The 72,089-nt window shown below is 39.3% G+C and overlaps 4 protein-coding genes and 2 long non-coding RNA genes across 15 annotated transcripts; 2 read left to right on the forward strand and 4 right to left on the reverse strand.

Annotated features, from left to right (window-relative positions):
- Nucleotides 1–14,077: 14,077 nt before the first annotated feature.
- LOC147517485 (uncharacterized) lies at nt 14,078–14,809 on the reverse strand. Its single transcript, XM_086593612.1, has one exon. The coding sequence runs from the start codon at nt 14,807–14,809 to the stop codon at nt 14,078–14,080; it is 732 nt and encodes a 243-aa protein (XP_086449738.1).
- A 1,279-nt stretch (nt 14,810–16,088) lies between these two features.
- On the forward strand, nt 16,089–24,025 carry LOC147517486 (uncharacterized). 10 transcript variants are annotated; one of them, XR_015211457.1, is made up of 7 exons: nt 16,089–16,262; nt 16,428–16,719; nt 18,227–18,334; nt 22,511–22,599; nt 22,929–22,988; nt 23,204–23,308; nt 23,514–24,025. It is a non-coding gene; the product is annotated as an uncharacterized LOC147517486 (long non-coding RNA). The 10 variants fall into 10 exon arrangements; XR_015211452.1 differs by lacking the exons at nt 16,089–16,262; nt 16,428–16,719 and adding exons at nt 18,034–18,149; nt 20,639–20,829; XR_015211458.1 differs by lacking the exons at nt 16,089–16,262; nt 16,428–16,719 and adding an exon at nt 18,022–18,149.
- A 467-nt stretch (nt 24,026–24,492) lies between these two features.
- On the reverse strand, nt 24,493–31,062 carry LOC147517487 (putative serine/threonine-protein kinase At1g54610). The gene is made up of 8 exons (XM_086589650.1): nt 30,859–31,062; nt 30,085–30,415; nt 29,687–29,971; nt 29,291–29,608; nt 28,229–28,456; nt 26,867–26,967; nt 25,638–25,758; nt 24,493–25,153 (listed from the first exon to the last, which is right to left on the reverse strand). Exons 2-8 carry the CDS (start codon nt 30,367–30,369, stop codon nt 24,866–24,868), a joined length of 1,626 nt encoding a protein of 541 aa, XP_086445776.1. The 5' UTR covers nt 30,370–30,415; nt 30,859–31,062; the 3' UTR covers nt 24,493–24,865.
- A 137-nt stretch (nt 31,063–31,199) lies between these two features.
- On the reverse strand, nt 31,200–39,838 carry LOC147517488 (F-box-like protein). The gene is made up of 4 exons (XM_086589651.1): nt 39,576–39,838; nt 39,301–39,450; nt 38,359–38,607; nt 31,200–31,706 (listed from the first exon to the last, which is right to left on the reverse strand). The coding sequence occupies exons 1-4, from the start codon at nt 39,636–39,638 to the stop codon at nt 31,431–31,433; spliced, it is 738 nt and encodes a 245-aa protein (XP_086445777.1). The 5' UTR covers nt 39,639–39,838; the 3' UTR covers nt 31,200–31,430.
- An 18,007-nt stretch (nt 39,839–57,845) lies between these two features.
- On the reverse strand, nt 57,846–58,840 carry LOC147517489 (uncharacterized). The gene is made up of 2 exons (XR_015213888.1): nt 58,801–58,840; nt 57,846–58,159 (listed from the first exon to the last, which is right to left on the reverse strand). It is a non-coding gene; the product is annotated as an uncharacterized LOC147517489 (long non-coding RNA).
- Nucleotides 58,841–60,200: 1,360 nt separating this feature from the next.
- On the forward strand, nt 60,201–62,590 carry LOC147517490 (protein FAR1-RELATED SEQUENCE 5-like). The gene is made up of 4 exons (XM_086593613.1): nt 60,201–60,440; nt 60,668–61,859; nt 62,088–62,248; nt 62,564–62,590. The coding sequence occupies exons 1-4, from the start codon at nt 60,201–60,203 to the stop codon at nt 62,588–62,590; spliced, it is 1,620 nt and encodes a 539-aa protein (XP_086449739.1).
- Nucleotides 62,591–72,089: the final 9,499 nt, after the last annotated feature.

Genomic DNA, 72,089 nt, shown 5'->3' on the forward strand with positions numbered 1-72,089 from the left:
GTTTTTAAGTCTATGAGAGTTTTACGAAGGGAATTATACTACGATGCAACTACCCACAAGATGCAACTAGTCGGTTATCGGAATACTAAGGGAATGCTACGTTGATTCTATGATAAGGAGTTAGAGGGGGATTGATTCCACCTTAACTCAACTTAATCCACTAACGATTAATCGTCAGAATCCGAATGAATCGGTTAACAATTTGGTTATTCCTAATCCCTAATTATACATGGCATTTCTACCAATTCATAACTAGCATGTGAACAATTAAACCCATTCTCATGGTGAACTAATCATTTCTAGAGTGGAATAGAAAATACGATTTCTACGATAATCGAATCAAGCTTTCATCAAGGCTTCACAACCCCTCTAATGGAGGTTTAGCCTTGAATCATTCATAATCATTTCCATTTATATTAAAACTAAACATAATATAAAGCATTGAAATTTATTTAATTAAACAATAATGAAATCTAATTTAATGACTAAATTGAACTAAGGACATAAATTGAAATTAGATCTAAAATTGGAATTGACAAAAATCGAAATGGATAAAGAATACTACTTTATTGATCTAATCAAATGAAGAACAAGATTCAAAGGTTTAATCTAATAAGGGATTTGAAACTAATTAAAGAAAACAATTAAATCTAATGAAAACTAGATCTAGAACTAAGGTTTAATGGCTACTTTTCTTATTCTAACCTAATTTATTTTCTAACCTAACTATCTACCATTATCTATCTACCATTAACAATGAACTAAGCTTTTGTTTTTATACATTCAGATCCAAAAATCGTGCATGGGCTTGGAGCCAGGTTTTGGGCCAGAGAATCAGGCCCAAAACCCAATTCTTTCAGTCCAAAAAGGCCTCTTCAGCTGCAGTTGACTTCCACAGACTTTTCGTCCACTTCTGCTCCTCTGATTGGGTCAAGGCTTGGACCATTGCAAAGCTCTTTCCGAGCCGGTCGTTTTGACATAAGGTAGGCCTCAATCTGAGGTCTGAGTCCAAAGATATGGCATTCGGAAGTTCTCACGACTTTTGCTCCTTTATCTCGCTAAAAAGTGGCACATTTCTCGCACATAATGGACTTTGAAGCTGAAATGCATAAAAACGCGCGAATGTGTTAACTCTTACTTATTATTCACATAATTGGTCTAACAGTATGATTATTAGGGGTTAAAACTACAGTTTTGGGCTCTTATCAAACCACCCCTTAAAACAAAGATTTTGCTTGTCCTCAAGCAAAGATGAGAAATTAGAATAAGTGACCAAAATGGAGTTCTACCTAATCTCGTTTCATTGAGTGCGATTGCATTGACCATATGCAACAAGGCCTTAAACCACTAGGAATTCCCTAGTGGGACGAAGTTATAGCCTCGTGAGAGTTTTCCGATGAAGGTACTCACAAACTTCATCTATACTACAACGACTAAGAAAATAAAACTATTGTTTCCTTATTCATGCTCAACTATCTATACATCTCTCTAGCAATTATATAAGAATAACCGGTCAAAACCCTAAGTTAATATATGCATAATAATCAATCATCTACAATAAACATATATACAATGAAAGTAGTACTATCAAATGTTTAGCGAGGGTTTGTTTCGAGAACTTGGAATAAGCGTCCTTAAGTAGGTTCTCACAATAATAGTCAAGAAACAACACTCGATTTTTGCACTCAAGTTTAGCTACTCAAAGGTACAGTGGGCACACTTTACCTTACAATCTCAATGACAACAAGGAAGTTCGGGGTCAATCAAACACATCCGCCACTTACTATCACACTAACCTATTCCTAATTCGAGCTAGAGGTCTTTATTAGGTGTTACAGGATTAGGAGATGGTTTAAGAAGGAAGGAAATGGATATTCAAAAGGACAAGTCCGAGATAATAGAGTCTTCAGATTATGTAACTTAGAGAAAACCTTGTTATTTTCTTTTTGCTTCTATACTTTGTTTCCATCCTTAGCCATATTTTTTTTTTTTCTTTTCTTTGGCTTTTTTGACTCCTTTTTATTCTTTTTTTTTTTTGGAGTTTTTTATTTTATTTCTATTTTTCTTTTCTTTGGATGGAAACTTCTTTTCTTTATTTTCTGAAGCAAGTAACAATTTTTGTTTACACAGGTTTTTCTCTTCTTCTTTCTTCACTCATTCTATTCTCAGACTTATTCTAAATTGGGTAGGTTGATTTATTCACCTTTTTTTTTTTTTTTTTTATTTTGTTTTTGTTTTTGTAACAGGGTAAAGGAATTGTGGTGTATGGAAGGCTAAAGAACAGGCTCAGAGTGGTGACTAGCGGAAAATAATTCATAGGTTTGAATTTCTGGCTATATCGATCCAAAGAGCGGCCTAAATTCTCACTTAGGATATGGTTTAGTGATCAAGCAAGTGGACGTGTGATTTCTCTATCCGGTTTTACTTCTCCCTTGTGTCATTTCTCAAATGTTTCGCTCATATAAGGCTTTAGGCTATATTCTCACAGGATTTGTAGAATAAGTACTCTAGCCTAGATTTCATAAACTTACTGCTAACAATCATAGATACTCACATAATATATTTATAGATAGATGCAAAGATTATTACCTACGTATTAACCTAAGTTTCTAACAATTATTCTGATGCAACAACTATGTGAGACTTCTAGATTGTTAAGAGCATGGAGAAAGAAAACAATACCAATATTCCTAAGTGTATAGCATAAACTTATTTATTTATATTTTTAAATTTTTGAAATTTTAACTCGAAAACAAATGCATATTATATATATCTATATCCTAACAGATGTCTTAATTACACGTGATTCTATGCCCCCCCCCAAACAAGAAGCATGCTTTGTCCTCAAAGCATTGTAAATAAAGAGGGTAGGAAAAATACCATTGAAGCGCGTGAAATTCAGAAACATCTGCAAAACAATGTTAGAACGTACTAATATAGGAAATAAAAACTGACACAACTCTATAAGAGTTCCACCCATTATGGGGTTAACATAATTAAATTGCTTGGGACATAAGCAGACACTAACAGAAACTAAAACTTACCTCCACTCCCGGACATGCATATTATCTACCCAATAGCATCATGGGTCTGTATTTTAGCGGCCATGGCAAGTCCAAGAACAAATGCTTGCAAGAACCATAAGCAGTTCCCAGCCTACGTGTGTGATCACCTCGCGAAACCAAGCACCATAAGTAGTGCTTTGGAACAAATCTTTGAAAGACTGTTCTGGTATTATTATAGGAGATGTCATCTCAAAACTACGCTCTGGAACAGTACTGCAAAACAATCGGGCACAACTCGCTGAAAACCGATTTTTTCGGTCCACGGAGTCGGTAGCTGGCGCTTCAGATAGCGCGAAGTCGCTCTGAAATTTTAGAATTCCGGTGTTTTAGCTGGTCGCGCTCTAAAATTTTAGAATTCCAGTGTTTTAGCTGGTCGCTTGAACTTGCGCGCTGGCTTTGTATTTTTGATTTCCGGTGATTTAGCTGGTCGGCGCTCAACAACTTGCGGGCGGGCTTCTAAGGTCGAGAGATGGTCGGTCAAATTTCGGTATGCCTGGCCTTCGAAAGCAAAATTCAGAACAAAATATCTGAGCGAAAGCGCGCCTCAGAAGCCTTGGCCTTCGGAGTTGCTTGAAAATTGAAAAATGAGAGGCTAAACGTGGGAGTGAAGGGTGAGTGATGGAAGTTAGGTGTAGTGTGGGTTGTGAGTGTAGAATGAATGAAGTTTATATAAAATCATGCTGGAATAGATAACACCACCCCCAAACAGTTTGGGAAAGTGGGATCAACATTAACTAATCACGCACAATGAAAATAACGACATTATATTAATATTGTCATTCAAACAACATTTCACTACAAAAGTCAAAATTAACTACGGAATTTAACAACGTAACATCCTATCTACTAAAAATAATAAAAGACAACATCAAAACAACAAAGAAGTAGAAATCTAGCTACTCTTCAAGGAGCGAGGTGGGGGTAAGAATAGAATTTGAGTGATCAAGAATGGAAAAACCAAACACCCGCTTCCCCAAACAAATTTTTGAAAACGGGTTTGTAAAAATTTGTTTTAAAACGCGGGTCTTTTAAAGTCGATTCGAGACTTGCTAGATTACTATTTTTATATATCTTTAAACTTTTTTACTTTTTATGAATTAGGTTTAATATAAAGGAAAACAATAAGCAGTAAAGACATAATTCACACTATAGAGAAACATGACTCAAAAACCGAGAAAACATGCAAGAGTGGAAAACGTGAATTATGTGAACCGTGGACTTAGGATCCGGTACTTACAGCCACACACTCCATAGGGAGGGCCCGGTTACCTGAATGGTGCACTCAATAATATATTGAAATGAAAGGAAGTGCACCAAACACAGAAATTGAGTCGTTTATAGTCAGATACTCGAGACTTTATCTAAACATATGTATGAACATGCAGTTTATCATATATCAACAACCGAAATAGTTGTGGATCATTCCATAAATAAATATCACAGCAAACATATCCAAACACAATCAAGCACCAAGATTTCCTAGGACACATGACCTAGTGGAATGAAAGTGAAGCGGATAGACCTATAACATAACCGAAGCATACACCTTAGGTTTCATCTTTTGAGCGAGAGGGTGTCCTAGTGAATAAATGTGGAAAAGTGAATGGTTGTGGAAGATATGGTGGATTGGGATAAGTTTTAGAGAAAAAGCATGGAAAAATGAGGATGTGGGTTTAGCACAAAACTCATTCATGGTGTAGTTAGGGGACTATCTCAAGTCTGAAAAAATGAAAGTGTCAAGTGGTTTATCCTTGGGAAGTATTTGTTTACTAGGTGGATTTAAAAAATCATGAAGCCACAGGGAGAAACTAAAGGATCGAAAGTGCAAACTCGAGGTTCCTTTGAAAAGGTGGAGGGTGGGGAATATTGGTGATGGAAGGTGAATGATTCTCAGCTAAGCTCTCAAGTCCATATCATCGAAATCTTGATATATGCAAGACATTCCTCAATAGGTGGGTCAAAAGGATCACTTTGGGATAAAGATTGAAAAATTCATCTTCCGTCATAGCATCAAGGGATGAATGGTTGTTGGCAAGGGGACTCGCTGAAGTGGTAAAGAAGTGGTGCAAAAGAGTTGCGGGAATTCTTCTTCTATTTCGTCTACTACCGGGAGTGATTGTTAAAGTCGAATTTCGGAAGGAAAGGAATTTTTGTTAAAGCTGTTTGTTTCTCGGAAATATGTTTTGAAGTAATCTTGAGCTAAGCTCTCGATCATGCTAACCTCTCCATGTGTAGATGAATCGGGATATCGTGTCCTAGTTTTAAAAACATTTACCTCAACAGAAAAGATGGCCAAAGGACAAGGACATCGAACCCGCGCGGTTTATAAGTGGCGTTGGCGTGTAGCCAAGAAGGGGCGCCCTAAAATGATAGGTACAGAGTCGTTAGTGACTTCGTGTCTAGGACAACGAAGTCAATTTGGGTAGTAAAAATTTTGGACTTTAACCAAAGACGTTTTCAAACCACACCCTTAGGATACTTAATAGGCCGATCGGCTAATTGCAATGTCATTTTAGTAGGTTGCATCTCCTCTAGACCTATTTGTTTATACAAATAAAATGGGAGTAAGTTAACACTAGCCCCCGTGTCTAGTAAATAGCGGTCGTCGTGTGAGAATCTCCTAAGGTGCATTTATCTGATAGGGGCGACCAGGGGTCCTTGTACTTAACAATTCCATTATTTTCAGATAAAGTTGGGAACTGTTCAGTTAGAAAGGCGTCTTTAGGTATGTTGGTCTTACGCCTAGTAGTGCACAACTCCTTAAGAAACTTAGCATGGTGTGGTAGCTTTTTAATAGCTTCGAGAAAGGGAAGGTTTATAGTTAGATTTTTGAAAACGTTCCTAATCTCCTCATAATTTGTATCCCTAGTTAACATGGCTAATTTTTGGGGAAACGGTGTTTTCTCTCTATAATTAGCATATGGATCAACAGGATGTTTAACCTTGGCTTTTTGTTTCTTAGGTTGTGGTTTAACTGGTACCTCTACAGTTGTAGGCTCTTCAGTTTCTATTTCGGTATCTAGTTCGATATCCGTTGTAGGAGAATCTTGATGGGGGTAACTATAGGCATAGTTACTTTGTTATCAACCACTCTTCGAGCGGAGAGTGGTGATGGCATTTAGCTCACCCACGTTTGTAGTTTCATTACTAGTATTACCGTTTACCTCAAAGGTGTGTTTTTGTTCTAGGGTTGGGTATCGCTTGGCCGGAAAACGCCTTTTGGTTGGGCTTTCTCTTGGGCTAAGCTGTTGGTTTAAATTATTAACAGATTGTAGAATGTGTTGGTTAGATTGAGCCATGGTTTGGAAAAGTTGTTGGCTCACTTGTATGAAGGTGTCAAGACGATCCGGTTGTGTGGGTGTAATAGTCCGCGGGTGGTGTGGATGGAACTATCTCGCATTGATTATTTATAAAGCGGATTGTGATAGTTATTATTTACGGAACGATACCTCTATTAGCATTATAATTATTATAACTATATTGACCTTTGTGCTTGACCTTGTCGAGGTTGTGCTTGGTTGTTATAATTATTATAATTACCCCGACTCGCCCCTTGTCCAGTGTAGCTTGGTTGTAGCGCGGTGGTGGCCTAACATATTGATTATTGTACCACGGAGGTGTGACTTGTTGGTTATTTCTCCAACGAAGTTGGGATTTTTGTCTCCAAGGGGCGTTAGGTTCACTATTAATTGAACAAGAATGTTCATAGGCTATAGGGACGGTGTGAGTCGATGCTCGGGACTCAATGAGAAACTACATGGATTTGAATTTACATTCATGACGGGATAGGCTTTTGTTGTATGAGAAATGGCCTCAACCTTTTTAGTTAGAGATTCGATTAAATTTTTAAGTTCTAGATCGGGTTTAACCTCAAACATACTAGTAGCCTTAAGCGTGGAAGAAGAACTAGCGGGGCCGGGAGTAATCGTCACTACCCCCAGTTGTTATTTCGCTTTTAGTTTGATCCTCTAAAATTTGTAAGCCTCATTGGCTCCTTTACTTAGGAAACTACCCCATTCATTATGTCAAGGACTTCTTTATGGTGGTGTAGAAGTCCTTTGAAAAAAGGCACGAACTAACGTGTCTTTAGCTAAGTTATGGTGTGGACACTCTATAAGCGGATCGGTGAACGATTCCAAGCCTCGAGAAAATGATTCATGAGGATTTTGTCGGAAAAAATGAATCTTGGAAAGCATTTCATCCGCCTTTAGGGGGGTGGGTAAAAATGTTCCATAAATAGTTGAACAAGTTTGGCCCACGAGTCCACGAATTAGCGCCTTTGGGCGTTAACCAAGACGCCGCCTTTATCGCTAAGGTGAAAGGAAATACCCTCGGTTTAATCGTTCCGCACCAACGGTAGGATGATGGAATGTTGTAAGGACTTGTTCAATCCCACGCGTGTGTTGGTAAGGTTTTTCATGGTCTAGACCATGGAAAACGGGTAACAATTAAATATGTTTGGGGAATTCGAAAATCCCCGTTAGATTCCGCTAGAACGATGCAAGACTTAGGGCTATCGCTTTTCAAAGCTTTGTAGAAGTCGAGAGAGGAGTCTCTCTTTCAAAACCATTATGTCGTATGGTTTGTGTGATAGTAGTTAGAGGTGTCGTGGGTGGTGTACTAGATAGACTTGTTTGTTGTGGTGTAATTACGTTTGTTGTTTTGTTCGACTGCGGACCTTAATCTCATGCAAGACTAAGTTGAGCTTAACTAACATGCAACACTCCAAACAATTTCGATATACTAGTATAAAACCTCTAACCGGAAAATGCGAGGTATGGAAGAAAGGAATACCGATAAGCGTCCTTGCTTTCGCTTATGAATAGCGTCTTGTAATACGCGTGTTCGTGTAATAAGATATTAGAACACCGAAAAACTTGACAACTTCGAAGTTCAAAACAAGCCGTGGAAATCCCGTATTTTCAGAGAAGCGTGGCGCTATCTATCTTATCTTAGCTTTCAAGGTAAAGTCGACCTCGATGAAGATAAGCGAATTGGTCGCTCTCTTTGAAGCTGGGCTTCGATGTATAAGCGAAGTCCAAGAAGATAGCTGGTCGCGCTCTCTTTGAAGCTGGCCCTTCAGTCGCGTTTTCGTGGAATTTTTCCAAAACTGAAACGGCAACCACAGTATGAATCAAACAAGGGTGGGTGGGTGAAATGGGACTTAAAAATAACTAATTATATTATGAATACAATGCTAAAGTGCAACTAAGATGGCAGCGGCGCCATTTGATAACTATAAAATGAATAGTCTACCTACGTAATGAACTACGAATCCAAAACGTAAGTAAACTAGAACTATTCTTTTACGTGTTTAATTATCAAAGCTTCTACTCTCAATGCGAATTGCACTAAATGGAGTACGAAGTTCGTTCCACTCCTAGTTCCCTAGCATGGATTGTTTTCTAAGTCTAACTAGTCACTCTTAAGTCAATGAGAGTTTTACGAAGGGAATTATACTACGATGCAACTACCCACAAGATGCAACTAGTCGGTTATCGGAATACTAAGGGAATGCTACGTTGATTCTATGATAAGGAGTTAGAGGGGGATTGATTCCACCTTAACTCAACTTAATCCACTAACGAATTAATCGTCAGAATCCGAATCGAATGAACTCGCCCAGCGAGAACAATTGGTTATTCCTAATCCCTAATTATACATGGCATTTCTACCAATTCATAACTAGCATGTGAACAATTAAACCCATTCTCATGGTGAACTAATCATTTCTAGAGTGGAATAGAAAATACGGCGAATTTCTACGATAATCGAATCAAGCTTTCATCAAGGCTTCACAACCCCCTCTAATGGAGGTTTAGCCTTGAATCATTCATAATCATTTCCATTTATATTAAAACTAAACATAATATAAAGCATTGAAATTTATTTAATTAAACAATAATGAAATCTAATTTAATGACTAAATTGAACTAAGGACATAAATTGAAATTAGATCTAAAATTGGAATTGACAAAAATCGAAATGGATAAAGAATACTACTTTATTGATCTAATCAAATGAAGAACAAGATTCAAAGGTTTAATCTAATAAGGGATTTGAAACTAATTAAAGAAAACAATTAAATCTAATGAAAACTAGATCTAGAACTAAGGTTTAATGGCTACTTTTCTTATTCTAACCTAATTTATTTTCTAACCTAACTATCTACCATTATCTATCTACCATTAACAATGAACTAAGCTTTTGTTTTATACATTCAGATCCAAAAATCGTGCATGGGCTTGGCCGGGTTTTGGGCGGAGAATCGGGCCCAAAACCCAATTCTTTCAAATTCAAAAGGCCTCTTCAGCTGCAGTTGACTTCCACAGACTTTTCGTCCACTTCTGCTCCTCTGATTGGGTCAAGGCTTGGACCATTGCAAAGCTCTTTCCGAGCCGGTCGTTTTGACATAAGGTAGGCCTCAATCCGAGGTCTGAGTCCAAAGATATGGCATTCGGAAGTTCTGCTGACTTTTGCTCCTTTATCTCGCTAAAGTGGCACATTTCTGCACATAATGGACTTTGAAGCCTGAAATGCATAAAAACGCGTAATCAGTGTTAACTCTTACTTATTATTCACATAATTGGTCTAACAGTATGATTATTAAGGGGTTAAAACTACAGTTTTGGGCTCTTATCATGATTGTTTGCTCTCAGCAATCCAATGCGCTACTTCCACCCTTGAAGAGTCAAGAGAGGGCTGCAATAAAGCCACCTTCCCAACCAAATCACCGACCTGAGCCCTCAGCCCCACCACTTCAACTCGTTCAACTTCTTGCACATCCACCAGTTTGTCATAAGCCTCCTTGGCAACCTCTAACTCCTTCTTATACAAATCAGAAATAACTGTCATCTCTCTCAATTTCCTATACATAGCCAGAACCTGACAAACTAACAAAATAAGTCAAAAATCAATAACACCAGGACAAAACAAAGCTCAGATCGGAAGGATACTTACAAAACAGATCGAGTGATCCATGTCTTCCAGATTTGCCTCTAGGTCCTTCCCAGTCTCCAATGCGTTCATATCCCCATCAAGGACAATACTTTCCAGTAGTCCATTCGCAACCAGTGAAGACTTGAAAATGCAGTCCTTACTTTTCACTAGCCGCGTCATCCCACTTACAGGGTCGTAATAGGTGACCGTCTTATCTAGAACGTCAGACTTACCAGTCTCTTCACCTTGGAACGTGCTTCCAAACTCTTTACATTTTTGGGCAGTTGGCTCAGTGTCACTAACTTTCTTCTTGCCCCTAGCATCAGCAACACCAACCTCAACCTCCAGCTCGTTCAGATTTATCCTTTTCAAAGGAGCCCGACTTGATGAAGTACGACCTTCCCCCATAATAGGTCATTCCTCACTTCCAAACTCAAGTCATGTCCTCTTAGCCCCTTCAGACTCGCCACCTTCAGTTATCCTCTTAAACTGAGGCCTACGAACTGAAGGGGGAACATCACCACCTCCACGTCCACCTATATCATTTTCACCCCCCTCCACAGGTCGTCTAGGCACAAGACGATTACCAGAGCCTCCTCCAATAGTCCTTGTCCTAGAAACATGCCCCCTCCTTTGATCCTTTTTTTTCATCTCAATATCTAAGCTAGAATCAGAGATTTCAAAGATTAACTTGCAGGTCCTCTTCTTTTGCTCAACCTTCTTCCAATTGATCTTCTCACCTCCGCTCTTCTTGAAGTAGTGCGCAACCTCTCCCAAAACAGATTGTTTCTCCTCCCAACTCAAACAAGCAAACTCTTCTATAGCTCCGGTGTTCGTACGCCCACGAATAGCAACCTCTGCAAAACAAAATATAATTATCAGAACGTTGTAATATCAACTAACCTACATACACTACTACCTATAACATAACGACCTACCATCCCATTTTATAGTACGATTCGCCAACTCCCAGTGAGAAGGACAATAATTACCTACGACCAGTAAAAGACTACGCCTCCAATCTTCCTTATTCACACCCACAATCATAGGAGATTTATCCTTTAGCACCTGCAAACTAAAATTCATAGCAGACGACCTTTTTATCGAAAAGTGCTCAAGCACATCCGATAAACAGATGTTATAACCCCTATCATTCAACAAATCTAACACATGTAAAACTTTCCAACTATTCCCCACGAACTAACAAGGGGCTTTCCCACAAAAGTTCAAAACCTCCACAGCAAGACGTGAGAATGGTAATCTCAACCCAGCCTTCAATTAACCATAACAAACCACAACACCCCCATCTCGAGGAACGTAATCTAAGCTAAATACATTCCTTTCTCCACTCATATCGTATATTGTCAGGTCGAAGTTCTCCAAACCAAACTCCCCCCTCAGTTCAACAGTATTACCTACCAACCTAGGTACCACCTCCTCAGCTATCGTCTCCAATAAGGAAGACAATGACACCTCATCTCCACTACGCGCCCTAACACCACCATCTCCATCACTCACAGTTGTCTCCCTCGACTAATTCAATGATACTTTCCTACTCACACTACCACTAGTAATCGACATGACAACACAAAAGCGAAAAGGAAACAAAAAGATCTAATTTTTCTATCAAAGATAAACGAACCTGGAGACGAAAGGTTGGATTTTTTTTTTCTCTTTCTGCTTTCTTCCTTTGTTTTGATGAAATGAAGAGACGAATAACCTTCATACACAAAAACCCTTTTAGCCGCATAAATCTCGAAGCAGCCAAAATGTTTGCCTTTCCCATAAAACACAATCATAACCAACTTACCTCGCCCACAAACCCGCCGCGATTTGGGCCCATGGATCAAATCCAACCAGTTCCCGCACATTTTCCAAAACTGTTCACTTCTTTCAAACAAACCAGCTGTATAACACGTGTAAAAAGCTTTATCTTTTCTTTTCTTTTCACACCAGCACTATCCAAAAAAATAAATAAAATAAAGGGGGCTGTATAAGTACCCTCCATTCTCAAACCAATCACTACAGCACACGTGTCCACACACCAGGTTGTATCTTCATAGCTCGTATATCACTAGGTTGTACCACGTCACCAGGATGTAACCACGACCCAAGATCAGGTCGTCCCAAATATTAAATACAGCCATAAATGGAAACAAATGATCTACCGCGATCCTGAAGCTCAGTCAACGCACCAATGAAGGAGACATTTACTTTGTAACAACAGAAGTAATGATAAATCATCAGGAGAGCACAAAATATGGATCTACACTTGACAACGGCCTGAAACAAATAAGGAAAGTCAGATCAAACATCTGTAAGTAGAGAGAGATGAACTACATAAGGCTTGATTCAAGTTCACCCAAGAAACTTGATACATAGGCAACTCTTATCCCAAGAAAGAGTGTAGTCATTCGCTATCAACCTCAACATCATCAAGTTATAGGTAGAAACCTACACATCTACACGAGATATCACGTCATCCCTCCACATGCAAAAAAGTTGTTTGTCATAGAACATGTTTGTTCTTTGTCATACTTACTTTGAATCTCTAGGGGAAGGAGGCCTTTGTTTGTTAATTTCATGGATGGCAGGGCCTTTCGAGATTCTTCTGTTGGTCATTAGAGACAGAAGATCGAGGATGGTTGGCTGGTTGTAGGCCAACATCCCAGTGTACATGATTTCCAACAAGATATTAACTTCATTCATGGTACGCAAGGGCGGACCCAACATTTCAACTCTCTTCGGGCTAAACAACGATAACCAGAGTCTCAAAAAAAAAAAAAATAGACACATTCCAAAAAAACAAATGAAACACTAGAATTCACAAGTAGCCAAATATATATACTAATTTATCAAAATATCTAATCAAGTTCGACTACAAATCTATTTAAAAAGCAAAACTACTTAAACAGTATTTTGCGTGTCTTGCGGGTGTCAAAATCATCTAATACCAAATCCATATCAATTTCATTAGCAAAATCTCTTTCAATATAGATGACCATTGAATCTACAAGAAACTCATCCTCCATCTTGTTTCGAAGCTGTGTTTTGATAAGTTTCATAGCTAAGAATGCCCTTTCTGTAGTTGTTGTTAGATATGGGAAGAGTAAGTACAAGACGAACCAATCTATTAATCAAGTGGTAGGACTTCAATTTTCTAGTTTCAACTAGTCTTCTACACAGCTCAGACATCGTGGACATATTATGGAAAACCAAATTACGACAAACATCAATCTTATAGTGCTGCAGCTGAGTTCTCAATATAAGTAACTCTTGATCACTGAAATCTCGAAAGTAAAATCTCTCAGCAAGGCTGCAAATATCATCAATCCTAAATGATCTGAAAGCATCTTTAGGAGTCAAAGCAAAGCTAAGAGTAAAAAGCTCTAATATTTCCTCGGTGAATCTATTTTTCAACTCAATTAACTGAAAATCTATGACACTGTTATATATATCAACGCGATACCGATGCTCAAATGTTATGCAATCATGTTGCTGACAAGAACGACCCGTGCCCATCGTATAACATGCATCCATATCAATGTTATTCTTCTTGCAAAACAAGTCAACTTCACAAAAAAAAAGTGCTCCGACCATCATCTCTCAGGTTTTGAAGGAGTACTTTTGTGGTAGAGACTAGATGCATAGCGTTAATAATGTCTTGAGATTGATCTTACAGAGCTTTGCAAAGTATGTCAGTGATTCTCATAGTCTTATGTAGCAAATGTAACATGAAAACAAACTCAAACAATATAAGTGCAATAAGAGCACCTTTAGCTTCCCTCCGGTTAGAATTAGTTGATTCATTTTTTGTGTTGTTCTCAAGAACACGAGAAAGTGCACTAAATGAAACTATCAAACTCTTTACAGATCGAAAATGGGAGCTCCAACGAGTAAACCCAGCTCTCTGCAATGTCATAATCTGATTCCCCCCCCCCCCTTCCTGTCTCCAGTTCACCATAATCAATCAATATTTGAATTTCTTCGACTTGAACAACTAGTAACTCAGCTTTGCGCTTAAGAGAAGCCTTAAAATAATTGACAATTGTGCCCAACTTTGAAAAAAATGACTAAATATCTGATACATCTTTAGCAGTTGCAACCAATGCTAATTGTAAATGATGAGCGAAACAATGCACGTAATATGCACTAGAGCACTCCCTAAGAAATAAAGCTTGCAATCCATTCCAAGCACCCCACATGTTGCTAGCACCATCATACCCTTGACCCCTCATATCATCAACAAAAAGATTGTTCCGAACAAGAATATCATATATTTCATTCTTGAGGGTTTGTAAACAAGTGTCATCAACGCAGACAACGTCTAAAAACCGTTCACGTACAAAACCATCATAGTCGACAAATCTTAATACAAGAGCCATTTGTTCTTTGTTTGAAACATCTTGTGATTCATCAACAAGAATACAAAACTTAGCATCTCCAACTTCCTCGCGAATCTTACCCCTCACATGCTCACTAATAATATTCAAAAGCTCTTTTTGAATATCCGGAGAAGTATATGTGGCTTTTTCGGAAGCATTATCTAAAACACGATCAATATTAGGATCCAATTCATCTAAGAACTCAATAAATTCAAGAAATTTTCCATGATTACTTGACTTGATTGATTCATCATGTCCTCTAAGTGCACAACCTTGTAATACAAGCCATCGGAGAGTCCGTAAAATAGTTTTCAAAATAAACCTATTCTTCACTACCTCCTGTTTGTATTGGGCATTTAAAAGATTACCAATGTGCCGAGATGAATTCACTAGATCCTCACAAGCAGCTACAACAGACATATGAGCGGAATAAAGGCCTCCAACATGTTGCAAAAATGCACATTTAACTCCACAATGAACTCTCTTCCAACTTCGAAATACATTAACAACAAAATTAGAACGTCTAGAACTAAAGACAAAGCAAGGAAAACAGAAAACACTGTCTTTTTCTTCAGAATATTCTAACCAAGGAAAATCGTCAAACCAATGACTATTAAAATACCGATTTTGTTTTCCATCAATGGTGGGCGGATATTTGTCGAGTCTAGAATGAAGTGGCCCCAATGTGACATAAGCTCGTCGGATCTCGTCACGCTGATTAATAGGATATTCACTTATTTGACGGCGTAACCTCGAGTCACATACCAAAGAACTAGTAACACCGATTTGACTAGATTCAATCCCTGGAGAGTTGGGACAAACTTGTTCAATATAGGTTCAGTCCCTTGATAGTTGGGACGAACTTGTTCAATGGGTTCAACTCTTTGGAACTTTGAACGGCCTTGATCATCATTTTCAATAATACTAGCAACATTGGATGTGCCGGGCGTTTCTTTTGGTTTTAAAAAAAATCTATCTTTCGCACTCCCTTTGACATTGAACGTCTAAAAAAAAAAAATCACACATTTATCTATAACTGTTTGATAAGAAGCCTAAATGAGAACTACATGGTTTCAATACACTTGCACAAAAAGATCCTACCCAGTACCCATGGGAGAGGCAGAAATGGTTTGGCAATTCATGAAATATCTTATTCACCCAATTCTAATTCAAACAACCATAATAAGAGTATATTATAAGTCTATAATCAGACCAACTCATGCAACTGAAATCTATCAAAAATAACAATTAAACCAATGTAACAAATGAACAACAAATCTAATTACCTGCCAATGATGAGCCAATCTCGACAGCAAAATCACCATGAATAGTTCTAGGAGCAGACTCAGAAAGATTAGTTGCTCGTTGCTCCAATAATCTTTCGGCCAGTAAGATAACTGTAAGAGTAACAACAACATTCAAAATTTCAACAATATATATTGTAATAATAATAATAATAATAAGCGGAACATACCTTTGAAGTTTGAACGAGTCAATGTGTAAAAGCTTGAGCCTTATAATCAATATCTGAGAATCATAAATCTGAATAGCATAATAGAAGAAAGGTCGTATTATTGACCGACCCCATTTTGTGTTGGGCAGACCCCGGTCCAATTTGGGGTTTGTATTTATGTTGGACGCAACAGAGAGTTTTGGGCAGACCCTGTGGCCAAACCCGAACAAAAATAAACCAGAAATAACCAGTTACCCCCTTCGTCGAATTCACCAAAAACCAAAAAAAAAAATAATTAGAAAGGCTTCGCAGCGCAGATAGGTGATAGCTAAAGTTTATAAACATAACATAATTTCGGCAAAGTGCAAATATTACTGCCAAGTTCTTCATTTTTTAAGTATAGGGCTCGCATTTTACCAGGTATTTCAAATTTTGTTTGTACTGTACTGTACTGTAGTGAGTTAATCATATTGCAGGAATTTATATACTGGTGCGTTGAATTAATACATCCAGTTGTAGAACACTGCATATCATCGCTTTATCAATCTTCCGTTGGTTAATCCCAGATTATTTATGCATTTTCAGAAGTCTCGTGCTTTTGGAGTTCCCATTTTGCAAAGTATTACAATACCGATACCCCAATGTCATAATTCTAGATTATGAACTTTTGAGCTCTCAATGGCATTCGAGCCACTTGTGCTCTTGAAGAAAATTATAGCAGACCTGGAAACCGAAGTGGAAGCCTGGAAGGCGAGCAACCATGATAAGTTATGAAGACAGTTATAAACATGTCAGTCAAAAGTTAGAAAATGTACTGGAACCGAGGTCAACTAAGGGAAAAAGCAAATACGGGTTACCCACCGTTACATCTTCAGAAGTATGACATTCTGCAACCTGTCATGTCAATCTTAAAATAAGACGACATGCATATCTGTTTCATTTTGTTCTCTTTTGGTTTTTCTATCTCGTCATGACTTGGTGTATCCTTTTAGAGGCCTCATCCTTGGTGTGTCAAGAGTTCAAGACTTGATGTTTAGTTGCTCTTTCAAATAATATTTACTACAATTAACTCGATTTACAAAAACATATTATGGCAAGTTTCATTGTCACTAATAAGAGTTTAGTGGGTGTATGGTGAAAGGCTAGAGGAGGTTGCAATAAGTTACTTTGATGTAGTTTTGGGGTCTGCCCAACACAAAACATGATTTTTAGGATAATGGCAAATTTGTATTTTTTATTTTATTTTTTTTGAGTCTTCCCAATACAAAATGAGTTGTGCCCATAGTGAGTACTTAGAAGAATCAAGATTCAAGAGACTGAAGAAAGAGAAAGAGCGGGGGTTTGTACTTCGTAGTCGTAGAGAAAGAATTACATTCGGTTTATTTTTTGTTCTTTGGGCTAATGGGCTTTTATGTTTAGAGGCGATCAACAATGCATACTATTTTTTTTTAATGAAACGGATCCCGGGCTGAAGCCTAGTACAACCCTCTCCTGGGTCCACCCTTGGTGGTACGTGATATATATATATATATATATATATATATATATATATATATATATATATACAAAGTGTTGGTAGGTGAGTGAAAACAAGTATTTTTTAGCACATTTTTACTCCTACTCCCCAAAACTGACTCCCTATTCAGTTTCCTTAATTGGAAGTGTTGATTTGCATTAGAAAAGAGCACAGTGGCAATTTTGATACAAAGCGTGTCTGGCAACCATAGGGGTGCCATTTTTTTTCCGAAAACCCGATCCAATATTTTTCTGAATTTGGCAATGGTATTTGTGTTTCGATAACCAAAATTTCAATATCTTATTTTTCTGAAAATAATTAGATCGAAATTGGATATGTTTTCAATATCGGATTTGATTTCTAAAATTTTAATATATATCCATCTATTTCATATAGTTACTAAATTAAAACCAATAGTTTACCAACCAAATAAAAACCCTAGCGAAGTAAAACATTGTCTCCAGGGGCAGACCAAGGAGAGGGCTGCACCAGGCTTCAGCCCGGGGTCCGTTTCATTAAAAAAAAAAGTATACATTGCTGATCGCCTCTAAACTTAAAAGCCTATTTGCCCAAAGAACAAAAAACAAAAAACCGAATGTAATTCTTTCTCTCTACCGAGTACCGACTCTACGACTATGAAATACGAACCCCCGCTCTCTCTCTCTCTCTCTCTCTCTCTTTCTTCAGTCTCTTGAATCTTGATTCTTCTATTATGCTATTTAGATCTATGATTCTCAAATATTGATTATAAGGCTCAAGCTTTTACACATTGACTCGTTCAAATTTCGAAGGTATGTTCCGCTTATTATTATTATTATTATTACAATATATATCGTTGGAATTTTGAATGTTGTTGTTACTCTTACAGTTATCTTACTGGCCGAAAGATTATTGGAGCAACGAGCAACTAACCTTTCTGAGTTTGCTCCTGGAACTATTTGTGGTGATTTTGCTGTCAAGATTGGCTCATTGGCAGGTAATTAGATTTGTTGTTCATTTGTTACATTGGTTTAATTGTTGTTTTTGATAGATTTCAGTTGCATGAATTGGTCTGATTATAATATAATCTTGTTATGGTTGTTTGAATTAAAATTGAGTGAATAAGATATTTCATTAATTGCAAAACCATTTCTGCCTCTCCCATGGGTACTGGGTAGGATCTTTTTGTGCAAGTGTATTGAAACCATGTAGTTCTCATTTAGGCTTCTCATCAAACAATTATAGATAAATGTGTGATTTTTTTTTAGACGTTCAATGTCAAAGGGAGTGCGAAAGATAGATTCTTTTTTTAAACCAAAAGAAACGCCCGGCACATCCAATGTTGCTAGTACTATTGAAAAAAATGATTAAGGCCGTTCAAAGTTCCAAATACTTGAACCCATTGAACAAATTCGTCCCAACTCTCAGGGATTGAACCTATTGAACAAGTTTGTCCCAACTCTCAAGGGATTGAATCTAGTCAAACCGGTGTTACTAGTTCTTTGGTACATGACCCGGGATTACGCCGTCAAATAAGTAAATATCCTATTAATCAGCGTGACAAGATCCGACGAGCTTATGTCACATTGGGGCCACTTCATTCTAGACTCGACGAATATTCGCCCACCATTGATGGAAAACAAAACCAGTATTTTAATAGTCATTGGTTTGACGATTTTCCTTGGTTAGAATATTCTGAAGAAAAAGATAGTATTTTCAGTTTTCCTTGCTTTGTTTTTAGTTCTAGACGTTCTAATTTTGTTGTTAATAGATTTTGAAGTTGGAAGAGAGCTCATTGTGGAGTTAAATGTGCATTTTTGCAACATGTTTGAGCCCCTTGTTCCGCTTATATGTCTGTTGTAGCTGTTTGTGAGGATCTAGTGAATTTATCTCGGCACATTGGTAATCTTTTAAATGCCCAATACAAACAGGAGGTAGTGAAGAATGGATTTATATTGAAAACTATTTTATGGACTCTTCGATGGCTTGTATTACAAGGTTATGCACTTAGAGGACATGATGAATCAATCAAGTCAAGTAATCGTGGAAACTTTTTTGAATTTATTGAGTTCTTAGCTGAATTGGATCCTAATATATTTGGCTACTTGTGAATTCTAGTGTTTCATTTGTTTCTTTGGAATGTGCCTATTATTATTTTTTGTTTGAGACTCTGGTTATCGTTGTTTAGCCCGGAAAGAGTTGAAATACTGGGTCCGCCCCTGATTGTCTCTCTCACAACTTCAAGAAATCAATGTTGTTATTCTAGTACATGTCTCTTTTTCTCCCATCTTCCTATTTAGTTAATTAATACAGTAATATGAAGAAAAAACCTACAGAATGAACGTGTTAAAAGGTTTAACTTGTTTACTGAATTAATACATTTTAAAATGAATACTAAATGAATGTATTAACTGGAAGTTATCCTAAAAGAGAATCTGAATATCCGATTATATAATTCAAAATTTTGATTTATTTATGAATTTTGCCGATTTCGAAAATATTCTCAACTTTCTGAATTCAGAAAAGAAATTGTCATCTGAAAAATAATTGGATCGAATTTGGAAAAAATATTGTCATCAAATTTTTTTTTTTGGAAAATTGGAAAAATAGGCGGCCAGCATGAGGACTGTAATTATCCTGGTAAAATTCAATGAAAAGCACATGATAGAAAAGTATGGTCTGCTCGATCAGGCAAACACTTGGAGATCTTTACACAATCTACATAACCGAGTTGAGTCAAACTCATACGTTCCTGCCATCTTAATCATCTGTACTAAGGTCATACGCGTTCAGGGTTCGCATCACCCTCGTCTGACTTCTCTAAATAATAATCCACGTGCATTGCACGCACTCCAAATAAAACTAGAAACCACTGTGAACAAGTTGGAAAAATAATGGCATCCATTTTAACGTGATTAGAAACAATGCAAGTGGTATCTAAAAATTTCAATCATACTTTTATCTGATGCCCAACTTTGACATGATTTTTCTGCAACGTGAAAAACAGGTACTAGTTATAATCAAACTCGATGTAGTGTCACTATCTATGATGAATATATGTATAGGGCTTCTTACACTACTGAAGCTACTAATAAACCACCTCGAAACGGCCCAACAGGTTTTTATTATTATTTTTTTTTCTCTTTGGCGCGTTTTGTTAATGTTAGTGATTTCTAATATGTGTAACTTTGTGTAGAGGAAAATTAAAGGACAAACTGCTCCTCCTAATACATTGTTATGGTCACTTGTTGAAAAGTGTGCTAATCGAGATGACATTGTGCTTTTGTTTGATATGTTACAGAATTTAAGGAGATTTGTGAGTTTGACAACAAACTTTAACCGTTGGGAAGAGCAAGATTCATTGAACCTGAGATTTCCCGATACTGGTCGACTATTTATTAAAAAAAAAACTAAGGTGTCGGAGTATATGGAAAAGGAGGGGAGTATTTTGGTGAAGTGAGATGGAGGAATTGAGCAAGGGACAACAAAAAGGTATTTTCAGTATGGTTATTGAATGCAGCTTTGGCCAAAATAGTATGCTTTGCAACACCTAGAAGGTGATGAGGTAATTCATAATTTCCTCACAAGATGATATAGACGGACTCTATTCTGTGGTGTTCTTTTGTTGGCTTGCTTTCTTGGGGAGAATAAAAAACCATCGATATTTTGAATAGTAGAGGTATGGATCTTCATAACATTAGTTCATTGTGCAGAGAAAAGGAGGAGAGTGTGTATGATCTTCTTATGACTTAAACTTTTTCAAAGGGTATTTGGGAGGTGTTTTTTCATCATTCAATAAACCTTGGAGGACACCCATGAGGCACGTAGTAGTAAGTTTATACTACTACCTCTTTCTAGTAGGGCATCTTGGATTGAGGAGCATCTTCCAAGAGCCATTATTTGGGATTTATGGAAGGATAGGAACTCAAGGATTTTTGAGCAAGTAGAAAAAGACTCACAAAGTAGTGGAGGTGAGCATAGAGGAGCTTTACGATTATGCATGTGCTAATCCATGCTTTAAGGGGGCGACCTATCAACACTTTACACTTCATGGGTAATTGGGATATGTTTGTCTTGTAAAGAAAGTTTGTAAGAGGGGAAAGGGTTATCTTTAGCGATTAAGTAGCTTCTTGCTGCAAAATCCACTTATTGTAATTCTTTTACTATCAATGAAGACTTTTATCGATGAGATAAAAAAGGTTCTTAGCTACTTAGCTGCATGATCCACAAGAAGTTTTGGCGGTTGTCACAAACTTAGAAGTAGAGTCTGAATTTGTGGACTTAGTAAAAGAGTGTCCACATGACCACGTACCATCGCAAAAACCTTATATGGTAAACATAAGATGAATGTAAACACTCGTACTGGATCAAGTTAGGGAGGAATAACCACGTAGAGTAGTGTGCACTGGAAATAGAAATTGAGGGATACCCCCTTTGGGAGTTTCATCGTTTGATGTGGTTTGTTGATGGGCACGACCTTCTATGCTCCTTGTTATGTACTGCTTCATTTTCTTTCCCTTTTCTTTTTCTTTTTCTTTCTGTTTTGATATTGTAATGCTGGAAGGATACAATTGCTACTGAACAAGTTGTGAAGTGTTTTTGGCAAGTAACATAATTGGAGAATGTGAAAAAGCTGAACTGATAAGTTGTTAATGCATTCTAGTTCAAGACTTCTGAATTGTTTCAGAGGTTTTACCAAACATTTAAATTAGATTACTTACCAGTTGATATCTCATCCTACACAACCTTATTGATAGCTCTTAATTACTTACAAAACATCTCCGCATGACCGAAAAAATGAAAAGATGTAGAAATTGATGGAGGACTGGAGGAGTAAGATGTTTTTGAAGCATATGCCATTTAGAAATTGTTTACTATTTCCTGAATTGTAAGGACACTGGTATAGGTCTTGGAGTCTGACTCAGCTTTAGAGTGGTTTTTTTTTTGGCTAAATTTGAATACCAGGACTACTGGTCAGTGTGGTTCATGTTTTGATTGATTTACAGAAAAAAGATTATCTACGTTTACACAAGCGTGAGTTGTTTCGTAGAGTTGTTACAAATTATTTTGATGACTTTTTATCATTTTTTATACTTTTTTGGACTCTGGTTGGTCACCTCTCTTTGTTTGTAGAATGATGGATATCCATTTTGGATCTATTTCTATTTTTCAGGAGATGTTGAGTCGATTTGGAAAATTGAAAACTTGAGATCAAAGGCTATGGAGAAGCATAATCTTGATACTGGATTTTCGTGTGCCAAGGTACATCTAATCTTCGCAGTATGATTGTTGTACCTATGCGTTTCTAATATGTCACACAGTACGTAAGATCCACCTCCTCTCGATTTAATCAAAGGTCTAAGGTCTGTACCCAGAAGAGCGATTTCACATTACAAATAACTTGATCAATGGAGGAAGATTTGTCTCCAAAATTCTTCAGTTTCTTTCCTTCCGAATGCTCCGAAGCAGGAAGATGTAACTTCCAAATTTACATATATATTTACCTACTGAAAGAAACAGTATGAATCAGAGCTTTCTTTACTGTTTGATGTAACTCATGTAATTTGTCTGTCTTCTGTTTTGGTTATCAGGGTTTTCTACTTGAAGGCAAGCCTGAGAGTGCGGCGGCCATCATTCATGTCCTTAATGAGGTTGCTATAATTTTGCTTTTATTCATAATATGTGAGAATAATTTAGGAGATTTCTGGGGAAACAAAAGGGACAGAATACATTGATAATTAGGCAAGACTCTGTCTTCATTTACTATCTAAGAGGGAAGATAATGTTCAGGACTTGGGCATTTCTAATCTTCAGTTGGTGCTTATTCGTCTTATTAATATTTATCTATTGTCTGTGTCAATAACAGAGGCTACGTGATGAGAAGAGAACAGGTATTACACTTGAGCTTCAGAAGCTAGTCAGTGAGTGGCCTTCGGAGGTCACCAAGCAACAAAAGGAAGAAGACTGAAAGGTATCTATTAGTACTAACACGGTTTAGGTTTAGATCAAACATGATTTTCTTGACAGCAAGGTTTAAGACTAAAAGTACTTGATTATAAAGAAAAGGCATCAAATGACATTTTCTCCAAATATTATTGAACTTGTGGCTACCAAGTAGTAGTAGTACCAACACATGACTAACAAATATAGTGAATTCCATTTTTCTCATTCCCCAGAATTTGGCTAGTTCCTTGACTAGAGGTATCCCTGCTATGGTGACTGGCTTATTAAACATGGGTTTGGAAGTAGCGGTAAATCTGGATGATCTAAACAAGAACGAAGCCATTACATGCTAGTGATAAAAGTTTGATGCAGTATTTCTGTGAGCAAATGCCTTGACAAAGTTGGAGCTGTTGCTGAACGAAGTAATAGTATCTTGCACTAGTGTAGTTCTCAACCCAAGGGCATTTATTTAGCACTTCTTCAGGATGTTAAATTGACAACTCCTGTTGTATACATTTACTCGTATCAGGTTTGATAATTTATGTCTGAACTGTCACATTTGCTAGTTTGATTACCTAATGAGTAATTAATCATGGAATGCAAGAGCTTTTGCTATGCATTTCCTGCAGCTGAATGTAAAATTGATTTTTCGTGATGCAAACATTGGTGCTGAAACGTGAGAAATGTCTCTCGTATTTCAGAAAAATTATGTTATTTGCAGTAAGACATTTTTTTAGCTGCGTAACTGTGTTTGTGATGTTAGATTTGAGTGGCCGTTCATGGTGGACTGGTTGTTGCATGTCTAGAGGACCATTTTGTTAGTACAGCTCTCGTACATCCTGTTGGATACCAGTCTCATGCGGCACTCAACTCATCAGTTTCAGGGAATTTACACAGGCTGGATTTGTTACCTCATACATGCAGCCTCTCCTTGCGATCAAGGTCATCAACCTAATCCATTAGCTCAATTCCTGGGCCATAATTTACTGAATAGTTTTCGTAAATAATCAACAAACGGCCAACAAATATTTTTTTAACCAATGCAACGGTATGTTAATATCAATAATTCATAACCTCGCCATTCGTCAGCCTTGTGGAGTGGTGAAATTCTTCGGGACAAACATAGTGATGAAATCCGTGTGAGCAAAACTATCTCGTTTATTATTGATCTCCTGTATCAGAAAACTAACGGTGCAATTGAAAAGAATTATGTTCTCAGTAAATAACTGTAAGAGGAATTTGTATTTCACTACATTGGTCCAGGAAAAGAGTACCAGATTATAATATTAGAAGTTACATTTCACAATTCTATACAAGCCTACGGCACTAGGCTTCAGTACCAATGGATATTTAATCAACATATACAAAATAAATGGAATACACCCTGAGCTGCAAGGTCAAATTTCCTAAACGTTAGGAAAAAGAGGATGGCAGACTTTTTTGTACACTTTGAAGACACTTCTGCAGCTAAAATACCAATGCTTAACAGCAGAAGAATCGGAATGAACTTGTGTCAGCAAAGGAACCATGGCAAATTGGGCATCAACATAGTGGGCCTGTGCTCACAGTTATTGTGAGAATTACTTTACACTTTTAATCCTTCTGAGACTTCTTGGGTTTTGGCCAATGGTTTTGATGACAAGTGTCCCAAGCCTACAATGGTAGCAGGATCTACAAGACGACCAGATAAATTCTGCACCGGCCCTTTTTGGTATGTGAATATCGTGGAACTGAAAGTGACATCTTGAGGATCAAAGGCAGGATCCATGTAATGTGGCGAACCCAAGGGCAAGGCAAGTGATCCATCCTGGTGTGCTGGAGGAAACTTCTCACTCTTGCTCTTTGCATTTGCTCGTGTGATTCGACGAAGCCTCTGTGAAAGAAAATAGACTATGAAAAATTTACAAGGTCTGCATGAATTGCATTTAAATCTGAAATTTTTTATGGCAGCTGAAAGAACAAATTGACAAAAAAAAGTCCAACGTAAAGATGGATACGGATGTGCAACTAAAAGCAAGAACTGAAGTGCTACCAAATACTTGTAATCAGAAAGAAACACAATCTGAAAGCTATGGAAGGTGCAAAACAATAATAGAAGTTGAACCAGTATCAGCAAGTTCATTGAATGTCAAGAAAAGGAAACAAACAGAATGGCTAAAGATCTTGACAGAGCTGGGATAAGAACTGATCAACACCAAGGAAGAGTCGAGCACCTTCAGCCAAAGAATAGCCAAGGAAGGGCCCAAAAAAGAAGCCCTAATCTCTACCTCACTCCCACAGACATACAAACACAAACAGAACTGAAAAAGAAAAGAAAAGAAAAAAGAACAGTTGAGGAAGCAGCTTATCTGGCATACATCATGATTAGCTCGGCTCTCGGCATTGGCTTCTGGAGCAGGAATCCTCCTTGCAGATCGATCACGTGTACGTGTCTTTTTTACACCATGAACAATACCTTTTCCACCACCAGCTCTCAGTCTAAACAGACACAACTTTGATTTAGGTTCAAAAAGGACAAAGCATATATAGAACAGATGCACACTATGTGAAGACTTTGAAAGGCTTGAGCATGTCTAACTAAAATTGGGTTGGGGGTTAAAAATGTAATGCAGACATTACCAATAAAAAGGCAAATGAAACTAACAGGACATGGCTGAGTGAAGCAAAAGAGTTGGAAATATTAAGATCCCAATAGTTAAAGTGAACATAAGAGCAAAACAATTGAAAATATTCAGATCCCAACAGTTAAAATGAACATTATAGCAAACGCCACATCAATTAAGACTCCAAAGTTGAACTTGAACCAAATGTGCTATTCAGAATCTGTCTGAGATAACTTTACGCACTAAGAGATAAGATCTTTTGGTCCTTGCGACGTGGTAATTCTGTCAATACAGCAGCAGGAATCCTGAGTACTTCGTTAGTCAAAATAATCAAGAAAACACCAGTAGGTGCAGGCCAGCTTGGTTGGTAAAGTTTGTTGTAGTTGTTACCTCCGATGCATTGTCCTCCTTCATTCTTGGAGGGTGTGCTGTCACGTCTTGTCTGCACCTGATTAGTATGGGTAATGCCTGGTTAACGAAGTATCCCTAAAGACATCTTGTTAGTCGATGGTGTGCTCTCTAGCAGAAACAACCTTTGGTGCTTGGTCTCATTGTAGTTTGGACAAATGCGTTGGTGAGGAACAAGAGATAATTTAAGGGCAAGGAGTATGACTTTAAGGAGATTTTTGTGATTTCTAAATTTTTTGTTGATTTCTGGTCAAAAGTTTAAGATCGAATTGCCGCTCCACTCACTGGCAGTTGGTTTGAGTCGGATGGTATTATCAGTTTATCGCTGTCTTGTCACCCTTGGTATGTTATTTATCAACGTACTTGCAATTCTCCAAAAAATTTATGTATACAGGATTGAATTGGATGGTGTAGGATCATTGCTAGATTGCTTTACCATCCTACATTTGTCTCTCAACCAATTTTGTTCCGCTCTTTTTTTTATTGCCTTGGTTTCTCACTACTATTATCAATACCAATATGATAACAATAAATAGTAAAACATCAAAAAGTAAAAGTTTAGACTATATTGGGACCTTCTAGTTTCTTCATCTCGTAATTTAGCATCCAACTCCTTGCTTGGAGGATATTGTGGGAGGCTTGATGGTTCACATGCATAAGGTTTCGTTGTGAAGAACTGCATAGTGAAAACCAACAGTCAATGTTCTAACAAAATTAAACAGAGAGGCAATGTCAAGACAATCCCTCTGGAGGCATGCTGTATAAGAACATATAACAGTTTGGTTAGTGAGACCTCCTAGACCATCATCTCACAATGTAAAAACTGTTGAATGCCATAAAAAAATAGCTCATCTTTAGGAAAAAAATATAAGCTCCTAAGCTGCCGAAGATTTATCGGGAAAAAAGCGTAGCTAAGCTGAGGGTAAATGGTAAGGAAGCTCATTACATTCTAGCCAATGGATCGGAGGAAAACAACGGTCCAAGGCATGTTATGTAAGTCTGTAAGTACAAGAGGGATCCTTACCAAATTTGGTCAAGATACCAAGGAGCCAGAACTAATACAAGAGCAGACAGATGTAAACAGATTGTCATGCCTTACTCTAATGCACTAAAAGAGCTACACTGCTAGGGATATGATCTTGGACTCTGGTGACTTTTAGGGTTCAGCCTCCTTGTTCTGAAGAAGAACGCGATTTTTCACACGAGAATCACAAAGAAAAATTAGGGGTTTTAAACACTAGATTGCATTCAGTCACAAATAAAACACATATGAACACAATAAATTGTAAATTTTCAAAAATATACTTACAGAGTAAAGGGTAAAGCAGTGGTTAAATACTTAAATCACTAAATTGCAAGTACTAATAAGAGTATGTAGGGTTTTCGAAAATTTACAGCTATCCAACTGTTTCCTTGGTGAATGTGTCGTCCACTGTTAAAAAGGTAATGCATTTCCTTTTCTTCCAAAATGCACCATTCACGCAAAGTCCTTGAGAGCTAAGAAACTAGTTGTGTCCTTGGGAATGTGCCACTGTTAAAAAGCAATGCATTTTCTTCTCTTCCAAAATGCATCATTCACCCAAAACCCTTAAGAGCTAATAAACTAATTGTGCTAAAGAGATAGGCAGCCAAATAGCCAATTAAAGGAAAAAAAAAGCCTTACTCCAGGACACAAAGTACAACTTTTTTGGATGAAAATGATATATACTATTTAAATCATGTCATGTTGACAAATTACATGTGAAAAAAATGGTTGTATCATGTTGTATGCTAATATAGTTATGTTAAACCAACCATTTGATTTAGATCCGAGCTTGACAAATTTAGAACCTAATGAGGCCGATCCAAAGCCCAGCTAGAATATTTTAGTGTGAGTAAGGGATCACCAGGCATGTAATCAAAGAATGCAAATAGAAAACTGAAATAGAAAAATTTACCTTGCTCCTCAATGCATCTGTTGCAGTTTGACGTTCAGCTGGGTCAAATGCTAGGAGGGTTTCAACCAGTAGCAGTGATGATGGTGGGAAATCTCTGAATGTGTCTCTTATGCACCGTTTGTACGGTATTTTGGGCTTGAACATAGCGGCAAGTGGTAATTTTGACTTCTTCCAATATTCCTCAGATGGAGAGCCACAAAGTTTGAAAATCTTGTGCACTTGTTCTACCTATAAAGCAGAAAATCATCAGCAAAGTGAAGATAATGGCACTGCTGCACCATTTTCTTATTTATTTATTTTCTATGCTCTGATTTTCCAATTATTTGTGATTTCTTAACAAGCCGAAAAGTTTTATGGCGGACAACAAATTCTGTCTGGAATTTTCTGTTCCATGCTCCAGAAAGCAAGAACTCTTGATGCCTATACAATGAAAAGATCCAAAGAGTGCCATATTAGTCTTCATAATGTTACAATATCATCATGTTAGACATTAGTCTTCATAATGTTACAATGTACGTCCTTGCCAAAGCCGTTGTTTACTCAAAGACAATTCATAATAAGGCCATATTGGAAGAAAGTCTAAAGTTATGCAAGAACATGGTACTTTACAAAGGGCAATAAGAGACAATGGTATCCTACTGTTTCTATAGTAATTAGTTCTTGTTTTTTTTTCTTACTTTTCTAACAAGGATGAGGTTGATTTTCCTTAATAGTATTCTTCAAAGAACTATTGAAAAGGTATTAATTTGTAAAAGGAGTCTTCCTTGTAAGCGAGAGATCAAACATAACTAATTAACTACCATTTTGTTTAAGCAGGAAAAGAAAGTGGTTCCTGAAGTTAATGCTGACAGATAAGAACATGATACATCTTGGAGCCATATATAAGTGTAGATGTTATTACATACTTACATATTGTATCATATCACCACGTCTATGTGCAGGACAAGAATAACTTGAGAAACGAAAGATTCATTGAAAGAAATGGGATTTGGGAATCTGAAATGAAAAAATAAAGGGTGGGACATCGATATAGAACTCCAGTACAGAATTAACTGTAGTTACCTCTGTTCGTCCAGGCATAGCAGGCGTTCCATCCAATAACTCGGCGAGAATGCATCCCGCACTCCAGAGGTCCACACCAACACCATAATCAGTAGCCCCCAAAAGGAGCTCTGGAGCTCGATACCATAGGGTGACCACCCGACTCGTCATGGGATGCTTATGGTTAGGATCATAAAAAGTTGCCAATCCGAAATCAGCAATCTTTAGTATCCCCTCATTATCAACAAGGAGATTTGATCCCTTTATGTCACGGTGAAGTACACCGTGGTTGTGACAATGCTCAAGCCCAGCTAATAATTGTTGCATATAACGCTTGACCTGCCATATTCAAATGCAGATATGAACATCAATTAATACGATAGTTTCCACAAACATAGTCTTTCATTCTAGGCTAACCTGAGGTACCGTGAACTTGACATCGGGGCTCGCAGCTAAACCAGCCAAATCATGCTCCATATAGTCAAAAACAAGATACAAACTACACGACATCCTCGAAGTCACCAACCCCTCTAGCTTTACAACATTTGGATGATCCAATCTCCGCAAAATGAAAATTTCTCTAGCCATAAATTCCAAACTCTCATTGTCGTTAATATCAAACCGAACTTTCTTTAACGCAACAATTTTCCCACTCACTATATCTCTAGCTTTATACACATTGCTATAAGTTCCTTGCCCAATCTGAATAACATAAGTAAATTATGTTGGAATAAGGTGCAACTCCAATTTCTTCAAATACTGTTATATTATAAGAAGTGCAATGCAAAAGGAGTCCAGCTTGTACTACTACTAACCTTATTAATCTTTTGGAAAGTATCAGCACGTCGAGGTACCCAACCTTGAATTGCTTCACCAGCAACTGCACAAAGCCAAGGTGGCCATCCAGCTGCAAGTTGGTCATCATAAATATGCTTCAATGGACTACTCAATCTTGGGTTCCCCTTGGTTTTTCTCCACTCCCTTCGACGTCGACTTACTTCATACTTCCCCTCTTTCTTGTTCTCTACATTGTGTACTTCATTCACATCAACTTTGGTTTCAGAAGTAGAAGGTGTTTGTTTTGTGAATGCACAGCCCATTATAAGTGTTATTCATGTACGTGATAATGCAAAAAAGCTGAAAAACCTGTACAAGGAATTTGCAAGTAGAGTTTGAGGTTAGCTCTTTTTTTAACAGTTGTACTTTCTTGGCTTTGGAACATTTGTATTTTTTGTTGGAGAGTTGGAAAGGGATGAGAGAGTAGTGTTGTCCTCAAAATTCTGATTGTTGGCTACTCATCAGTCAACATCATGAGTCCTACTTTATTTGTTTCTAGCTGAGGTTTGTGTTTTTAGTTTTTTCCTTTGCGCCGCGTGTAGCACGTGATTTTGCCAGCTGCCCTCTTGACGAAAGATTGGTGGGACCTAGAGGTGAATGCCCCCTCCAAATTCCAAACTTGTTTTACAGGTACTGAATGTAACCGAATTGACTTATACTGGAAACGAAGTAATTCATCTAAGGGATGAAATACTCTATTTCTATAGTGTTGTTTTAGTATACCACCAAAAATATCACGAGCATATCCTCACCTATCACATTTACCGCCTTTCAGGCATGCCCTCAAGTAGACATTCACTGTCGTCAGAGTACGCCAGTTAGAAAGATTTACTACTCCCTATCAAACCGAACTGTCTCTTGGTACCTGCTACATTTTGTGAAGAGAGCCATCAAGTTTCATATCCATCAGATAAAACTGAGGATCAAGACACATTAAAGTTGTAATTAATAAATGAGCACTTCTTCAGTCCGCGAGATGTATGGTGCGCAGAGGATATAGACCTTTGGATCAGTACTTCTGTCAATACACACGCACCTCTTGGTATGAGTGGCCCAGATTTGACAGCACACTATACGACCTGCGCACCATAGATTTAGCCTTAATAAATATAAGTCAATAGTGTACTATGGTTCTGTTAAACCATATACATAGAGTTTTTATACATTTGTTTAAAGTTGAATACACGAGTAATTTGTACATTCAGTACAGAGAGGACTTTATTTAATTTATTTTGGACGATATGTACATACTACAGAGATCGGATGGCTGCACACCTGCACCAACAGAAATATACATCGTACAACATATGACGTGTCAATTCAATCAGCCCGTTGTATGCACATTTTGGCTTGTCCATGGGATGTAAGTGCCAGGAACTGATATCTGAACACGTAACACCTCGTGAAGGGCACCCCGCTGAAGCACGCCAAGAACCTCGTCCTCTTTGGCTAATACAATGTCTGCCAAAGAGACCTTCCGAGTGTGGCATTCATCACGCAAACGATAGCCATATAACCATCTACCAAGCTTCCACCACTTTATACAGACTTGACGGTCTGATATGTGGCAGCTCCTAAGGGCCTCCACAACATAATCGACCTGCCAACAACAAAATCAGACAGCCAAGTCTTCCGTTAACATAATTGAATATCTAGAAAAAGCAAATTTGAGGTTACTTATCTAGTAAGATTCCTTACCAATATATGGATCAATTTACACTAGTAACTAAAACAGTAATGACTTAATGCATACCAACACAGAAACATCTAATACATTTTTTTTCCGAAGTTAGCAAATTTGTATTCATATAAAAAGGTGTTACAAGAAGTTGGCTTAATTAGGAGCATGTTTCCTAATCAGCCTGTTTCAAATCTATAGCAAGTGACATCGGGAGATTCCCATTTGGAGATCCAATTGGGTTTGCTTATATATACCGCCACTTGATTCTCTGTTGTTAGGCTATGACTATGTCTTGCAGCTTGATCAGCAGCAAAGTTGACTTCACACCAAGCACTTGATACCATCACATAGCTAAGTCTAGACTTACATCTTTCCCACTTTGGCCGCACTTTCCATGGTAGTTTTGAGGTGCCAAAAGCCATGACTGCAGCTCTTGAATCTGACTCTATCCATAGTCTATCCCATCCATTACTAAGTGCAACTTCGACATTCTCTATAATTCCCATCACTTCTGCTACATAACTTGTGTTCACTTCTAAATTCCTACGTAGGACAGAAACATCTAATAAAGGCGCATGGCTTCACTTGACCTAATTCTGATTTAAGTGTTCGTCATAGAGAATTTATTATGACTTCAGTTTGCTTCCACTATAATTTCCAAAGAACAACACGGGATTGCATTGCATAAGCGGGAGCAAATTGTTGGAGTTATCCCTCACATGAGGAGAAAAGGGGTTCAGTTTGCGAGGAGAAGCTTGAGCGAATGAGCGCGCACGCGCTCCTATAAGTCTTGCTCAAGGCGCGCACGCGCCCATGCCTTGGACGACCTCCAGTGTTTTTAGCGCGCGCACTCGACTTTGGCCTTGCCCAAGGTGCACCCGCACCCATGTCTAAATTCAAAAGAATTCTATTTTTGTGGAACTGCGAGTTTGCAATATAGGTTGGGGTTTTTGCCAAAACCTAATACTCATAAGAGACACGAAAATACACAGCACACATAGAGGAAACCCAATCTTGAAAGCAATCAAGATTGAGAGAGAACTTTTACAGAGAAACAACCCTATAAAGAGAGATGAGTGATCTAGTAAGGTGAGAGACTGAAATGAGTGATTGTAATATTCTTTCCCACTCTATAAAAGGATTAGCTCTTGTAGAAGTAGGAACCATTGGCCGAACCACGATATATCTTTGTGTTGTGGTATGCTTTTACTGCTTTATATTATTATATGTTGTTAATAATTGTTTAGCGAGTTGGGCATGTTAGTTTGGTTGTAGGAAATATTCAGATTGTTGTCTAGAGTTGTTATTGATCCTAGTACAAGTTATCTGTGTAGTGGGGATCGATTAGCATCGGTGTTAAACCCCACTAAGTGGTATCACATATCAGAGCTAGGTTAGATTATCCTAGGGTGTTACCAAATCTTGGTTGGAAGGTGTTTGACAAAACTCCTGAGAGAATATTTGAGTTTAAATAACTTGTAGAGATGGACCATTTCGTGAACACTTGCATGACGAGTCTAAATAGAAAGAACTACACCATTTGGAAAGCCAAGATGGAAGACTTGGCACAACCCATTGAGAATGGAGGAGAAAGACCGGAAACGGTTGCTGCGGCTAAGTGGAGCAAGCTTGACAAAAAAACAATTGGGTACATTCAACAGTGGATTGACAACAGTGTCTTTCACCATGTATCTCAAGAGACTACATCTTTTGGCTTGTGGAAGAAACTCGAAAACCTCTATGAGAGAAAGTCAGGCGGAAACAAAGTGCTGCTCGTTAAGAAGTTTGCCAACACGAAGTACCAAGAAGGTTCTTCAATGTCTGAGCATCTTAACGAAGTACAGAATACCATCAATCAGATGCATTTGATGAAGATTAATTTGGGAGACGAAGTTGATGCTTTGTTTCTATTAGGCTCTCTACCCGAAAGTTGGGAGACGTTAGCAGTCTCTCTACACGGGAGCAGCCAATGATGGAATCGTTTCCATGGAGATGGCAGCTACCGCGTCTTTGTTAAATGAGGAGACTAGAAGGAGTTCAAAAAGTAGCTCCTCTCAATCAGAGATCCTTGTCACAGAGAAACGGGGGAGAGGTAGAAACAGAAAACCATCTCGTTCTAGAGGTGATGACAGAAGTAAATCTAGGGGTGAAGCTAGAACTCCTAAGACAAAGAGGCAATGTTACCATTGTGCCACCAAGGGCCACTTCAGGTATGAGTGCAGAACACTGAAGAGGGATAAGAAGAATAACTGTGTACATGAAGACATGGTGTAGAGGAACGAAAACACAGGCAGAGATACTACCACACTAGTCGGCGATCTGGAGTGGGGTCGTGTCGGTGTGGTGTGTCTTTGCCTTAGTACCTCGAGGCCGATACGAGTGGGTGATAGATACTGGGAGCATCCTATCACGCCATTAATCGCCGCAGGGGATTCTTCACTACTACGGTACCTGTGGTGAATATGGTGAAGTGAAGATGGGTAACAGTGGAGTCTCGAAGATTATAGGCATTGGTGATGTTCATGTAGAAACCAATGTCGGCTATACCTTGACACTCAAGGATGTAAAACATGTCCCTGACATTCGGCTAAGCCTAATTTCGGCTTGGAAGTTAGATGATGATGGCTTTGTAAACTCGTTTGGTAACGGGGTATGGAAACTAAGCAGAGGTTCCATTGTAGCATCTAGAGGGAAGAAAACTTGCTCTCTTTATAAAATACAGGCTAGTTTGTGTAAAGCAGAAGTGAATGCAGCAGAAGAAGAAGCTTCCTCCGAACTGTGGCACAAGAGACTGTGTTATATGGGCGAAAAAGGGATGGAAGTTCTTGCTAAGAAAAAGGCCTTGCCAGACATCAAAGGTACACATTTAAATACATGTACTAACTGTTTGGTAGGAAAGCAACACAGGGTGTCTTTCCAAAGATTCCTGTCTCACATAAATGACAGTGTCCTTGAACTAGTACACATAGACTTATGTGGTCCTATAAAAGTGAAGTCCCACAGGGGAGCTTTATACTTTGTGACCTTCATTGATGATGCATCAAGAAATGTATGGGCATATAGTCTGAAGACCAAGGATGACGTACTTGACATGTTTGAGAAATTCTATAGCATGGTGGAAAGAGAGACAATGAAGTTGTTGAAGTGTATTCACTCAGATAATAGGGGTGAGTACATTGGGCCGTTTGAATAGTATTGCCAGAGTCATGGGATTCGTCATGAGCAGACCGTTCCCAAGACACCGCAACAGAATGGAATAGCAGAGAGAATGAACCGTACCATTGTAGAGAGGATGAGATGCATGATGTCTCACTCTAAGCTACCTAGAACCTACTGGGTATAAGCAATGCGTACAGCCGTGCATGTGATCAACCTATCGCCGTCGAAGCCTCTGAATAGTGACTATCTAGAGAGAGTATGGTTAGACAGAGATGTTGATTATAGATACTTGAGGGTATTTGGGTGCAGGGCATTTCTGCATATTCCAAAGAATGAGAGATCCAAGCTTGATGACAAAGCCAAGCAGTGCATTTTTCTGGGTTATGGATATAAAAAGTTTGGTTACAAACTCTATGATCCGATTAACAAGAAGGTAATCCAAAGTCGAGATGTTGTGTTCTTGGAAGACCAAACCATAGCAGACTTTGTGGAGGGTGAGAAGCTACAGGCTTTCACCAATGATCTTGTTGATTCAGAAGCAGAAGTTCCTACTGTGGAACGTGCATAAGGCATTGAGAATGTAGAGAACCATGGGTTTGAAGCTCATGATAAGAATCCTATTGCTCATGATGGGATAGAACCTATTGGTATAGAAGATGCAGATGAAGTGCATGAACCACCACCTGAGCAAGCAGAAGTGCATCCTCCTGAGGCACTAGCAGATGGGGCAAGGAGGTCTAACAGAGAGAAACAAGCTTCAACCAGGTATCCACTACATACGTATGTTTTACTATCTGATGGTGGAGAACCTATGTACTATCAAGAGGGACTTGAAGGTACAGACAAAGAGAAGTGGTTGAAGGTCATGCATGACGAGATGGATTCTTTGCATAATAATCACACTTATGAGTTAGTTGAGAAACCGACAAGAAGAAAAGTTCTCAAGAATAAGTGGATTTACAAAGTCAAGCATGAGGAGAACAATCCACACCCAAGGCACAAAGCTCGCCTTGTTGTGAAGGGATTTGGTCAAAGGAAAGGTATTGACTTTGATGAGATTTTATCTCTTGTAGTGAAGATGACTTCTATCCAGGTGGTATTGGGAATGAACGCAAATATGAACCTAGAGGTTGAGCAGCTAGATGTTAAAACAACTTTTCTTCATGGAGACCTTGAAGAAGATGCCTACATGGACCAGCCAGAGGGGTTTGAGGTCAAAGGCAAGGAACACCTAATATGCAAGCTGATAAAGAGCTTGTATAGGTTGAAGCAAGCGCCGAGACAGTGGTACATAAAGTTTGATTCCTTTATAGCGAAGCAAAGATACAAGAAGTCTGCTTCCGATCATTGTGTGTTTGTCCAAAAATTTCCAGACGGAGATTTCATAGTGCTCTTGTTATATGTGGATGATATGTTGATAGTTGGCCCAAACATCAACAAGATATCCAAGCTGAAGAAAGACTTGAGTAAGTCCTTTGAGATGAAGGATTTTGGTCAAGCAAAGCAGATAGTTGGAATGTGGATCACTCGTGACAGAAAGAGTGGGAAGTTGTGGCTTTCTCAAGATAGCTATATTGAGAAGGTGTTGAAGAGATTCAACTTGGATCAAGCGAAGCCCGTCAGTTGTCCGCTTGGTGGCCAGTTCCGCATGACCAAAGAGATGTGTCCAAAGGGTGAGCATGAGCAGATTTAGATGGAAAAGATTCCTTATGCATCCGCAGTGGGCAGCTTGATGTATGCAATGGTGTGTACAAGACCGGATATTGCTTTCGCTATTGGTATTGTACGCGGATTTCTGTCAAATCTGGGTAAGGAACATTAGAAAGGTGTTAAGTGGATATTGAGATATCTCAAGGGAACTTCCAAATCATGTTTGTGTTTTGGTGGAAGTAAGCCCTTACTTTAAGGCTACACTGATGCAGACATGGCAGGTGATGTTGACTCAATGAAGTCCACCTCCAGTTATCTGGTTACTTTTGCAAGGGGAGTAGTTTCTTGGTAATCTAAGTTGCAAAAGTGTGTTGCCCTCTCCACTACAGAAGCCGAGTATATTGCAGCCACTGAGTGTTGTAAGGAGATGTTATGAATGAAGAGATTCTTCGACAAACTAGGGTTAAAGCAGAAACAGTTTGTAGTTCTATGTGACAGTCAGAGCGCCATCCATTTGAGCAAGACAAGCACGTGCGTTATCATTGGATTAGAGAAGTACTCGAAGACAAGCATTTGTGTATCGAGAAGATATATACCGACAAGAACGAGTCGAATATGATGACTAAAGTCTTACCGAAAGGTAAGTTTGATGTTTGTTGTTCTACCGCCGGAATAGTAGCAGACTCCTCCTGTTGATTTGGAAATTGCATGGAGGTATCCCTCCTCACTATTCAGGAAGGGGGGATTGTTGGAGTTATCCCTCACATGAGGAGAAAAGGGGTTCAGTTTGTATGGAGAAGCTTGAGCGTGCACGCGCTCCTATAAGTCTTGCTCAAGGCGTGCATGCGCCCATGCCTTGGACGACCTCCAGTGTTTTTAGCACGTGCGCTCGAATTTGGCCTTGCCCAAGGCGCGCCCGCGCCCATGTCTAAATTCCGAAGAATTCTATTTTTGTGGAACCACGAGTTTTCAATATAGGTTTTTTGGCAAAACCTAACACTCAGAAGAGACACGAAAATACACAGCACACAGAGAGGAAACCTAATCTTGAAAGCAATCAAGATTGAGAGAGAACCTTTACAGAGAAACAACCATGTAAAGAGAGAGGAGTGATCTAGTAAGGTGAGAGACTGAAATGAGTGATTGTAATATTTCTTCTCACTCTATAAAAAGATTAGCTCTTGTGGACACCATTGGCTGAACCACGGTATATCTTTGTGTTGTGGTATGCTTTTACTGTTTTACATTAGTATCTGTTGTTAATAGTTGTTTAGCGAGTTGGGCATGTTAGTTTGGTTGTAGGAAATATTTAGATTGTTGTCTGGAGTTGTTATTGATCCTAGTACAAGTTATTTGTGTAGTGAGGATCGATTGGTATCGGTGTTAAACCCCAACACAAACAGCCATACAAACAAAAACTTTCAGAAGAAACCTACCATTAAATCTCTACACTATATGATAGCCGGGTTTTCCGGAACTAACTCTCACCATCGAACAGGCAAATTTTAATCTCTCTATTTATCTAATTGAGAAGTACCTCCCTCACTGAAATTATAACTAGCTCCCCTTTTATTAATAATTTAGAAACCACCCCTTTTTCAATTAGCCCCCCACTGTTTTTATTCCACACAATCAGAATCCATTGAAACCATGCTACCTATCGATCTTGAAAGACCGGTTTGAAGATTGAACAACTGATGTGTAGCTCAGTTTGCATACTTGTGGATAACATTATAAGAAAATCAGAGGAGTTAGTGTTTACCGGTACTCCAAGCGAAAACACCAAGTAGTGTAAGCCAACCAAGTTAAGCAATGCATTCTGCTTTGCTGCAAACAGAAACAATACGATATCCTTGAATCCTAGCTCCATCGCATGCAGATCTGCAATTGCTTTCTGATAATCTCCAACCTCTACTGATTCAGATTTAGAGCACTGATTTATAACCTTGATTATAGAGGTAGCCCTGTCGTCCATCTCATTATGCCTTTTTATGTAGAAACTCCTCCATCCCTGTACCATACAAAACATATGCAATTTAATATTCACATTTTTCCATAGCCTAAATCATCAAATATTTGAGGATCACCAGATATTGTGGATACCAAGGATAAACACCGAGACTTTAAAAAAAAATAGAGAAAAGAAAAAGAAAGTGGAAACTTGACACCCTTAGTACCAAATGCATCCCATAGAATTTGAATTGCTAAATAATTATTTAGCTTTTAAAATTTTCAATTTATAACATAATTGTTGAAAGAAGATCTTACATCTACAAGAATATGCAAAAACTGTGATGTATTGCAGAGGGGAAGCATGTGTAAGTGTAAGTTGTAAGACATCCTACCTTATTAAAGCATGTACACATCGTTTAGACCAACAATATCAGAGAATTATCTAGCTTGAGCCTTGAGGTCTATCTAAAGGCTTGTGAAATTATGGTTATTTGAGAGAGATGCCCACTTTCAACATTTCTATTTCAAAATATTGAGACACTATCGTGGAAGTGTGCTTTGGAATGTTTCCTTCAGTCCTTGGTAGATGGTAGACCACATTTTCACTTACTATCCCTAACACATAACAAATGAAAACGAGTACAAGCGCGAGAGATCTTTAAAATTCAAGTAAAATAACAGTGCAATTCAACTTTCATAAGCCAACAAATAAATTTAAGCTATCTGAAATTGAAAGAGGAAATTATGGTACCTCAATAGAAGAGTATTGAGAATGATGACTATTTCCAGTCAAGGACTGTGAAGGCCATCTCTCTCTATACAGAAAAATCCATAAGCTATCAGAAGCGCATACATCACGCCAAAATCGAGAGCAACAGCTCAAAGAACACACTTCTTCAATCTTTACATTACATACATGAACAAAAAAGAACACCATAATAAACAAAAATTACATGATAAAAAAAGAAAACAAAAATCTACCAAACTAAGAATACAAATACAAAAGTAAAGGGTAAGAAGAAAAACCTCAAGGAGATAAACTATGTTCAGGACAATATCATAAGGAAGAGAGCTCTGGTTCCACTCCATTTTTTGCTCTTCTTTTCTTCTTCACTTTTCTTTTTCTACGTAAAAAAATGACAAGTCAACAACTGTGTGACGTGTCATTTTGTGGTGTTTACTTGCGCCAGCGGCAAGGTTCATAGGGTGTTAAATTTGGGTTCAGCACCTAATTCAGGTATACGGGCTTCAAGCTCACATGAGCAAAAAAGTTAATACGTGGAACGGGCCACGTCAAGCCAAATTTCAGGTCATTTGTTGGTTACTAATATATATGTAGTCTGTGCACACCGCACTGTTTCAAATTAGACACAAAAAAACTCCATAAAAACCCAGCCTATAAAGTTTTGACCAAATCAATAATGATCTAATACTTTTTCAAATTAACATTTTAAACTGTACATATTTTGTAAGATTTTAAATTTGCCATGTCATAATTTATAAAAAACATTTATAGCCACCGGATGAAGCCCTGCAGCCCACACTAAATATTTTTATTAGATAGAAAATAATTTATAAGTATGGACGTTAAAAACACTCTTAGCTAAATTTAACAAAAAAAACGTAATAAAAGACCATTTTTTATTTTATTGTCAAGCATATTGGTGGGGCTTGAGTCCGACCTTTAATATCATCACCCAGAAATTTTACAGACTTTGCTAGTTGGCACTGCATGAATGAACATTTAACATGCTAAAGAGTTTGTAATTACAAATTGAATATGATCGAGTAGGTATCATAGTGCAAAGAATGAGTCCCAAAAAAGCCTGTTCCTTTCCTCTTCACTTGGTACCGCTTCACTTACGTTTACCTCAAATTCCATAGGCTTTTTTGTTTCAGTTAGCATGACATCCCACACATGATCTGGCAATTTCATCTCCATCCGTGTTGTACAACTTTCAGCATCATCATGATGATTGTAACTATGATTATCTTCATAAGTATGTTCATCATCTTCTTCACTATAATCCTGATCGTCGGTACAAGTGCACTCATCGTCGCAAGCAAGACTACATGATTCACAACTACATGAAATTGCATCATCTTCATCAGCTAGAACAATAATATTGTTATAGTAGTCCATAGAGACATTTGGATCCAAATCTTCCTCAGAATCAGCGCTGGACTCTACAAGGAGAAAAGATGAGACATCAACGACATATTTCAGGTCCATGCTATCTATCTCAATCTTTAAGAAGGGAGTAAGAAAACATGGCTATATGCCTATATGGAGTTTTGGAAGACGTTCTCTCTGATTTAACACATATAATAATTTTTATTGTAAAGGAGATCTGTGCTGGTTAGTATTCTATGGGCCTCTCTTGTAGGGGAGCAATATCCCCACTAAGGAACATTGCAGACGAAGCACAAGCGACCTCAACGCATCGACCTCCAAGACCGATCTGCGAGCGACTCCTTACAAGTAGGTGGTACGAACAAAGATACCTCAGTACGAACACTTTGCCAGAGACGGAACGCGCCCCACCAGATGTAATCATTGCCAAAATCTTATTTGTATTCCCCACCACCGGGAAATAGGGACTACCGCCAACTCCCAATCGAGTATGACTTACACCAAAACCACTCCAAAGACTCATTCACGATCTCTACCCTACATTTGTACACAAAGGGTACACGTGTCCGAAGGATCTCCACTCCCAAAATCCTATAAATACCATCTAATGGAACTACGCCGGACTCGATTCTTCTCCCCCCAAGAAAAAGAAAAACGAGAAGAGATCGTGAGGCAGATCGCTTCACGGCGACCTCGGTCCCATCCAAAGTCCAAACCCATCTCGCCCTCCTCTCGTGAATCCGAAGAAAGTTAAAACGCGCCCTTTACATTGGCGCCGCCCGTGGTTTCGACGATCGGAGAGCCACTTTAGATCGGGTTCATCCATCTCTAACTCTCCACCCCACGAAGCATGGTTAGCATAGAAGATCAAGTTCGAACCTTGCCCACCGTTAGGCATAACTAATGAGAGCATTTCCTTGCTCGGGGAGGAAAATGCTACGTTTTTTGCTCAAAGTGGATAGTTACCAAAGAACAACAAGTCGGCAACGGAGCCGAACACAGCATCAATGACGTTAATCAGCAGCTTAACGAGTTATCCCAAAGGATTGGCCAGACCTCTGCGAAGAAGGACTCGACACAGATTGTGCACAAGATGCTTAAGACGTATCGCGCATCTCCGTTCACCGCAGAGGTCCTCAGTAAATCCTCTCCACACGACTTTATCCAGCCACGCTTTCCCATGTACGACGGCAAAGACATGCCCCCCGGTCAAGACGCGGGCTCGCTATATTCAGAGTTTAGCACTCTACAGTTCACCCGAAGTTTGATTATCTCCACTGCAGATTATTTCCAGCCAGCCTCAAGGATGGCGCTCTAGATTGGTTCTTTTCACTGGAGTCTGATTCTATAAACACTTTCAACGAAATTTCATCGATTTGTTCGCCCACCAAGACGCCCACAACAAAGCGGAAGAAGGCGATCTTGATTCTCTCGTTTCAATTATCATTCAAGGAGGGCTTAAACTATTCGTGGAATTCCTAGGGCGGTTCAAGGCCGAACTGGCTGTGCATGGAAAGTGGCTTGAAAGAATCTTTTCGCCATTAATCGCCTTTTCCAATGCTTGCCGAAAGTGCGAAATAGCGACCTAGCTAGGTCGTTGATGAAGGAACGCCCAGAGACACTGTCCGAGCTCTACGCTTCGCGTGGATAAGTACATCAAGTTGCAAGAAACTTTAAAACTCCATGGTTTAGCAGAGAGCCACGAGGTCGCCGGGTCTCGGATCGTTCCCCGGGGCAAGAAGCGCCAGTCGCGATGCCCCAAAGAGCTCGCGGCAACGATCGATAACAACAGAGAGTTCATCGCCCCGACACGTTCCCCCACATACTTGGATAAGATTAAGCGCCGCTTCATTTTTTCCGGCCAAACATCGCAGCTCGCAGATCGACCTGGCAAGCCTTTTTGTGCATTTCATAAAGCAAAGTGCCATGAAACTGATGCATGCTGGGGGCTCAAGCATTATCTCCAAGACCTGGTGGAAGCTGGTTATATCAAACATTACACTAGCATTCCTGATGGCGACCTGCGTCACAAGTTGATGGCTCGTCGTGTACGTAGTCGGTCTCCACCTCACCATCACCGCCAAGGGGTACAGGCTCGTCCTCACAGTAGAGGACGCTCCCGTGATCGTTCTCGTCACGAGAGAAGGCAACACTCGTCCGATCGTGACAATGCTCGCACTATTCATGTGATTACCTTTCCGGACGATTCCGTGACCTCTTCCCGAGAGAAAAGACGTCGGGTCGGCGCTCTTCAGGAAGTCTATCATTTTACTTCTTCAGTGCAGCTCCACGCTCGTTGGTTCAGTCGCAGCCAGCGATATCATTTTCACAGAGGCCGACTTAAGCAAAGTCCGCCTTCTTCCTCATAATGACGATTGGTCGTTCATGTCAAAATCACCGACCGGGCCAAATCAAAGCTGGCCCCCGATCGATTCGGCGCAGTTCGCGGACATCTTATTTTACCACACCATGCAAGAGATGAACCTCCCCAAGTCCGCCCTCGTCGATCTAATTGCTCCCCTTTACGGGTTCAATGGCTCCAGAGTCGACCCCATTGGTGACATCATCTTACCAAGATCGGTGGGATCTCGAGAGGATAAGATTACCTGTAATACCCGGTTCGCGTTCTCGACCAAGAAGTCGCCATACAATGCCATCCTCGGACGACGATGGATTCATCGGATGCAGCCGCATCGGCCCACTTTACATCAAGTTCTCCGCTTCCCGTGACCTCGAGGCATGATGGAGCTTAGAAGCAATCAACTTGAAGCGTACCATTGTAACCAGGTCCAATCAACAGATGCGACCGCTCGTGAATTGCTTCTCACCATACAGGATCCCTCCAGCTACATAATGGCACGTGACTTAGTCGCAGAAGTCCAACCCCGAACTGCCAAGCAGAACGCTGGGGGCTCTTACAAGCAGAAGTTCTCTCCAATGCCGATACCTGCACTCGCTCCCCGAGTCCTCAATGCACCGGCGAAGACCTCTAGCTTTGACCCAACGACAGTGGCTTCGTCAGTTAAAGTTTCAGAGATCGTCTCAGCCCATGCCGCGCCGCCACAGTTGCCAATAGCAGCCGCACCATCAATGTGTTTGCAGCCAGGTCCCACTCCCCAGTTCGTGGCTACCCCTGGCCGCCTTGCCGAACAGGTCGCTCCACCATCAGCGACCAGTCAGATCGTCCCACCAGCAGTTCCGCCCTTCTCTGGAAGTGAGTCGCCAAGTAGTGCTTCGCCACCAGTTGTAAAACCCCCAGTGGCAGAAAAAGAAAAAGTGAATCTTGGCACAGAAGACGACCCGAAGTTTGTATATGTAGGGGCTAACCTCGACCCCACACTCAGATCCCAACTTGTAAATTTCTTATCAATGAATAAAGATGTTTTGCTTGGTCGATATCGATGTGCTCGAATCGATCCTAACCTCGCTTTGCCACAAATTAAACGCGGAACCCCAATGCAAGACCAAGTTCGACAACGACCTCGTCGACTATCCCTGCGCTTTCAAAAAGCCATCAATGACGAGGTCGAAAAACTCAAGCAAGTCGGTTTCATCAGAAAGGTAGACTACCCCGAGTGGATTGCCAATATTGTTGCCGTCCCCAAAAAGAATGGCACAGTTCGCTTATGCGTCGATTTCACAAATGTCAATCAGGCCACGCCTAAAGATAGCTTTCCCTTGCCTCGCATTGACCAACTGGTCGACCAAACCTGTGGTCATGAACTCCTCTCCTTTATGGATGCGTACAGTGGGTACAACCAAATCCCACTCGCCGAGGAAGATCAAGAGAAGACTTCGTTCATTACGGAGCAAGGGATCTATTGTTACAACGTCCTCCCGTTCGGTCTAAAGAACGCTGGAGCGACATACCAACGCCTGGTCACGGATATGTTCCAAGACATGTTAGGCGACACCATGGAGGTCTACATTGACGACATGGTGGTCAAAAGCAAAAAAGCTGGTGATCACCTCACCCACCTAGAACAAGCGTTCTCCAGACTACGCCGTACGGGCATGAAGTTGAACCCAGAAAAATGCCTCTTTGGGGCGTCCTCCGGCAAGTTTTTAGGGTATCAGGTGTCGCAGCGCGGGATCGAGGCAAATCCTGACCAGATCCGAGCGTTCTTAGATATGCCCGATCCACGCACAAAGAAACAGATACAGAAATTGTCGGGAATGGTCGCGGCGCTCAACCGGTTCATAGCAAGGGCCTCGATAAGTGTAGACCGTTTCCTCGCAGCCTCCTCAAAAAGGCGAGCCGTTTTCATGGAGCGATCAATGTCATCATGCATTCGCTACTCTCAAAGAGTATCTCACCACGCCTCCCGCCTTAGCCAAACCAATATATGGAGAGACATCGGGGCTTATCCGCCATCTCCGATTTCGCCATCATCTCGCTTTCTTTAAAGAGGAGAACAATTCAGAGAAGCCGATCTACTTCACGAGTAAGACACTCACGCCAAAAAGAATTATTCCTTCCTCGAAAGAGCCGCCCTTGCTTTGTTGTATTCCGCAACGGAAGTTCAGGCCGTACTTTCAAGCACATCAAATCAAAGTTCTTACCGACCTTCCATTGAAGAAAGTCCTTCACAAAGAAAACAAGACTACTCGAATGGCAGTTTGGGCCGAAGAACTCGGAGAACACCACATAGAGTTCGCCCCCGCGACTTTCGTAAAGGTCGTCGTCGCCGATTTCCTAGCAGATTTCCGGTCGAAGACCTTAACCGGGAACAAGAAACCGAGCTCCCGCATTAACAAAAACGGAGTCAAATCGCCTTGGGTCTCTTTGTAGATGGTTCGAGTAATCTCGTGGAAGCGGCATCGAGTCGCCTTAGTTTCCCCGACGGAAATATGATTGAAAAGTCAACCGCGATTGATTTTGCAACTTCCAACAATGAAGCGGAGTACGAAGCGCTAATTAGGGGACTAAGGATGGCGCTGCAGCTCGGTGTCGAAGAGCTCCAAGTCTTTAGTGACTCGCAACTGGTCGTTCGCCAGGTTGCAAAAGAGTACACTACCCACGAAGGTAACCTTTCCAAGTATCTTCAGGTCGTTCATCAGTTATTGCCTTCTTTTAAGCAGGTACACATACATCATTTTTTTGCGGAGGAGAACCGCCACGCAGACAGCTTTAGCTTATTTGGCTACCTGGACTCGAAATGCGGCCCCCCGACAAGTTCTCATAGAAGTCGCCGACCGACCGCATATCAAGTCACCACACCTTGATGATAAGTTTACCTATTTCCTCTCCGCGCCGGGTCGGTTGAGCCAAACATGGATGCAGCCCATCATCGATTATATCCAAAGATGGCACGCCCCCCGAGGAACGCATCAAGGCCGTGCAGGTCTCTTATCAAGCTCGGCGCTATTGTTTACTCCAAAACAAGCTATTCCGAAAACTACCGGTGGCCCACACTTACGATGCATTACCCCGCATCGTGGTCAATTGATTTTGCCAAATCCACGGGCGCTTAATGTGGAAATCACGCCGGGCGTCGCCATTAGCTCACAAGGCCATCTCTCAAGGATATTTCGCCCCGGATGCGATCGATGCTAAAGCATACGCCCTCAAATGTCTCAAATGCCAAACGCTTGGCCAATAATATCATCCAACCTCGCCGCGAACCGACAAGATAGCGAGCCCGCGGGCCATTTCACATGTGGGGCATGGACATCATGGGACCATTCATTCCACGAAGAGTATCGGCTTCCGCTTTGTCCTAGCCGCAACCGACTACTTCACCAAGTGGGTCGAGGCCATTCCTCTCAAGACACGCCAAAGAGTCCCATGTCCAAACTTCATCCGGACTCACATTATCACCAGATTTGGTTTACCACATACACTAGTAATGGACAATGGGCCTCAATTCAAAGGCCAAACAGTTAAAGAGTTCCTAGCCAAGTGGAAGATCATTCACGCGTTTCTACTCCGCAAAGACGCCAGAGTAACGCCAAGCGTAAGCCGAGAACAAAGCAATCTTGGAAAATTTGAAGAAAAAGATTGAAAAGAATAAGAGCCAATGGCCAAACCGGTTGAAAACATTCTATGGGCTCACCGCACTACCGCTTCCAAGATCGGGCGAAGTCGCCATTCTCCTTATGTTATGGCACGAAGTCGTAATTCCCACCGAAATGACCGCCACTACAACTCGATCGTAACTTGTTGAATCAGGGAATAACGACTCCGTGTTATCCCGAGACGCCGAACTGTTGGAAGAAAAGCTTAGACTTAGCTGCCGCCGAGTCGCGATCTTACAAGCAAACTCAAGAACTCCTACAATAAGCGAAGTTCATCCTAGGTCTTTTCAACCGGAGACCTAGTAAAAAAAAAAGACGCAGGACGATTCCAAGTTAGCACCCACATGGGAAGGCCCCTACATCGTGGGAACGCCGCCGGCAATGGAGCATACTTGGATAAGAACCCAAGAGGGGAAGATGTTGCCTCGACCTTGGAATACTTATCTCATCGAAAAAAATTTATCAAGAAGCGCCATTCATGTTGTAAATCTTTTGTTCACATTAATGTAAGACAAGTTTTTGCCGACCGATACTATCTACTCCATTTAATTGTATTGGTACATTTCACGTGCTACTTAGCCTCTCCAATTCTTGTAACGCCGAGGACCTATATTTCTAGGATCGACTAAACGGTGAACGCCTCCAATTCTTGTAACGCATGACCTATATTTCTAGGATCGACTAAACCAGAGCTCAATGTGCTACTTAGCCTCTCCAATTCTTGTAACGCCGAGGACCTATATTTCTAGGACCGAACTAAAGCGAACGCTCACAAAGCTACTTAGCCTCTCCAATTCTTGTAACGCCGAGGACCTATATTTCTAGGATCTCAGAGCTCAGCGCGGCTAGCTCTTAGCCTCTCCAATTTTTGTAACGCCGAGGACCTATATTTCTAGGACCGACTAAAGCCGAGAACGCTTCGCCAGCAGACAGCATGATCTCGAGGAGCTCATTGTGCTACTTAGCCTCTCCAATTTTGTAACGCCGAGGACCTATATTTCTAGGGATCGACTAAAGCGAAGAACGCTCGGCCGGTAGCGAGACTCTACCGTGGAGCTCACAAGCTACTTAGCCTCTCCAATTTTTGTAACGCCGAGGACCTATATTTCTAGGATCGACTAAAACGAGAACGCCTCCACGAAAGCAAACACTCAGCCTATCGCGAAGCCACATGCATCCTACGCGGAACGTAACACATAACATGCACATAAACACAACCAATAACAATATTCGATCAAGCATTGCAATAGATATGCCCACCGATCTGCTGGGATTACCGTAAACATCCAGATCGGCGCCTCATACAAAATAAACAAAGTATAGAATGCCGCTTTCCGCGGAAACCCCCTCCGAACAAAAGGCGAATCGCTTCGTGCAAGCCTGAAAACACAGCTCTATTGTTTGCTCTCGTATAAGAGAGAGAAATGTAGACTACACTCACAACTTAAGACTGACAGAGTCAGTTGACGATCACCTTATCAATTCTCAATAATGACATGCTTGTCTTCCCGGGTCTGCGCTTAGTCGGCAAAGATGCCGAAATGACCTCAAAGACCACACGATTTCGGGCTTTTCTTCCTCGCCAAGAATCGCTTTCCCGGCGTGTCATACTTTTCGTCCAGAGCGGCATAGGCGATACAGCTTCAAGATATCGCCTTCTTCGCTACCACCTTCCCGACATTTCTTCGCGATAAGCAAATACAATCGCCAATTCCTTTTCCATTTACCACATCCGTTACCAAGATAACGTTTCAAGAAGCTATTACGCTCGGTACTTGGTGGACATCACTTCTAGTTTCTTCTTGTCCACCCCCACGCTCGTGATCAACCCCAACTTCCACGCGCGGGTTCCCACTAGTCTCGAACGCCGCACAAAGATCTTTCAAATTTTATCATACCCCCGCAAGAAACCGCGATGAACACGCTTAGACCACCGTGACTCCACCGAAAGTCGGTGACAACAGCCTTAAGCTATCAGGAACTCACCAAACAAGCGCCATATCCATCGCCCCGGTGAGTGTCCCCATGTCCTCGTCTTCAACCTCGCTTTATCACCATCTAGCACAATCCCTTCGAACGCTTAGTCGCTATGGGAGCCGAAAGTGGAAGCTACAACCGAAGCGTTTTACCATCCGCTTCTTCCCCGCCTTCCCGGTGTAGTAGAATTCGCCTCCCCACATCCTTACATGGCGGGGCGAACTCTCACCAGAATCGGGCGATCTTTGCCCCAACTTCGTTCAGGCTTCGGCCCGAGCGACCCGATGAGTTTCGCCCACTTCATTGTATGACCAAAGACAATGCCGCCGCCCGGCCAGGCAACTACCTCTCCTCGGTCGTTTATGACCCTTCGTTTCTCCATCTGCAACCTTTCTCTTCCCCCGATCGCCATGAACATGAGGCTCAAACTCCATTTCCTCCATTGATAGTGGGGACGTTTCTCTCACAAACGCACGACATCTAGCCATCCTAACCTAGCAAAGAAAGTTACGGCGGGTTTCGCTTAACGCTACTTACTAGGTGTTTCTCAAACGGAATAACATTTACAAAGAAGAAATCACATACCTGGTGAAGAAGCAAGAAGAGCAGAGCACGGCGACAGGGTAGAGCGAAGAAGACAGAGAGCAGCGCAGACTCAACGATGGCCAAATACCTTGATGGTATGCGAGAAACCGTTTATATTCCTTAGGAAACGTCTTTTCCTAGGCGCCTCATAATTGCCTTGAGACGCCAAACGCCATCTGCCCGCCATCATTATGTCCCCTGAACCCCTCGCCTCCCTACACGTGTCACGCACGTGAAGAAACACTTCGGTTGGCCGCACTGAATACATCGCAATTCGAACAACGTCTCGGCGGTATAACCCAACAGCAGGACGCTCATCCAAGCTTACCTACCATCGCCAGCCTAAGTGGTCACCGCGAACGCGACCTACCACGCTCGTTATCGCAGTCTAATCACAATCAGCTATGATCAAGCAAACGAGTCAAGCACACAAAGCAAAACAAATAGCCAGCACCGCATGAAAACAAGGAACGACCTGGTTTACCAGTTTTCTCATACAGATCGTTGTTTAGCCGAGTTGCTGAGACTACTCAGGAAATCCAACCCGGCTACACAAATAGTAACATCACATGGTTACCCCGAATTAGCACGGGGTACCAGCTTGCTCAAGAGCATAGTATAACAACACAACAAAAGCGAACTGCCCAGGTTACCCCAGGAAACCAGTTCTATTGTATCACAGCATATAAGCTGACAAGAAACAAAAAATAAATTCACGGTTAAGCCCCTCCATGGGCACCACATCGAGCGGGCCACAGTTCAAACGCTTCATCAACCTCAGCAGCCTTCCCTCCACTTCGATCGATATCCCGTCCAGTTCTAAACTCATCGTGAGATCGTGTAAATAGTTTCCAGCAGTTCGGCCGGACACCACGGTTTCGGTATGATCAAGGAGGACCTAATCGCCCCACCGACGCCTCTCGACTGTTCCATCGCGGCGGGGACGGCGGCGCGGCGTGTTCCTCCTTCAAAGCTTTGTAATCCATTTCCAGATCTCCGTGAGTCAAGATCCGGATCGTCAGACGCCTTTAGTAGCGCCCCGAGCAACTTTCTTATGTGGAGGTATAATCGCTCAAACCTCCCATTTCCATAGCCAAGGGCGACTAACGTTACCTTCCGGCTCCTTCTAACTTCGCTTCAGATCTTCAAATTTCGTGTCTTTCAAAGATCTTCGACAGAGTCGAGCTTCATGTGCCTTCCGCAGAGACCCTCGAGCTCATCACGCTCCATCTTGGCCGCTGCCCCCGCGACGTTTTTCAGCTCTTCCGTCAACTTCAAAGACGGACTTTATCCGTTTTTCAAAGAAACCGCGCAATCTCTTTTTCAACTTTTGGAAGCCACCGACAAGCCGCCACAATGCACACACACGCAAAACAGATCAAAGCAACGAACATAGGTTAACATACTATACTAACTTAACGATAATTCTAATGCACGGACATCATTGCGCGATTTCCATCCGACGTATGGTATCCGCCGATCCCTTTCATCCAATTCCTTGCGGTTCCATCCGTATGCGATCCGTTTCCAAAGAAAAAAGCCGCTACCTTTACTTTCGACCGAAGCCGCAGTCGGTGCGCTTTTATATTCACGCCTCCGTGCTCGCCCAGTACACAAATTGGGCCTCCAGCTCATCGCCACATAGCCTTTTCCACTTTCGGCTTTACGGGGAGCCTTCGCTTTCACTAGCGGATCGGGTTCCCGCCCTTGTCGAGGCGGACTAGATCCCGCGACCGGAAGGTGGCTAAGTCCATGACGCGCCAGACGCCGCCGATTCGGCCCACCGCTAGCACCACCCCCTCCACTCGAGCCCTCCCCCAAGGCATATATCGACCACTTTAGCCATTCGAGCTCCCTCGGCTCACCCACTTCAGCTCTCTCTCCTTCTCCGACCTACCCGAGGAGGAGTAAAATAAAGTTGATCTCCAACTCCACGGGGAGCATCAATGGTCATCCTCGGGATAAAAGCTCGAGCTACCGCCCGCGCAGCCTCCACAACAGACGCCGCCTCGAGGCGCCTAGCGCCCGGTCTCGGTCCTCCCGTGTTATCGATCACTTAGACGCTTCTCCATCACCCTTCGCCGTCCGACTTAGAGCTCGCTCCTTTTGCACCTTCCTCTTTCTCGGATCGCAGCACCTCCTTTTTCCTCAAAGAAATGAGCAAACTCCGGAAGTTTAGCTCGCTTTTGTTCCCGACTCAACCGCGGCGAACCTTTCTATCTCCCCACGATCGATTCGAGTCCGCATGGGAATATCGCAAACAAAACAAAGAGATGAACCAGTTAGAGGAACAGTGGCTCACCCACTAACACAACAAGAGGAAACCAATCCTACCCACCGGCTCTGGACTACACATCCTAGTTCGCGAACCTACATCCACCGCACAGTAGTTGCCCACTAGCAACAAATGCCTCCTCGTCCGGGCCTCATTGCTTACACCATCAATCACGCCAGTAACGCAGCGTCGGCATGGTTTGCAAGCTAAAGTTCGATTACCGGACCGCCTCATTACGTAATGCTCTATTATGTCGGATTACACCTATGTGGAATTCCCACTCGCATTTTAACATTGAACACCTCGAATAGTCGCGGTGTTGCCAACGAACCGACATGGAGACTTCCCACAATAACTCAAGAAGTCACAAACCAATTTCGAAGCGGTAGTTGCATGAACGCCTCACCGACCTTCACATATGATTACTCCACCATTCGAGGCTTGTACCCCTCACTACTTAACATTTTCACTCAAATTTAGGTTCAGATATTTCCGTGTCGGGCACATTAATCCCATACGCCGCTTTCGCAGGCTCGAAACGAAGTTTAGCTCACGTGATTTACAGCTCTTAGGGGTGGGTCACCACCGCTGGCGTCATCCCTCCTCACCGTGCACGTATTTAGCCACCTCATCCTCGACCCGGATCGGCTATTAACCTCCTCTACCCTAACTTCTTCTTTTCCACTGGTCCGGTCACCACCGCCGCTTCAACGAATCCTCATCCTCTTCTTCATACTCTCCACGTATTTCGATTGAAATCTCCCCGTACCTCTTCCGAACGAAAGTGTCATCGAATCCGACATTGTAATATCACCTTATTCTCGAATCACCAAACCCTAAACCCTATAACCTAACATCGACCTATCAACTTAACAAACCTACCGAACGAGAAGAAAGCAAAAGTTTAAAATGAAAAGCAAACAAAGCGAAGCACTCACCGCAAAGCCCCGCTTGCGTTTTGGGAAGAAGAAGCCCGAAATGCCTTTTTGGTTGCCTCAATTTTGATTTTGCACAACCACTGTTCGGTTCCTAAGAAGTTATGATTACGCCTATGATATAGCCCACACGCGTGTCAAGGAACTGTCTTTTCGACTTTCAATACCGCGGCGACCACGATTCCTTTCCAACCGCTATGATTTCATCACGTGCAAAGAACACGCCAGAAAAATTTTCTTCCCGCCGGTTCCAACTTCGGGCATCCCAAACGTAACGTTCTCCATAGCTCGCTCATGCTTCACCCAAGTGTTGAAGTCTTCTCTCCAGATCGCTGCATGAACCCAAACCATTCTAATCGAGGGGGCAATATCCCCACTAAGGAAGGGAGCAATATCCCCACTAAGGAACATTTGCGCGACGAAGCACAAGTGACCTCAACGCATCGACCTCCAAGACCGATCTGCGGCGACTCCTTACAAGTAGGTGGTAATTTAACAAAGATACCTCAAGATTTAACACTTTGCCGAGGACGAACGCCCCCACCGGATGTAATCATTGCCAAAATCTTATTTGTATTCCCACCACCGGAAATAGGGACTACCGCTACCAACTCCCAATCAGAGTATGACTTACACCAAAACCACTCCAAAGACTCATTCACGATCTCTACCCTACATTTGTACACAAAGGGTACACGTGTCTGAAGGATCTCCACTCCCAAAATCCTATAAATACCATCTACTGGAACTACGTCGGACCTGATTCTTCTCTCCCCAAAAAAAAGAAAAAACGAGAGAAGATACGTAGGCAGATCGCTCACAGCGACCTCGGTCCCATCCAAAGTCCAAACCCATCTCGTCCTCCTCTACTGTAATCCGAAGAAAGTTAAAACGCTCCTTTACATCTCTGGCTAATCGATTACTGATTAGTGAGTTCTTTCGCATTTAGAAAAGTTCGATTAATATTCCAAATAATAACAACCTACAAAGCGTGCGTGCGCGTTTCACATTATTTATGTAATAAACAATAGTTTACTATTTGTGTATGGTACATGTGGGTGTCTTCTAGAAAGTCCACATGTCGATATCTCTAGAAAGTCTATATGTGGGGTGCTTCCATGGAAAATTATTATATTGTTTTTTTTTTGGTAAAGAAAATTATTATATTGTTGATCGATTGCCTCATGCTTTCTTTTGTAATGGAAAAACATGTTTGGTTGTTGAGAGATATTGACATGGCATTCTCTTCATGTTGAAAAGAATTTCTGTTTAATGGCTTAAAAGTGTCGATCTTCATAGCAGAAAGCCATAAACCTGAATGATAGTTTCTATTTTTCAAATAGGTTAATACAATCTATCAAAATGGTTAATTCAATCTATCAAGTAGGCAAATATCAACCAAAATTGTCTGGGTTTGACCCCGCCGCACCAATGAGTTACTGATCTTGCTTAAAAACAGACTTATCAATAAAAAAATATATATATATTAACCAAAATTGTCAACAAAAAAAATGCATTGTTACTTAGGGATAGATGATCCCATTCTCAAAACTATTCAGCATAACCGGGCCGGCTCTTGGGCAGGCCAACTAGGCTGCCTAGAGCCCCAAAGTCACAAAACACTAAAGACACTAAATGGACCCCCACTCAAGTGAGACGCACTATGAATTTATTTGTTTGGTCTAGGTTTATGTGTAAATACTTGATAAATTTGGACAAAATTAAAGCTAAGGAGGGTCAAACTTGGGTTGGTAGTAGGGGAACGGAGGTTTCTACCAACAACAGTATTACACTTTTTCTGTGTTTTAATAGTAAACACATTTATTCCCTTTAATCAATTCTAGCTAATAATATGAAAACAAATTTATATATATATATATATATATATATATATATATATATATATATAGGGAGGATAGAGCCACAGTACTTGTAGCCACATTGTAGGCACAATGACAAATCCCGCCCTTTATCTATTCGAATCCAACGGATGTGACATAAAGTCTTTCTCAAAGCAATCTCCAGTTTTAAGTGAGAAATAAGGGAGGGTATTTTTGGAATAAAAATTTGATGAAACAAAAGGAAATCATTTTCTCCCAAAAATTTGGTCGATCTCTCTTCCAAACATTATCTTCTTTCACTCAACCACCGACTCTCTCTCCAAAATCAAGTATACACCACCCCTCTCTCCACCATTCCAACTCCCTCTATCTCGCCAAGAGTAAGTAACCGCAACTCTCTCTCCAATTTCAATTTCACTTTCAATTTGGTGGACTGTGATTTCAATTTCAATTCAGATTTGGGGATTTCCTTCATCTCTTTCTTCGCTCGAATCAAGGTGAGAGATTCTTGGTTTGATTTTTTTTTTTTAGATATGATGGTATCAAGGATCAATTTGGAAATTGCAACTGGATTTTGATATATAAAGCTCTTGTTTAGGTGTCAAGGATATGATGGTGTGAAACGGGATAGAAATCAATCAATTTTTTTCTAATATATATTGGTTTTGAAAAACTAGAGTTTTGGAACTTGTCATTATATATGTATGGGGTGTATATGGTTGAATATTTGTTGATTTGGATGATGACACAAAGGTTATTTAAAGGAACATGAAGAGGGTTGGTGCGTGGCTGATTAAAGTTTTGGTGCTTGAGTCTATGTATATACCCTTATTTTGTATGGGGGCTTGTGGCGCAGGAGAACTTGCTATGGGACTTATCCTTCGTTAGGTGTTATGTTATCATGCTACCATGAATATAGTTCTTGTGCTTATGGTGCCCTATGATATAAATATGATTATGTTGGTTTTATCTAGGATTAATGAATTTATTTTGTATTTTTGTTTAGCTTTCCTAAGTGGGTATTTAGGAGGAAATTTAAAGCAAACCTGAATGCATATTGTTCTTGTTGGTTTGTGGCCTATGATAAAAAGTCATTTTTCCATGGCCGTGTCCTTCGCATTACATGTAGTAAGAAGTTTCTTATTGGGATGGCCTAGGTTCTAAATAAAGGTGTGGGTCTAGTGATCTTAAAGGTTAGTTATATGTTCGATTTTGTGGATTCTTTTTTCAGCATTTGCTTTTGTATTATATGGGTGTATGCTATTTTTTCAAATGTATGATTGTCACCCCTTATTCCAAAATTTTCATGATCCATTTAGTTAGATGCAAGTCCGTGTGCATTTCTTTCTAATTTTGTTGTTGTTGTTGTTGTCAAACAAAAACTTCGGGTATTCATTGTTTTTATATCTTGTACTTAGTTTACCTCAAATGGGTATGTTTGATCAGGTTTGGTAGTGGTTTAGTTGGAACCTTGAGTTTGTATATATATATGTTTTTGCTTCTTTACATATTTTTTGTGGGCTAATCATGTGTTTTCTCTAGTAATTTGTTAATGCGTATATGTGATACAATGGATCCATAAGCTCAAAATGGCAGAGCGTTCAAATAATTGAGAGGTTGATGGTTCGAATCCATCGGGATCCAATTCCATTTTGATGGTGCAGAGGTGTACCGCAGGTGGTGGTGGTGTTGGTGGTGTAGGTGTGGTGTGTGCAGCGGTGTGCTTGTGGTGTAGGTGTGTGCCGCTCGCGGGTTTTGTGTGTCTTCTTTGTGGTGACCGTGTGGGCTGTTGGTGTGCTTTGCTATGCGGGTTCTTTGTGTGTCCATTTGTGTGACCGTGGTGGGCTGTTGGTGTGTGTGTTCTGGCGCGTGTTGGTGGTGTGTGATGTTGTGTATTGTGGGTGGGTTGTTGTTGTGTGACTGTGTGGGCTGCTGCTTGTGTGCAAGTGGGTGTATTATGCGTGCATCATAGTTTCTGAAATTTTTCATGCAATCGGTTGAGTTCTTTGTTCAACCGGTAGAGAGTTTAAAAAGGCTCTGTGTTTGCAAAATAGAAGGGTAGAATTTGTAAAACATTTGTGCTTTCAAATACAGCTCGACCGCCCAATCACACATTAGAAGGGTCTACAATAAGAGTGAAATCTAATATGCTATATCTAGTACAAGCTTCACTTGGAGTTTTCACCCATGAATAGAGAGAGCTAATCACTCTTATTTTCGTTGTTATTGCAATGGTGATGATTGTGGCTACTGCCAACTCTTTTCTCTTGCTTCACCGAAAGTAATCTCCAATTGAGTCTTCGCGGAAGAACCGCATTCTCTCGCAATTGAGATTATTGGCAAATCCCATCCCACGCTTCTCCATTTCTACCACTTTGCGCAGCCTTCTTGTTGTCTGCCTGCTCGTTAGAAGCCTCTCCAAACTCGCTAATTGCCTGACTTAGTTCTCTCGGAGAATTGGCCCAAGAGTTGCCTTTGCCCGCATTGGCGCTTTTACCGGGTTCCATAATCAGTCTTGGGTAGCTCTGAATTAACATTTTCTTCAAACCTCGGGTCTTTTATTGCTAACAACGCCTCGGGTGGTAAGCTATCCGTAGAACCGGGTGAAGGTGGCGCCTCGGATGATGAACTTGAGTCCAGTTGATCCCGATATCTGAAATTGTTTGTTTTTGGTTGGTGTTGCAGAGCCACGGCCGCTTTTTGTCAGCGATATTTGTTGTGGAACTTGGAACCGCCAGATTATCAATGTGGTAGGCAAACCAAGCATTGATTTTGGCATTTGGACCAATAAGTCGATCAAGCCGATGGAAAAAGATCCACTTACTAGTACCTTGACGGAAGCAATCTTGGCCTTCTCAATCTTGTACTTCTTCTTACGTGTATCAATCCTGTTTTACATTGAACATCTGTTTTGGCGGGCTTACTATAGTCCCGGACGACTACTCACAATATCGGCTACTTTCTCCAATGCTTTTGCTTCAAATTCCCCCCGCTTAATTCCAAATACCTTTCCCCATGCGTCGATTAGTATCGAGGTAGCCCCTTCGGCTCAACAATCCTCACGACCACCCCACCACCAAAGAATTACCATTTGCTCTCGGGTGTTGAATTGGTAAGGCTAAGGTTAGCGTGTTTTGAGGAGACGGTATTGAAGCTACCGTTACAGGTTGAGGTAAGTGCTCGACAAGTGTAGAATATAAGTGCTCACATTTTCATTAGAATAACAAGAGTGAAGATCACAAGATTACCAAACCGATTGCTTCGCCATGTTTTACTTAAAAGTGCTCTAACATGTGTTGTTAATTGTGTGTTGCTCCAATTATAGCAAACCAGTTTTGAGCTGCAAATATAATGGAAATCAGTTTTGAGTTGCAAAATATAAGTTCGACAAGTTAAAACCAATACTCTAATAATCACAAACTGCCCCATAACATCAGAATATCCACAAGATTGTGTTTGAGCTTCAAAATACAAGCTCGATAGGTTAAAACCAATGCTCTAACAGTCACAAACCGCCCATAACACAGAACAATCACAAGCTCAAACACAAGATTTTATTGCCTTAACAAACAAGTAAACTAAAAATAATCCCATAACACTAACAGTCACAAAAGATCCAATAACACTCTAGAATAGACAAACACAAGTTACAACAGCTCAACACTCTAATACAAAAATACAAGCTTCAAACAATTTCAATCATCTTCGTCATCATTTGTGTCCTCGTCTCCGTTCTCCTCCTCGTCGAATACAACACATTGTAGGGTCACCGAGCGACATTTCTTTGAATAATGAGTGGAATCACCACACCTGTTAAAGAAATTTCTTTCCACCTATGGCCAAACCTACAAACCAACATATAAATCAATATCAATTACTCTAAATCAACAAACCACACTCAAAATCAAAACCAACAAACAAGAACAATATGCATTCAGGGTTTGCTTTAAATTTCCTCCTAAATACCCACTTAGGAAAGCTAAACAAAATACAAAATAAATTCATTAATCCTAGATAAAACCAACATAATCATATTTATATCATAGGGCACCATAAGCACAAGAACTATATTCATGGTAGCATGATAACATAACACGAAACGAAGGATAAGTCCCATAGCAAGTTCTCCGCCACAAGCCCCCATACAAAATAAGGGTATATACATAGACTCAAGCACCAAAACTTTAATCAGCCACGCACCAACCCTCTTCATGTTTCCTTTAAATAACCTTTGTGTCATCATCCAAATCAACAAATATTCAACCATATACACCCCATACATATATAATGACAAGTTCCAAAACTCTAGTTTTTTCAAAACCAATATATATTTAAAAAAATGATTGGATTTCTATCCTGTTTCACACCATCATATCCTTGACACCTAAACAAGAGCTTTATATATCAAAATCCAGATTGCAATTTCCAAATTGATCCTTGATACCATCATATACTAAAAAAAAAAATCAAACCAAGAATCTCTCACCTTGATTCGAACGAAGAAAGAGAGGAAGGAAATCCCCAAATCTGAATTGAAATTGAAATCACAAATCCACCAAATTGAAAGTGAAATTGAAATTGGAGAGAGAGTTGCAGCGCTTTACTCTTGAAATGAGATAGAGGGAGTTGGAATGGTGGAGAGAGGGTGGTGTATACTGATTTTGGAGAGAGAGTCGATGGTTGAGTGAAGAAGATAATGTTTGAAGAGAGATCGACCAAATTTTTGGGAGAAAATGATTTCCTTTTGTTTCATCAAATTTTTATTCCAAAAAAATACCCTCCCTTATTTCTCACTTAAAACTGGAGATTGCCGGAGAAAGACTTTATGTCACATCCGTTGGATTGAATAGATAAAGGGCCGGATTTTGTCGCGGCCTACAATGTGGCTACAAGACTGTGGCTCTATCCTCCATATATATATATATATATATATATATATATATATATATATATATATATATATATATATATATATATATATATATATATATCGGGCCGGCTACGTCGACATACTATTCTAACATACTATCTTGACATACCTAACCAACCATCAGATCAAACAGAATCTGATGTCCAGATCTATTTCTAAAAAACCAAACAAATAAATTGAAAGAATTGAAAAAGGGCGAAAATGTCATTTTATTTTGCTAAAGAAAAAACCCCTTTTTCTCCATCGTAGCTTTTTCCCCCAAAAAAGAACTCGTTCTTCTCTCGTTCTTCTTCTTCTCGAGTTTGATTAGTTTGGAGATTCTACCTATTGCTTGCTAAGCTCATCCTTTCAAGAGCCTTGCATTTTGCAACACTTTCTGGTACAGTTCCTGATAAACTATTCATGTCCAGTTCAATAACTTCAATAGATTTGCGGGGACGTGAATGGTGGCAGATTAATAAACATAACTTGAATTTCTGCCCCACTCTTAGGTTCAAGACTAGTATGTTAAGTAATACATAACAAGGAAATTACATTACACGAGTTTGACCGATTTTCCAAACTTATTCACCAAGCACGCGTTGTAGTTGAATGCATAGAATCTGTAAGTAGATGGTCGTACTGATGGTATGATTGGGGATCAAATTACACATTCACAAATCACAGCTTATCCACTCCTTGGGAAAAACCAGCAAAAGAAAACACTATCAAGATAACATCGAGTCCAGTAGGGTAGGCCACCTGTGAAATTATTGTACATGGTATATGTGTTATTTTACATCATTCTGCCTTCTCTAGAACTCATCGAGTCCAGTTGGGTAGTTAGCCATTCAATCCAATGAGGTTTTTAGGCTATAAAAATCGTGTCCTTGATGAACTGATTGTATGTTTTTTTCTAAGTTGTACTCGTCTCCATTTCTCTATTTAATTATTTGTTTTTTTTTTGGGTACCAGAAATGACTTTGAATGGAGCTTCCGATGTTCTTGATTCAGTACTATTGGATTCTTCTCCAGTTGAAGCCACAAACGAAGACATACAATTGTTAGAAGCACCGTATGTAGGGATGTCGTTTAACAGTTTTGAGGAAGCGAAGAAATACTACAAAGAGTATGGTCGACAACAGGGATTTGAAACGCGTGTTAGGAGTGCAGTTAAGAGACAGTCACATGTTGACGTACCTTCTAGTGGTCTCTTGGTCTGTTCACGTGAGGGGATCCATAACAAGAAAGAAGATGTGTCTATTGGAGTGTCAGGAACATCAAGAAACACATCGACTGTCAGGTGTGATTGTAGAGCAAGAATGAGATTGGCAAAGAAAAACTTCGACAAATATATACAGTTACATTGGTTGAAAACAACCATAGTCATGGCTTGGTTTCTCCGCATAAAGGGGTTCAATGAGGTCGAATAAATCTATGCCAGAAACAAGCAAAAGAACCGACAGAGATTTTTGATAATGAGGGTTTACCAGTGGCAAAAGTTGCATCAGTTTTCTCTGGGGATGCAATTGGGCTTACTTCAAAGATGTGTCAAAACTATTCTGCCACAAGAAAGAAACCAAAAGAAAATGATGTGACGGCTGTACTTGATTACTTTAAGCAAAAGAGTGCAGAAAATCCTCAATTCTACTATGCTATTCAACTAGATCCAAGTGGTACCGCAGTTAATTTTTTTTGGATTGAAGGACGGTCTCGGGTGCAGTACAAATACTTTGGAGACGTTGTATCTTTCGATACAACTTACTGGACTAATATTTATGAAATGCCTTTTGCTCCTTTTACTGGTGTCAACCACCATTTGCAATCCATTCAATTTGGGTGTGCATTATTGCTTGATGAGACTGAGGAAACATTTGTGTGGTTATTTCAGACATGGCTTGCAGCTATGGGTGGTCGCCCTCCAACTTCGATTCTCACCGATCGGGGACAGGGCAATGATCGAGCGATTGCTAAGGTATTCCCCTTTACACAACATCGTCATTGTTTTTGGCATGTTTCAAATAAATTTTCAGAGAAGTTGGGGCATGTGTACCATAAAAACAACACCTTTGCTACAGAGCTAAATTTCGTTCTTAAATCCTATAGGATAGATGATTTTGAAAGCAAGTGGCATGCACTAATGGTAAAATACGATTTGGTGGAGCATAGTTGGTTGAATGATATGTATGAGTTAAGAAGAAATTGGGTTCGGGTTTATCACTTAGACACCTTCTTTGCTGGAATGAACACAACTGGACGAAGTGAATCAATGAACTCTTATTATGATAACTTTGTTAGTTCGACGACTACTCTCATGCAGTTTGTTTATGGTAACGAAAGAAGTTTGGGATTGATTGCCAAGCATGAAAGAGACTTTGATTACAACACTGAACATAAATGTCACAATGTGGGTAGAAACGAGTTCCTTTTGAAGCATGCTGGCAAAGTGTACACAATAAATGCTTTTAATAAATTTAAGTCTCAGGTGGAAAATGCAAGAAACTACTACAAAATTGTTGAAGAGGTGGTTGATAGGAACGGAAATAGAACTTATTTCTTGAAATCAAGAAAGCCTCAGAATACCAATGTTTGGAAAGTGAGTTTTGATAGAACAACCCTGGAGGCTGAGTGTGAATGTAAGTATTTCAAATTTATGGGTATACCTTGCGCTCATCTTTTGAAGATTTTTCTGCGGTATGACGTTGAAGAAATTCCAGCTCACTTTATTTTGAAGAGGTGGACACAAAAGGCAAACACTTACAGGGTCGTGTTTGATGGTGGATTAGTGAACGGTCATGGAAACCAATAGGCTTTAAGAGTTTCCCATTGCATTAAGGTTGCTACTCAATTGGCATATGATGCAGCAACTAATGTTGAGAGTTACACATTTTTCATAGAGAAAATGAGTGAACTGTCAATCGGAGTTGCCAAGTGCAAGGAAACTCTCATTGAAGGAGCTACTAAAGAAGGAGTTACTAAAGAGGTGGCTTCAACTAACGAGAAGCGCAAAGTTGATGTAGCAGAGGTATTTTCTTATCACTTGTTTTTACCGTGATTAAATTTAATTTTAAGCTTAACCCCTTAACCTTTGTTTCACAGGTTTTAATTTTGAACCCCAACATTTCTCAAACAAAGGGGAGAAATAAGAGAATAAAGTCTGGCAGAGAGATAGCCCAAGAAGAAAAGAATGGAAGGTTGTGTAAAACGTGCCAAAAGTTTGTAAAACATGACTCAAGAAATTGTCTGGACAAGATTCAAAACGTAATATCGTGTTATATATTTTTTGTAAATTTAATATTGGATACTTGTTGTCAACTTTTAACATGTATTTTATTTGCAGGCTACTTTTAGCGAGCAAAATGACTAATTAGCAATGGGATGAGATACTGAATTTTGATAGCTGCGGTGTTGAACTTTGATAGGGGTGTGCTGATTTTTTCGCATGGAGAGGATGCCGAACAATAATAAGTGTTGTTATTGGTTTTTTTTTAGTGCTGAATCATTCAATTATTTTTGGTCATGTGAAACAATGTGGTAGACAAAGTGTGTTCAGAATGTAGACACTGCGTTACTGCAGTGGAGATATTCCTGAGCATTATGAACTGATTTATTAATTTGAAGGGCTCCTGTTTATTGTTCTAAAGTATTATTTTAATTGTTGTCACAAGAATCATCTGGTTACGACTGTACACAGAACCTAGAGAGTGGACAGAGGTCAATTGCTATTATTTCAGGTTGACACAAGTGTACACAGCACACACTAACAGAGTTTGGGTGTCATTTTTATGTTTAACTGAGTTGTTCTCTAGATAGACTGACAGAGACAGGAGAAAATCCGTTCTTTGGCAGTATGACCTTCACCAGCATAACATGGAGATGCAGTGGCAGCAGAAAATACAAAGGCCGAAACCATGGTCATGTAAATAAATAAAATTTTAACATTACTCATGTACCTTAAGGCATTGAGGGTTAAAAGAGGGATATAGAGAATGAATGCAGATTTTAGTTTCCTTTTCAATCCCCTAGACATCTGTTGTTCCTTCGGAGCATATAAGTATTTCTGTGAGTCTGCATCTGTGTTTTGATTGTTTTTGTCTTTTTTTCGCATAAAAAGTTTAAGCTGGTGGTACAAAAGTTGTTTGAGTAGGATATAAGGTCCTCCTGCTTCAGTTATTATGGGCTACTATATTTACACAGGTGTGTAACATGTCAGGTCTTAAGACTTAATTTTGTGAAGACACTACAATATCCCCATCTCATGATATGCCTTTTATGACTCCTTTTCTGCTGGTTCGTGTTAACGACCACTTTATTTTCATAGAGAGCTATGACAATGTATTTGAAGGTGACAACAGGTCTAACTGCAACGCATATCAGTACCTCACTACCTCACAATAGTTTGGTTTCTTACTGACGCTGCAAAAGGAACATGACCTCCTGTTTGGTTTAATCCTGCGAATGGACCGAACGTCCTGGAACTCATTCAGTTCTTCAGTTTTGTGAATACCCCATGCACCTCTCTATCAAAACTCAAAAGGTTCAAGGGAATTCCTTCCCATAATGGGCATAAGCAATTATGATTTGCTCGTTGCAAGGATGAAAATTCTGATTAATGGAAAACTCAATCCTTGGGAGGTCTACAAGAACCACCACATTATACCGCCGAATTCTCAACCTTCCCCCGTGACACGGGAGCATTCCATCCAATTCTGGTAAGCTAGACATTATTTCGTACTACCTCTCAACCTCGACTTTTCTCGTATTACATCTCACCCGTGATGTTTCATAACAACATTCTAGCAACTTGATTATTTGGTCCAAGCAGACCATAGAATCTTAACCCTAATTCACACAAACACAACCTTCATTATCTATCTTCTTACAAATTCTCACTGGAAGGATACCGTGGTGTTTCGGCAATATTACATCTCTGGTGAGCTTAGATTTGTCTGATAATTACATTTATGGTCCAATACCTGAAAGCTTTGCAAATTTAACAAACCTTTGACTACTCAGCCTTATGTACAATGAAATGAGTGGTTCGGTTCCTAATGTCATTGCTGACCTTCCAGTTATTGATACATTTCTTGTATGGAACAACTACTTCTCGGACCATTGCCGCTTGAAACTTCGGAAAGAACTTCGAAACTGAAATATGTAGATGTTTCTACCAATGGTTTCACCGAGAGTATTCCGCCAGATATTTGTGCGGGGAGGTATCTTTGATCAAGCCGATACTCTTCTCCAATAATTTCACAGGTGGCCTATCTCCAGCTCTCACCAACTGTTTCTTCTCTTATTAAATGCATGACTAGAAGATAATTCATTTTCTGGTGAAATCTCATTAAAATTCAGCCTTCTTCAAGATATTACATATGTGGACTTGTCTAGAAATAGATTTACAGAAGCGATTCCAGGAGATATTACACAAGCTTCAAAGCTTGAGTACGTTAATGTCTTCAATAATCAATATTTAGGAGGCGTGATTCCAAATGAAATATGGTCTATGCCTCGACTTCATAATTTCTCGGCATCCTCCTGTGGCATATCTAGTAATCTGCCACCATTCACGTCCTGCAAATCTATTGAAGTTATTGAAAACTACATCCCAAAAACTGAATTACACCTACACCTGTATTATTTACCATCTCAACTCATCTACACCAAAGGACAATAGCAGCAACCATTCAAGCCAAAATCACTATTTTTCAAAAAGAAACCTACGAAATCAAATCTACCCAGTTCTCCAAACTAATTATTTCATTATCGGTTAGAACTTCGGAATCGAGGGAGACAAGAGAGAACCATTTAAGTCAAATTTTTCTTCTTGGACGGTGGTACTAAAGCTTTGATTGAGTTCTTCTTCATTGGGGGAGAGCCGGAGAGCTTCGTTTCTTTATGAATTTTTTTCGTGGAGTTGATTTCTTTTTTATCATGGAGTAAATTCCAGGGAGAAAAATGAGATTTTTAGAGGCGTCCTATTTTTGTAGAGAGAGAGAGTTGGGAGCTGGGTTAAGTTTGTTAGAGAGGGCACGTTTAGTTTGGGAAGAAGAAAGCTTAAAAGCCTAAATGACATTGTTACCCTTTTTATGTTTCTCTGTTAAAACAAATCTAGATTTGATCACTAGATTCAATCTAAATCTGACGGTTGGCTAGGTATGTCAAGATTCAAGATAGTATGTTAGAATAGTATGTCAAGGTAGCCGACCATATATATATATATATATATATATATATATTTTAATATTAAAACTCTCACAAGGGGTATTTTTCGAACTCTATTAAAATTCCACGTCACCAACTTAATAGTTAACTTAAAACGGAAAGCTATTTTCCTTTTAGAATCCAACTTCAAACGGAAATCTCTTTTCCTTTTATTTAAAACCAAAACTCAAATAGTAGCATAAAAACTCTTTATTTTCGAATTAAAATGGGATCTCTCCCCCAATTAAAAAACACGGGTTTTAAAAATTGAATTAAAACAATCTGTTAAGAAATTAAAACGGGTTTTTAAGACTTGATTAAAACAATTTGTTAGGAAATTAAAATAGTTTAGCGACGAAAACAGAAATCACAATTTGTTATGATTGTTGAACAAATTTTTAAAAGAACCAGTGCGTATGCACGGGTCTATTTTCTAGTATATATATATATACTAGTTTTTGAGCCCGTTCAACAAATGGGGACCGATTTTATATAATTGATTTGATTTTTTTTTAATATTTTATAAATTTAATTTTTGAATTATTATGTATCAAAAAGTTTTAACTATAGAATATTGTAATGATTCAAATTTTGATGAAAACACATATTTATAGAAATATTCAATGTGTCCAATATTAACGGGGACTGTTTTCATATTATTATTTTTTAATTTATTTTTTTGAATTATTATGTGTCAAAAAATTTAACTCCAAAATATTTGAATGATTGAAGTTTTGATCAAAACGAATTTTTTTTTGAAATATTCAATGTGTCCCATATTTTACCATATTTGTTTTAATATTTAAAAATTACTGTAGAAGAAACCGTCATTGATAGCGAATGATTTGAATTCCCAAATTTTAGTTTAGAAATTTCAAGCATCTATTCTACGAACCACATACTAAGCTCATACATAAACTCTCTACGAACGGGTGTCGTTATATTAAATTGTTATGAAAAATATTCATAATTATGCATAGTTAATGAGATATTCAAGTAATTTTTACTTACGGAAAGTGAAGATCATATTGAAAAGATGTATGATAACACACCATTTTAAATACGAAATTATACTTGTCAAACTAATATTTTCTGGTGGTTTGAGGGATTTTAAGGTTGTAATTTTAAGGGATTTTAAGGAGATGAGAGAGAGTACCAATTAACTTTTGAATCAAGTGGAAATCCATGATCAATATTACAAACGGTAAGCTCTATAAGATACATGTAGGGGTTGGGAGGAGAGATTATTGATGTTTTGTTATGTGTAAGTAAGGGTAGCCCATTCTATGTTTTAGTTAAATAGTCAAGGTTAAAATGTTTGATATGGCACTGAGTCATGAATGAAATAATACAGACCACATGAGATACTGAAAAGTTTCCTTCATTGGATATATGACAAAGGCTTTATTGAATGCACTATTTCCACTACTAACATATTTAGTGATTTCATAGAAATGGTTCAAAATTTTAGTAGTCAAGAGAGCTTTGTAACATCTTATCTGGGCTACATTGCTTTAGTTGCCCCCACTTTGTTCGAAGGATACTATCATGACTGACTACTACAATACTACCTTACAATCTTGAAACTGTACCCTTTGGATTTACACATTGATTCCCTTGGAAAATTGTCATTGAACATATTATTGGAAACATAAAAATGAACTGCCATTGAACATATTATCAGAAACACAAAAATTCCTCATATTCAACTACATATTTCAATTCTCTTTTACATACAGAGCAACACATGTACATAACTAAGAAATTATCTCAACATTAGTCGTAAACTCTTTAACACACTCCGACCAAAAACTCATTCAAGTGTATATTTTTTTAAAAATATTAAACACCACCTGCATAGTCTAATCATCCTCTATGGTATACCACACAATTGTTTTATGCATTAATCCTTCATAGTTTGGCACTTTCAGAGAACCATAAATAGTTGTAATCCATTGTACCCCTTGAATGTAGCCATGTGATCTGTCGCTATCTTTGCATCCCTAGAGTCTGTTCTGTCAGTTTTAAAATTCATATTGCACAACTACCAAAATTAGTATTCTTAATTAACCATGCTTCATTTGAGCAATTAGCTAAACATAATGGGAAATCTGAGTATCAAAAGAACATAAAGATAGACAACAAACTTACTAATGTTTCCTTACCATTCAAGGTAAAACCCAAAGTGGACCCCTACCAAAAACTAATACATGATATGCAATCAAAGGGGAGGCGAGAGTGTGTGAGGGCGTAGTAGTACATTGTTTTTCAAAAGCTTTTGTAGGGGTGAAACCTCGTAGTTTCAGAAAATCTTATACTGATAGTCATATAACATATAAGTATATAACATTGTAATTTTTCCAAATCCCATGTCTTTATCCTTGTATGCAATGATATTGATAAAGATATGTTTAATATGAGTAGATTGGCATAAGTGCATAATGAATAAATTGTTATGTAATTTTGAGCAGAGCATGTAGTCCTTGGTGCATCTTAATGTGGTGAAATATTTAATCCTAGCACTAACGTAATATGTTTTGTGCTGAGCATGCATGAGTATGTAGTTTTAGTCTTCTAGACTTAAGTAGCACATTTTAGGGGGTAATAATGCCCCTGACCTAATTATATCACATCAGACTACGTCTGTCAAATTTTCAGAATATTAGACTTTAATAAAGGACGTTGGTTGCTATTCTTAAAACAACTGGCATAGAAAAAAGAAAGCAAGTATTGTACACTAAGACAAACCTTTCCATACCAGACATATATAATATGGTAACACAACCACAATCTCCTAAAAGTGGAACTGCAATATATGAGTATGTTTATACTATGACATGTTTAGGTGGCTTTCATGAGGTTTGGTTTGATAGGATCTTATCAATCTAAATAATATCAGATTGTACTAATCAAATGCTAGAATAAAGATCATTGTGGCGATCTTTAATTTCCTTTAGTGGATAATTGTGTTATTATATGGATATGCACCACATCAATCTAATTAATACCAGATTGTACTAATCAAATGCTAGAATAAAGATCATTGTGGCGATCTTTAATTTCCTTTAGTGGATAATTGTGCTATTATATGGATATGCACCATATCATATCCCCCTGAATTTGTGACACTAATATATTCCTGCTAAACAAAATGCCTAAAAGGGGAAACAACAACTATCTACTGAAAATATGCCTAAAAGAAGAATAACCATAATTTTACACTGTCAACTTAGCATAGAGGATACCAAGTAATATTATAACAAAGTAGATGTAATTGATCGAAAGGGATTACAAAACCTGTAAAGATTATGCTCATTGTGCATTTGTGCCAAGGTTAGCCCTGGAGATTTCTCAACCTGGTGTGACATGTATCGAGTTGAACAACAACCCTTTAAATATCGATCGCAACCAAACTCACATTTATAAGGCTAGCAACCTTTTATGAATGTTCACCCTACATTCTCACAAATGAAACTTTAAAAAGACTACGAAGAGGCAAACATTAATTAAGCAATTTCAGTCATGAACTGAACAACCCTTAGAACAAAAAAAAAAAACTTCAGTTCTGAGTTTTTTCTTACCGAAGTTCGAAAAAAAGCGGTTGAGGTTCAGTCTTACATGTTCTAAATAGCAGAGCAGACATTGTACATCAAGATAAAAAACTACTTTGGTGTCATAATATATAATCCAGCCAAAAATGAGTTCTTGAGTAGCATTGCTAATTCTTTCAAATCTAAATATTTTAAAGGAAACATGCATTAGGTTATGAAGATTTGTACTCTCATTTCATGCATCTCAAAGAAAGATTGTAATTCTAAAATATTTCCTCCCTCTTGGGTATTAACATCACCATATTTCTACTTAGTTAGGTCTCGGACATTCATCTTTGATAGAGATTTTATAAAAATCAACTTTTATAATAACATTTAATACCTCAAGCATACACATACTCGACAAAGCTATTTACACATGCCTGTCAACTAAAAAAATCCATTAATATATTCACCACACCATATAGTACACAACTTAGTATAAAAGAAGCAGTAATCTTATCTTGCACATAACATTTGATAGATGAAAAAAAAACATAAAAGTCGAGTAGAACCAACAGTGACCTTCCTAATCCTAGAAATACCCCAAGCTTTGTAGCTTAATAGGTATATGATTTTCTTGAACAATGGACACACATTCCACAAAGTCAAGAAACAATATAGGGATGTGTGGTTCCCCTTGATTGAATGGTGTTGCTAATAACTTAATAAGCTCTCATTGTCTATTCGTGGTGGTATATTTCTTATGATTGGTGAGATATACATGAATGTCAACCAAACATATGCTTTCTTTAGAGTCAGCATTTGCATAACAACTTATCATAAGTTTAAGTGGTATTCCTACAAGATTACTACCATCTTGTCACCTTCCACTTTTAGCTCATGTAAGTGAAATCCAAGGCTTCAACTTTTACACTTAAAATCTAATAGTAGCCTAAATATTTATCATATTTTTAACAAAATTCCGTGCACACATTCAATGATGAATTCCATTCATAAACCAATATCATTAGTTCATTACCTTCAGAAATTAAAAACAAACCCAATACTTAACTTTGAGGTGGATAAATGTACCACTCTTCAATATAATTTTGTCTTAACGGCATAAATCGAAAAACTATATTTGAAGTAAAATCTCAAGATTACCTCAGCTTGCTTTAGCCTTTTCATCTTGCATCAATGCACGCCACCACAAACGGTCTATAACCTAAACAATTTAAGCATAGATCTCTTTAATTATGACAGGATAAGCAAGGAAAAAGTTCTATGTGAAAAACCACCAGGTATGGAATATAGTTAGTGACTTAGACACTTAGTGTACATTTTTAATTGCTAGCACCTATATATATTATTATGTATAAAAAATCTTACTTTCAAACTATATTGAAACTCATACAATAAATTAATTGATCAAAGTTCCCAGTGCCAATAATTTGTTATGGCTATTAAACAAAGTTACAAACATAAAGCGCTGAGTAAAATTCATTAAAAAGTAAAAATTTGCGTTGTTGGTCATCAGTGTGGAGAAGATTGGCATGAAGGAGCTCCACTGACATTTTCTTATAACACTTGCTACTTTTAACCTCAATAACTACAACATTTGGACCCACTAAAGAAAACAATTAATTATACCTCTTTGCTTCTACTTATACTTGTAAATGACATATTAAAATAAGATTTTCATATATGAGAAGCCACAATTGGTTTTAATGTAAGGGTTCAATCTTTCATCAATCAATTTCCAACCCTTAAATTTCTGATAGATATATCTCACATACAATGAAACAATATATTAGTGCAAGCATAGCCTTGTCATACGGCATAAAGCCCATTAGGTGCAACCATAAAAGGAAAAAAGATGCATAAATCCATAAATCCGTCATAGAAAGAAGATTTGTGTGCATCTAGGTAATCAATATGCTAATAAAAAAAAAAATCAATTACCGGTTTCGTTTGAATGGTTAGAAAAGGCACTCAAGTAGGACATAGAGGCAATATTTTATATTGTCTTTTTTTATTAGTACAAACTCATGAAAATTGCGCCATTTGTGGGGATTGAACCCACGACCACGTGATTAAAACCACACGCTCTACCACTGAGCTAAGAAGGCAAAAAACATACTTTAGAGACAAACATGCTTATGATCCTTCATAATGGATACGTGATAATGTGAAGTTAATTTGGTATTTTCACTCAGTGTATATTTCTCATTGAACAGTGGGTTATGAATGCTCAAGTTAGATGGTAAAATTCTAATAAAAGATAAATAATGGTTATTAATGCTTAAAGATAAGCACTCGATCTAACTATTTACTAACTTTCGAGAAACCATTCTTTCAAGCCAATATGTCCCAAAAAAATTATTGAACGAATAAGTATTTGATTTATTTCTAATCAATGTGTACTACATTGGTATTAATCCAACAAATAGTTAAATCCATATAGGTGTATTTCATATAAGTTATATTTTTATGAGTGACTTACTAAAAGAATTAACAATGAAAAATGAAAAAGACAGAAAACAAAAAACAAAAAATAGACAATGTAGCAAAAGAAATGAATGTGTTTAATGAACAGATAAGGTACCTCTACTATTAGCAAGATTAGAATAGTAATGTAGTTGTCTGCCCTCAAGAATCTTTGAGAACTTTCTTGAAACTCATTCAGTGAGCACATTCCATGGACAATTCAGCATGCATGGATGACTGGTTCTAGTCAACATTGTTCCTCTTAGAAGCACATAACCTAAAACATGACCAACAAATTGTTTGGTAAGACTGCAAAATAGAGAGAATTGAATAACTTGTAATCCTATCTATTAAAACACCATTTCAAATAGGAAGACCTGCAAAGATATTTATAGAGAAAAACGATTATTATTGAAACATATAACATCAAACTCATTGCAGTAATTATCAATTATTCATAATATATGTAAACTGACCCATGCGTACTAAATCAAAATTCCTCATAAACAATTTCCAAAATAGTACATACTGACTATTAACATGAGAAGACAAACTTTAATTAATTGTCAAGGAAGGACAATGAGAGCTTAACCTGAATTTTGAGATCAAAGTGAAATTGATTTTTAGAGAACATTGCTATGT

This window comes from Coptis chinensis, chromosome 2 (assembly GCF_015680905.1).
Source record: "Coptis chinensis isolate HL-2020 chromosome 2, ASM1568090v1, whole genome shotgun sequence".
NCBI lineage: Eukaryota > Viridiplantae > Streptophyta > Magnoliopsida > Ranunculales > Ranunculaceae > Coptis > Coptis chinensis.

What these genes read in the sequence shown, in the direction of transcription:
- LOC147517485 (XM_086593612.1), bottom strand. Translation starts at nt 14,809, where the DNA reads ATGTCTGTTGTAGCTGCTTGTGAGGATCTAGTGAATTCATCTCGGCAC.
- LOC147517487 (XM_086589650.1), bottom strand. Translation starts at nt 30,369, where the DNA reads ATGGGCTGTGCATTCACAAAACAAACACCTTCTACTTCTGAAACCAAA. An exon ending in CTATGCCTGGACGAACAGAG is followed by an intron (nt 28,457 to 29,290) that starts GTAACTACAGTT and finishes TCTGCTTTATAG; the next exon opens with GTAGAACAAGTGCACAAGAT. An exon ending in CAGATGCATTGAGGAGCAAG is followed by an intron (nt 26,968 to 28,228) that starts GTAAATTTTTCT and finishes TTCACTATGCAG; the next exon opens with TTCTTCACAACGAAACCTTA.
- LOC147517488 (XM_086589651.1), bottom strand. Translation starts at nt 39,638, where the DNA reads ATGGAGTGGAACCAGAGCTCTCTTCCTTATGATATTGTCCTGAACATA. An exon ending in ACATAGTTTATCTCCTTGAG is followed by an intron (nt 39,451 to 39,575) that starts GTTTTTCTTCTT and finishes TGTAATGTAAAG; the next exon opens with ATTGAAGAAGTGTGTTCTTT. An exon ending in CTCAATACTCTTCTATTGAG is followed by an intron (nt 38,608 to 39,300) that starts GTACCATAATTT and finishes TGTATGGTACAG; the next exon opens with GGATGGAGGAGTTTCTACAT.
- LOC147517490 (XM_086593613.1), top strand. Translation starts at nt 60,201, where the DNA reads ATGACTTTGAATGGAGCTTCCGATGTTCTTGATTCAGTACTATTGGAT. An exon ending in CCTGGAGGCTGAGTGTGAAT is followed by an intron (nt 61,860 to 62,087) that starts GTAAGTATTTCA and finishes CATATGATGCAG; the next exon opens with CAACTAATGTTGAGAGTTAC. An exon ending in GCAAAGTTGATGTAGCAGAG is followed by an intron (nt 62,249 to 62,563) that starts GTATTTTCTTAT and finishes TTTTATTTGCAG; the next exon opens with GCTACTTTTAGCGAGCAAAA.